Source organism: Orbicella faveolata, unplaced genomic scaffold (assembly GCF_042242905.1).
Source record: "Orbicella faveolata isolate gen_17 unplaced genomic scaffold, um_ofav_v1 contig_36, whole genome shotgun sequence".
NCBI lineage: Eukaryota > Metazoa > Cnidaria > Anthozoa > Scleractinia > Merulinidae > Orbicella > Orbicella faveolata.
Genome location: NW_028301565.1, coordinates 1,946,238 through 2,008,171, shown reverse-complemented (window position 1 = coordinate 2,008,171; position 61,934 = coordinate 1,946,238). Strand labels below are relative to the sequence as shown.

General features: G+C 38.3%; 5 protein-coding genes across 9 annotated transcripts in view; 2 read left to right on the top strand and 3 right to left on the bottom strand.

Annotated features, from left to right (window-relative positions):
• Positions 1–1,370: 1,370 nt before the first annotated feature.
• On the top strand, positions 1,371–7,416 carry LOC110053858 (LIM/homeobox protein Lhx3-like). Its single transcript, XM_089274713.1, has 4 exons — positions 1,371–1,738; positions 3,394–3,596; positions 5,448–5,828; positions 6,912–7,416. The coding sequence occupies exons 1-4, from the start codon at positions 1,527–1,529 to the stop codon at positions 7,403–7,405; spliced, it is 1,290 nt and encodes a 429-aa protein (XP_089130839.1). The 5' UTR covers positions 1,371–1,526; the 3' UTR covers positions 7,406–7,416.
• A 1,153-nt stretch (positions 7,417–8,569) lies between these two features.
• LOC110053843 (uncharacterized) lies at positions 8,570–15,972 on the bottom strand. The gene is made up of 10 exons (XM_089274712.1): positions 15,403–15,972; positions 14,962–15,082; positions 12,957–13,073; positions 12,222–12,319; positions 11,320–11,400; positions 11,018–11,143; positions 10,573–10,665; positions 10,308–10,364; positions 9,692–9,739; positions 8,570–9,167 (listed from the first exon to the last, which is right to left on the bottom strand). Exons 1-10 carry the CDS (start codon positions 15,577–15,579, stop codon positions 9,069–9,071), a joined length of 1,017 nt encoding a protein of 338 aa, XP_089130838.1. The 5' UTR covers positions 15,580–15,972; the 3' UTR covers positions 8,570–9,068.
• A 13-nt stretch (positions 15,973–15,985) lies between these two features.
• Positions 15,986–27,331, top strand: LOC110053841 (uncharacterized). Of its 2 annotated transcripts, XM_020760136.2 has the most exons (11): positions 15,989–17,162; positions 18,586–20,190; positions 20,834–20,907; positions 21,755–21,829; positions 22,229–22,330; positions 22,502–22,600; positions 23,178–23,276; positions 23,899–23,997; positions 24,354–24,434; positions 25,160–25,246; positions 26,149–27,331. In XM_020760136.2, exons 1-11 carry the CDS (start codon positions 16,811–16,813, stop codon positions 26,227–26,229), a joined length of 2,754 nt encoding a protein of 917 aa, XP_020615795.2. In that variant the 5' UTR covers positions 15,989–16,810; the 3' UTR covers positions 26,230–27,331. The 2 variants fall into 2 exon arrangements, with proteins under 2 accessions (XP_089130831.1, XP_020615795.2); XM_089274705.1 differs by lacking the exons at positions 25,160–25,246; positions 26,149–27,331 and having other exon boundaries at positions 15,986–17,162; positions 24,354–25,144.
• Positions 27,332–34,992: 7,661 nt separating this feature from the next.
• On the bottom strand, positions 34,993–54,157 carry LOC110053839 (LIM domain transcription factor LMO4.2-like). 4 transcript variants are annotated; one of them, XM_020760134.2, is made up of 5 exons: positions 54,030–54,157; positions 53,801–53,930; positions 38,686–38,884; positions 37,632–37,860; positions 34,993–35,715 (listed from the first exon to the last, which is right to left on the bottom strand). In XM_020760134.2, the coding sequence occupies exons 2-5, from the start codon at positions 53,817–53,819 to the stop codon at positions 35,707–35,709; spliced, it is 456 nt and encodes a 151-aa protein (XP_020615793.1). In that variant the 5' UTR covers positions 53,820–53,930; positions 54,030–54,157; the 3' UTR covers positions 34,993–35,706. The 4 variants fall into 4 exon arrangements, with proteins under 4 accessions (XP_020615793.1, XP_020615790.1, XP_020615791.1 ...); XM_020760131.2 differs by lacking the exons at positions 53,801–53,930; positions 54,030–54,157 and adding an exon at positions 46,813–47,217; XM_020760132.2 differs by lacking the exons at positions 53,801–53,930; positions 54,030–54,157 and adding an exon at positions 43,164–43,429.
• Positions 54,158–61,664: 7,507 nt separating this feature from the next.
• The window catches only part of LOC110053829 (bone morphogenetic protein 6-like), a 2,518-nt gene continuing 2,248 nt past the window's right edge, over positions 61,665–61,934 (bottom strand). Inside the window, exon 2 of the mRNA XM_020760119.2 lies at positions 61,665–61,934. This exon is cut by the window's right edge and continues 1,633 nt beyond it. The gene's annotated coding sequence lies outside the window, so the exon portion shown is untranslated.

Here is a 61,934-nt window from a genome sequence, read left to right as displayed (position 1 = left end):
TTAAAATTATCGCATTTGCACTAAGGTGCTATAGACGCAAGTTAGGATTAATTACATACGTTCAGGGAACCTTAAAAATATTCAGGGTTCTTTACGACTGTCCGAACATCATCAAAACAAGGACAAGCCGAGAAAAAAAACAAAAAAAAAAAACAAAAAAGGGCATCGCCAATGGAGCTATCGACTTTAATTGCGATAACTGGCAAATTTTCAGAAAGTAACAACACTCAGTGAAAAGTTCTTATAAATTTTTCTTATCTTCACATTTCTTGACTATTTTCGCCATTAGCAAAAACTGGTGGGTCACATGACTTACAGGAGCCCTAATTCCCAATGAGCTAGGATGAAAGGCAGCGAAAATGTTTTGTACGCACATCCGCAAAGCTCTCATTAACCCTAATTACTGACCATGACGTATTATTCATTGTCTCCTGTAAATATTATCTAGTCTCTTGCTTTCGAGTTGGATCCAAAGGATATTTCGAGCGTCTGTGGAAAGAACTGCAAATTCAATCTGGCGATGGCTGAAAACAAAACAAGTATGTAATATGGATTTTTCCCATTCCATGTCGTTTTATAATTTGTGCAGTTCCCACTCAAGTAGAGGCTACTATTCCTGCAACCAATTCTAGTTTGCTCTAGCGATCGAATAGTTTTATTTTGAAACCATATACTCCCATGCAGAGCAAACCTATAAAATATGAAATAATTTTCGATTTGGATAGCATTTGAAAACACTGACAAATATTTTGAATAAAAAAATTCCCGAATAGGCGTCGGCAAGTACTCTGAAAGGCAATTTATACGTCTTTCAACAACATCACCATGCCATGACTGATAACTAAGTTCGACCAAGACGCCGATTCGCAGTCGACTGTAACATGATTTTTTTTTTTTCAGCATGTTACGGGCTAATTTGATTAGACTTTGAACGAAGGCGCGACGAGTAACTGAAATTGTCTCCTCGCATAAGCATGGATACCAGGCTCGTTCGTGATACACATCTTTGATGGCGAAGTTTCCGACAGTTTTTGGTTCGCTACACACGAAAAACAATCTGTTGCTGATTTTTAAACCTTTTGCCTTTAGCAACAGTGGCTGCCCTGGATTAGGACAGGCAAAAGTCTAACGATGTTCTTTATTAGTTCATTTAGTTAGGATAGAATATTAACTAAGCGTTTGGAAAAACTGAAAGCGAACCATCTTTTTTGGTCTGGAATCTATCTTCTCCATGAAGAAACTTTATGTGCCAGTTATTTGCTTTTAAAAAGCTCTGCCGGTTAACTTTGGAATCAAATCGCGCTACCTCATTCAGACACACGATAATTAAGGGGGACAAGAAAGGGATAGGGGGCGGGCAATGGTTTTTTTTTCTTTTTCTTCTTCATTTTGATTTTCTGAATGCTCCTGATGAAAGGGCTTGAGCCCTCGCCATTTTCAGTATTTCAATAGATTGTCCACGCTGTAACGTGCATAATTTGGGTGTATTTGCAAAGGTACCCACCTGCATCAATGATTTGAACTGCATGATCCGTTTTTCTTCCACAGGTACAGATAACTGTTTCTACTCAAAGTGCGGCGGTTGTAATGAAGACATTAGGGACAAGTACCTCCTCCAGGCACTGGACAAACTCTGGCATGTGTATTGCTTGCGTTGCTGCGACTGCAGGGAGACACTCGACGAAGGAAAGTGTTTCTTTCGCGAGGGGAACATACTCTGCAAGATTGATTTTTTCCGGTGAGCAATAATTTACTTCGAATATTAATTATCAAAGGCTCTAGCTTACAGTGCGGCTCTTTGAATTTTGAATTATTCGGAGGGGGAGACTTTGCTATTTTGTAGAACGTTTTATGGCTGGCACCGAGATCATAATTTGGTATTGCGGTCTAGCGTTGTTAATCTAAACGAAGTTATTTAATGGTGCACTTCTTTGAATTTCTGAATGCTCCTGATAAAAGGACTTGAGCTCTCGAGCTCTAAATTCAACAGATTGTCCATTCTATAACACTGTATTTGCAAACGAACTAACCATGACTTTGTATCGCGGTCTAGCGTCGTTTCCCTAAACGAAGGTATTTAATGATACAGTAATTAAATTAGAATTAAATTCAAGGTTTTAAATTTCATTTGATAGAGAAAGTTACCTAATTAAGTTATAATGAAACCCTCGAGACATCTCTTAGATTGCTTATCATAAAATGCATAAAATCGGTTGTATACAGCAATTATTTTCAATGACTTGGCTCTTAAAATTGTAAACTAGCTGCAAGAAAAGTAATGTGCTTATTATTGGGACTAAAAGTCGAGTAATCAAACCTTTCCGTTTTGTTTCCACTTTTATGTGAACTTTTTTTCTTGGGTACAATTTTTTGGACAATACGATGTTGTTTACACTGATTTAGACAACGATATACTGTTTGTATACTGTTTTGAAATGCGCACATGGTAAGTACGAAAATACAAGGAACAAAGACGACAATAAATTGACAACCATAATGAACTGGTTTGTAATGTACTTAAATATTATGTCTAGTTCCAAGGCGTATTTTTTTCGGTCCATTCCACTGGAATATTTATTAGATTCCATGCAAAGCTTTGCTGTTTTCTCGAGACAGTATTTAATGTAATTAACAGATCCATTTTTCGAATGAATGAAGCATATCCTCTGCAGCTCCTTTAATACAGCACGTAATATTGAAATCGTATAGATCTGAAAAAATGTTTTGGCGATAAAACTTGGTTACTATGACACAATCACCTGCCACAGGCAGCTGATTTATCTTGATCTCTTTAGATTCACATTTAATAAGAATATTGTTGCTGCTCTTTCTCTCTAGTTGTTTTATCTTGTTCTCGATGATCAATTTGACGATAAATCAATATACATTTGCAACTGGTTATACGAGATGTTTCAGCCTTGTAGTCAGCTGAGATTATGCGAGACTCCAGATATAGTTACGGTTTTTCTTCTTGTCGGTTCTTTAACTAGACAATTACATTACAGCCATTTGCATCTGCCCCACTTTTCATTTTAAAAATACTTTCGCTGACATTTAGCTCAGTCAAATAATCAAATGAAACTAAGTAAGATCTCCCCGGCCGCAATTTAATAGTCAAGAAATAATCAAAAGAATAATCAAAGAAAGTGGAAAAAAAAATCTTTGGCCTCCAAGCCAGAAACAAGCCCACACAATACTGCTTGTCTGGTACAATTGTCATTAATATTTTTCACTCTCAACCGTGGGGCCGTTCAGAGACACCTGGAGGCCAGGCGAACATAACCGTATAGCACTTTTAATATTGAATTGCAGCAACGTTTTCGCCAATACTGAAGTAGTGATGCATCATTTTCAGCAACTAAAATTACAGCAATTTCTGTCTGTTATTTCCAGGCGGTACGGTAAGAGATGCTCGATTTGCCATGAAGGTGTCTCCCCTCACCAGAGCGTACGCAAAATTGCCGACAAAGTGTACCACATCACCTGCTTTACCTGCGTGACGTGCAAGAGGCAGCTTTCCACTGGTGATCTGTTTTATCTGTTAGAAGACGGAAGAATTATTTGCAAACAGGACCTTGACGAAAGCAAATATTCAGGTAGACTTAGGAGTAAATTGATACAATATTTAATTTTTTTGCATAATAAATCATGTTTATAGCAAACGGTTGCGTGAAAAAGCAGACTTAACTGACGGGCTGAGGAAATATTTATTTCTATATATTTATTTCTTGGCTTTTCTACTTCTTTCAGTAAATGAATTCGTTTAAATGAGTACACTATGTTCTGCGTGTGGCTCTCGTTTCATTATACTGCGTTTAGTTTTGCTCCAAAAAATTCTATGGCGTGAAAGCGAAGCGGCGATGCTTGTAAGAAATTTAGTCCTAACGATCAACCTGCTTCTTTGTTTTAAACTGTCTGTTCGCATTCATAGTTTCTTTTTAGCATTTACCCCGTTAAATACACGTCCAGGAAATTATTTCAAGATCTTGTGTTCCTCTCAAATCAAAACGGAACAGTTTTAAACATCTAGCGTTTTCTTTGTTTTTTTTTTGAGCTTGGGGAAATTAGAGACAGTTGCTAAAATTCAGATCCAAGAAACGACAATGAAAGCTGCAAAGCACGGGTGCAAACACCGCTGAGAAACAAAAGAGATCATTAGTGTTCAGAAATGCTCAACAGAATGAAAGGACAAAGGTGGAAGAAGAGCAATTAGGGAACACCTGAAAAACTACTATGTATCCTGAAATCTGTTAATCGGAAGTCACGTTTCGCCTTTTTCTTTTCTTTCCCCAATTTCAGACAGAAAATTTCGCGACCTCGATTTCCGCTACTTTATCGGTTTCCTAAAGTCCTCCCCGGGAGTGCGAGCCTTTTTTTCCAGAGGCAGAGGCTGGAACCGCAAGCGGTTCGACTGTGCATAAATAAGGTCAATCAGACGGATCAACCGTCCAGACAAAATACCACAATACAGTGAGTAGCTCGTCTTGTCAGACGAATTATACCGAGGATAATTCCTTCGGATGGATGATCCGTATGTTTTCCCGTATTTATATCGTATTTATACCCACAAAAATTATCAGACGACTCACCATCCTTTGCTCAGGTTTGTCTCGGACAGATGCTCCGTCTTTAGCTTACTTACAAGACGAATGATTCGTCATGACGGGTAATCCGTAGACTACGAGTAGTCCCTCTTTCGCTTAGTCCGTCGAGCGTGACGCGAAAGAAAACCGCGAGAAAAAATGGCCGCGCGAAGCGAAAGAGGGACTACTCGTAGTCTAGGTAATCCGTAGTATAAATCGAACCATTATGGAGAGCCTAGAGTCTTGAATATGCGTTATTAGTTGTTTGTCGTTTTTAGTAAATTGACACAATACTTCAAGGTTATATTTATACACCAAATTGATTGAAATGATTACTTTTTTCCCGTGCATCGACGCAATTCATGCAACTGAAAGTTAAGGGGTGGAAAATTAAAGAAACGTAGGCTACAATAGCATCTGTACGATTTTGGTCTGAATGTAGAAGAGTTTGGTTACCACAGAATCCTATTATTCAAATGCAGCCAGTTTGTCTGAATGGGGTTTGGAAAAATATTGAATAAGTGCATTATTGACTCAGAGAATTGACTGAGAAAAGTCCGACGAAATTTGCCGGATCCTTAAGGAGCAAAACTGGTTAAGCCCTAACAACTTGTGCAGTTTTACGTTTGCTTTCATTTTTTTATTTGCGATGGTGTTAGGCTTCAGCGTTTAGTGGTGTAGGTGTGATTCCATCGGGTTATATTTTAAGTAAAACGGAAATTACATTGAACGTACAACTTTCAAACAAGTGTTGTAATTTTCTTGCAATCACTTTCCACCAGAACAACATTACATTTTTCATGCATGCGTTGGTTATGCTGATTTAGGTATTTTCAATCAAACTCTTGAATACAACCATTTCAGGTGACTCCAACCCTTCATCTCCTAATGAATCGACTTCAATCAAAGGCAAGCGAGCGCGCACGTTTATCACAGCTCAACAACTTAAAATACTGAAATCAGTATACCTCACCACCCCTCGACCTGACTTGGCCGAGCGCCTCAAAATCTCCAAAATGACTGGGCTCGATATGCGTGTGGTCCAAGTCTGGTTCCAGAATCGTCGCGCAAAGGAGAGACGCCAGTCTGAGAAGGGTAAGAATCCCTGGACAAACCACTTGAAAAAACTCGCTAAAAGGCGTTGCCTGTCCCTGGATTTGTCCTCCGCAATTGCTGCTACGTCTTCTCCAGGGATTCAAGTTTCCGACAAGATCTGCTCTGAGGATGACGCGTTAAGTTATTCAGGTGAAGGGCGTGTTACTTTTGTAAACTTGCTCACTTTTCATCATTCATACAAGTGAATAAATGAAGTATCATACATTTGAACTGCGCAGAAAGATATGACGACATGACTGATCATCGCAGCTATGCACACAACTCAGGCAGTTGTGAAATTAAAGCGTGAAAAAAAAAAGTCAATTCAGCCAGAATTTTTTTCAGGCTTTAATTTCACAACTGCCTAAGTTGTGTGTGTAATCCTCCGTAGGAAAAAAGATGGCGACTGGTACATTTACCCATAGTTCTTAGCGCACGAAAACCTTAACAACGTTCATAAAAACGTACAGAAGAGTTATAAAATCTTCAAACCAAGCATACAAAATGTCCTTCGTACAGGGACAAATATTGTAAAATATTGGCTTTCTTTGTACCTTGTAGGCTGTGTTAGGTTACCAAGGTATTGTGGTCAAATGTACAGCCGCCATTTTTTTCCTACGGTGGATTGCGATGGTCAATCATGTCTTTTCAATATTAATAAAGTGACACTATCACGGCAGATTTGCCTCATCTTTGGACAAAGCGCAAGCAGTGCCAAGTTATGACTGAGTACCTTTACTTGCACGCCAAACTTTCCTATTAGCACTTCAGGATGAGGATATTAGCGAATTGATGAATTGATTTTTAGCAATTTATTTAAGACGCAGCCACAGAATGCGAAAAAGTCTGCCAGATGTTTTCAATTTGACATCACAACCACTCACCGCTATTTTTATAGCTTCAATACACGCATTAAGTAATTTTTAACAAAACTGGAACATTATATTTTATACAAAGTAAATGTCTTTTGGGTAATGCCTTTTTGAAGTTATGCTATAACCTTTTAAATACCCTTGATCTGCCATTTCTTTGGATGGTATAACATGCTTCTAGTCTCTCGGTCGCGGTAAGGCCCTGCTCCGGCATTTTGGGCCAAGCTGGCTCAAGTTAGTGGATGGTCTGCCTTGGACCTATCCTAAACGTTTGACGTTCCCCCAATCTACTTAACTTATGTTCATTTTTTGGTCGAAATCTTGATCATTAGCTGAAGTTGAAATCTTGATTTCGTTACAGGGCTTCCCACTTTCAGTGCTGCGCAACAAATGGACACCTTCAATCAGTCAGCATCACTCGATCCCAGGTCGTTCCTGGGCATACGTAAGGTGGCTAGTGCGCCTGTCTCGCCTTCTATGCACGACCCCAAGTTCTCTTTTGGTTTCATGCCTCCCACCTTTCCGCCGGTACACGAGCTCCTGGAACTATGCGAGGAGGAGCTGCGCTCCATGATGCACAAGCCTTCAGTCTACAGTCAGCTGAGCCCAACTAACAGCTACTACGCCGACACTGAGAGTGGACTCTCAAACATTAACACTCCTGTTGATGATCGGAATTTTGTCTTCCCAGATACCCCAGGCAGTGGCACTCCCAGCACCCGGTCCCACTCGTCTGCTTCTGTGGCTTTCTCGTTTGATCCCATGGTGATTAAAACCTTGAATACCACCACTCAAGGAGGCAGTTTCTTTCAGGGAAATTTGGCTTACGAGGATGTGAGCAATGATCGATTTTAAGTAACGGTCGAATGAATCAAACCTTTTACTTAATGAGGTTGCTAAGTGATTGCTTCAAGCGAAAGGAGGAGCCGCATATTATTCGTTAGATTGACCTAAAGTACAATACAGAGCACCCAACGAAGGCAATCCGCAAAGTAGGTTTCCCGCAAGAATGTTTGTTGCCTGGGAAAAAGAGGCTGCTTTTAAATTTCCTGGGAGATATGCTTTGTTGGCTTGCAAAACATTTCTTCTGTCAAAGGCTGCTCTACTACAGAAATAATGTTATTGATGCTCTTTTGCACGTGTATTGCACCTTTTCCCCTTCCCTGCTCACTACGGGTGTTCCTACAAGACCCGCCATTTTCTAGGTGTTAGTTAAAATGACCTTCTTCCCGACTCGGAGTGTTTTAAGTCTTTGCCGGGAAGCGGAACCTTATACATGCTTCCGTAAGAGTGCAGACAGATACAGTTCTGCCAGTAATGCCCGAAAGTGTCATTTGTCGTTTTATTTTTTGGGGTACCCTGATCACGTAGTGACATTCAGACAGTGCTAACTTGTCTAGGCTTTCTTAGAAACAGTTTCTTATGACCACTTAATTCCCCTTGCAATGGAGCTAGGATGGATTGTTGAATAACTTGCATAGCTTCTGTTGACTGGAATTTATAGGACGATTTCAAGTCTTTCCTGTTCATACTTTGGGTTTTTCATTACTCGAGGATTTCGAAACGCAGTGTAAATAGAATATTGGCATCAGGGGACACTTGTCTTGACTTTAGAGCGGTTTTTGTTTGAGAGTCGAAAATTAATTGGTTTTCCACTGACTACGCTACGCGATTGGCTTAAAAAACTCGCGCCAATTTTTTATCCAATCAGAAGTTAAATCAAAGCCAATCGTGACTCGTTCGCACACGTTTTCCCACGCTTAGCGTCAGCTACGTGTAATTTCTTCGAGTTTTGATTGGCTCACTGTATTGTCTGTGTCCTTTGTGATTGGCTTGAGCGACTACTTTGGTTTTGGTTTTACGACACTCGGTTGAAAACTGCTCTAAGCCGAGTTGTGAGGAATGAAACACGAGTTATCACGTGACTAGTAAGTGGCCAGGCTTCAGCTCAAGCTCCCAAATATTGAATTCCTCCTCTAGCACTGACTGGAGGAAAGCAATTAGAAGGCTCATTTGCCATTATTGTAAATATTTCCTTAACTTTATTTATTTGTTTATCAATTACGACATTGTAAATGTATCTACAGTAAGAGTGATGTTGTACATAAATTATTTACCAGCAACGTACCTGTGCAGGTTTTAAATAAATCTTTTTGTTGTATTGTACAAAACATTTTGATCTTGCTTGTGCCTACGTTCTTTGTAAATTACATGTCTAAGTTAACCATACAAAACTGGAGCTATTACAGTTATGAAAACGGTTCAGAGAAGGAAAAAATTGCGGATTTAGTTTTGTGCTCGATGTTTGGTTGAATGTAGGATGTGGTATCATTTGTGAGTATAACTTTTTCAAGAAGTGAACTATCCAAAATCAGTCTTAAACAATGATTAACTAATTACTACTTAGTGGCCTTAAACTGCTATCAAAGATACCTCCTCCTGTTCTCTTTAGCTGGCGGTCATTAAGTGTTAAGGTTGGCTTAAACCAGACTTAGATTGTCCAATATCGTCATTATATTTAATAAATACAAATAGTTGTTTCGGCTTCTGCTGGTCCAGACGCGAATACCGAGCCATTGGGAGTGAAACAGCAAGTATGAATTTCATCTGTATCGCACTGAAGAATAACAAAAATACCACCACAATTAAAGTTTATTTTACACTGGTAAAGAGAATAGAGTCTGCGAGCGCTACGATTGGCTAGAAATTCATATTCTGTGTAATATTCCACACACAAGAGACAGTGTTCAAAGACAATTCCAAACAACGATTAGAGAGTTGAAAGTCGAGAGACTTTAATTTGTAGTGTAGATGATGACGAGAACCAAACTTTTTCATAGTCATACTCATTTGACTATTTAAATTTTACTTTCTGACACTGCGAGGGTAAAATAAACAATAGCCAAAGCGAGACTGATGAGTGCTAAGATTTGCTAAAGCCTAGTAGATGTGAACATACATAAGCACTGCAAGTGAATATATGAAAGACCATCTATTTGAACGATGTGGAGATATGATTGATCATCGCAGCTATAGACACAACTTAAGCAGTTGTAAAATTGAAGCCTGAAAAAACAAGTAATCTTATTTTGCATAAGCAATGGTACAAATGTGGAAGGTAGGACATCACTTTCTAGTTACCTCAAGTTCCTTGATGCACTTCGCAGTTTCTGTGTCCCATACACGAACCTGAAATAGAAAAAAAAAAAAAAGAAAAAAAAAAAAAAAACAGAAAGAAATAACAGTTATCTAGACTCCTACTTCAGCCTTTGTAAAATGATGGACATAAGAGGCCATCGCAGTTTTGAAAGCAACTCAAGGAGTTGCAATAAAAAGAGCCTCTGTGATACCGATGCAGTGTTCTACCAACTGAGCTATCAAGCCAACTGGGAGCCGGTCACATTACGAGTTCGCAATATGCTCATACATGTAGATGAGCAAAATATATGTATAGGTCAAGTGAACAAATGAAATATCATGTACAAATCATTGGCCAAGAATTCTAAAGTTCCAAAATACATGTAACTTATAAACTTTGCAAATATTAGCGAATAGTCCCGACTGGGAGAAAACATCGCACTAAATAATCAAACATTATGAAAACCGTTGCTGTCAGAAAAAAAGTTTAGTTATACCTCGAAAAGTACAGTTAATCCAAAACGAAAAGACACCAAGGCGCTCTGACTTTGTATGTAAAAACTACCGAAAAAGCCCAAAAAGAAAACAATCACCAAATGGCTTGCATAAGAACTCATACCGTTTGATCATCAGAGGCGGATGCAAGAAGCTTTCCATCAGCTGAAAATGAACACGCCTGAAACAAAGAAATAATCACACTTTATTGCAATCATTATATGTCCACAGAACCAATGGCTCTTACTGTTCTCTTGGCGAGATGCTGCTTTATTAACCAATGAGAAGCAGGACCAAATTAGTTCTCTGCTGCAACTTGACTTACATGTAGCTCGACCCTTTTCTAATTACCCTGTGTCAATCTAAAAGAGAACTAAAACTAGGTTTACCTGAACCCAGCCAGTGTGTCCCTCTAATACATGCAACAAATTTCCTGACTGGGTGTCCCAAAGTCGGAGGGTACTGTCCCATGATGCTGAGGCCTGGAAGAACAAACAAATGTAACCACAAATGATCAAGAAACAGTGCTAAAGCCAGAGTTGGATTTGAAGAGAACAGAGTTCAAAAAATAACTAAAGAACTAACTGATAGTAACAAAATAAGATAAACATTTTCAGGCTCAAATCATCAAAAAGTTGAGACATTCTTGTATGCGCAAATTATATAACATACAGTATGTACAGTAGAATAGTACTTGTAATATGATATACATGGAGTTTTGATTATTTAGCAAACTTAATATTTGACTTTCTCATTCATAAGTTAATTATGGGTCTATGAATCAACTTTATAATCTCATAATTACTTTTGCACCAGGGGAAAAACTGTACTAACCAGTAATGAATTGGAAGAAAATGCTACTGCATGAATGTTACTTTTGTGTCCTTTCAAACATGTGACATTCATTTTGCCATCTGTTAGAGGCCACAAACGAACTGTACAGTCCCAAGAACCTGTTGCCTATTTAAATACAAGACATAAAAAAAAGACTTTAGAAATTTGCATCATGCATTATAAGGGGTCTGTCAAAGACTAACAGTAAGCGATCATTGCAATCTACATAGATCTCAAAGTGACTACACTGTGAGATAAAATAATGATAATGCATCAGTTTGTTTTGTAGGGCAGTAACTTACCACAGTTGAGCTATCAACAGAGAATGCACAGGCCTGCACAACATTTCGATGGCCATCCAAAACAAATGCAGCAGTGCCAGTCTGGAGGCAAATACAAAAGGGGTTTAAGCAGTTTTATGTAGCACAGCATTCCAAAGCAAGGTCAAGAATTAAGTAAGAACTTTTCGCATCCTTTATTATGCAGAATGATCTTCTTCCAAACAGAATCAGTTTTCAACTGCCCAAGAGAATACTTCTATTACAACGGCCGTTAGATTTAACCTTAATTAACTTCCATGTATGAAACAAACTTGCTACAGTTGTAAGTTCTATTCTCCGATATTCATGTTTCTACTAGGGCTCCCCACCAGTGCAATTTGGGTTCGGGTAGCAGCTATCACAAGGTCTCACATGAATGGCCTGATAACCTTTGAGAGAACAATATAACAAACAACAGATTGAAATAATGCCCGTTGCCCTAGAACAATAATACCTGGTACACTTTCAGTTCCATAGCTAGTGACAAGCAAACTGAGGCACATGCCTGAGTCATTTTTTTTTTCTGTTTTTGTTGCTTTTTTTGAAGGGGGATGTAAACGACTACCACCAAATAAATAAATAAACAAAAAAAATAACATTGCCTCATTTATAACTTTTTTCTGCCTATGGCCTCGGTGTACATTTACGACTATTGCAGACTTCAGACTACATTTAGGCCTAAATAGAACTCCAGTTAGCCTTAACATCACTCAGGTTAGCCTGAATACTGCTTAGGTTAGCTTACAAGTTTATGGTTAGCTATTGGTAATGGAAACGGGAAAATGACATAAGTTAAAAATTCTGCAGTCTGTAGTCTGTGGTCTGTAGTCGGCAAACGTCATACACTACTATGGCCATGACTATTACGACAAACTGATTTACACCTTTAAATTCCAAACAACTGCAGATGTGTCCCAAGATCCTGAACACAAGTATCTTGAGTCAGGAGAAAAACAACATGTCTCAACACTGTGCGTGTGTCCTGAAAAATAACATAATCTTATTGTAAATGATCTTATTTACTGATTGTTGTGTATCTCTCTACAAATGCAGATGGTGGTTTTCAATCATACCAAATTTTGTCAAGCCTTACCAAACTCCAAAAGTGCCCCAAATCCTGGCAAAAGGCAGAACAAATGTTTACAAGTGTCAAAACTGACAGATCTGTCATTTTGGTTAATTTTGAGGAATATATTCATTCATATGTCTTGCGGCAAAGAGATAGTGCTCAATTTTGTAATGATTATGTGATTGACTTTTGGTGGTTAGGAAATACAGGTACACTGTAGTTTGTTGGTTTCTAACTTGTCTGGGAAACAATAACTGCATTAACCTTAGACTTGAAAATGTGGCAAAACAATAAATGCACTGCAGAACATTTTTAAGTAGTTAAGTTACCTCCAAGGCAAAGGGAATATCAATGAAAAGTGATAGTCTAATCCTCTTATGTAAGAGGATTTCATATCGGCTAAGAACTGAAAAAGATAGGGAAGATTGAGCCAGATCATGAACAAGCTTGAAAATTTAGATAATGTTTTCAAAATGTACCATGTACAGTGTATGAGTCATTAAACTGCTGATTATGGTACTGATTCCAACTACAGACAAAATGTTATTACCTTCCAGATTGAAGACTTCTTTTCCAGTGCTGCTGTTTACAACTCTAACAGTATGGTCATAAGAAGCAGAGGCAAACAACTTCCCATCGGATGAAAAACATACACATTTTATTGCACCTAGTAAGTAATATTTTGGGTCAAAAGAATTTTACACCAGTCAATCTTCTTGTAAGTAAATAGATATATAATTGCATGACTATAATCCTGATGCTGATTAAACAATTTTAGTAGTATTAAGTGCCAGTAGTTTACACACTTGTAAAATACACTTTTCCAAAATAAATATAGTTAAATGGAATTTATCATAGTTAACGACTAGGAGCTAGTCTGGTCAGTAGCATTTTTATAGGTGGTTGTTAGTGTCTTGGCTGTCTGTGAGCGTTTGGTTAGCGTTTGGTGCGTTCTGTAGCGTTTGGTATAGTTCAATGAAATTTTACATAGTTTATGGCCAGGAGCTAGTCTGGTCAGTAACGTTTTTTGTAGGCGTTTGATAGTGCCTTGGCCATCTGTTAGCATTTGTTTTAGCATTTGGTGCATTCTGTAGCGTTTGCAGCAGTCATATGGTCCTGAGAGCCCTGGGGCTGACATTGTCCAGCGGTATTTTGGTTAGTACATGTGTTGTCATCCCATGAGCTCGCAGTGTGTTCATCGCTCTGTTAGTGTGGCATTGTGGATTGAATTATAGTTTAGCAGTTCTCGACGTTCCCTCCCTATCCCCCCCCTCTTTTTAGCTTTTTTTTTTTTCCACCAATGCCATCTGGCTTGAGTATGACAGGTGCCTGTAGGGCGCTTGGCGCGGGGGACTCGTGGCTTGGTTGCGGGTTGGGCAGGCCAGTCGGGTGTTCTAGCACCTTGGGGATGTGACTGCAGTTGCAGCCCCCGGGCTTCGTAGGCACCTTCCCTCCACAAGCGACTTGGGCGTTAATAATTTGTTAATGATTAATTGGTTCATTATTAATTCTTATTGATGATTATATCCCTTTATTTATCTTCACTTCAATTAATGCACATTGTGATTCTACAATACCGTAAACTTCCGAAAGTAATGACCCATCTTCCAAAAAATAGCGACACCCCAAAAGTAGCCTCAAAAAATTGCGGTCGCCCTCTGAAAGTAGCAAGTCCACCCCTACCTCCCTCCCTGAAAACAGTGAGACCAAGGTTCAATGGTCAACGGTATCTGACTTGCTTTCCTGTTGACCACTGACAATAATATGGTCTAGACATAAAGAGCCCACCCATGTGGCGGCAACATAGATTTAAACTGGAACAAAGAATTGTATCTCATATTTTATGAGCTGTTTTTACGAATTTCTGTCTTTTATATGGTAAAAAGTCAGCTCAGTTGTATCAATTTTATATAACGCGTTTTGCTCCCATAAAGTAACAACCCCTTGAAAGTAACGACCTTCCAAAAGTAAAGAGCCCCAAAGGCTGCTAATTCCCAAAGTAGCAAGGGTTAATACCTTTGCAAGTTTACGGTAGACTGAATTCAAGGTTTGATGCAAGTTGCTCACATTCCAACCTAAAATAATCAAAATCTGGCCGCGAGCCACCGGGACTGTCCGAGACCAATCAGGCTAGGGTTTGAACCCAGACCTCTTGATCAGGAGGTAAGTGAACTAACCATAAGGCCAATGTGCATCCACAAGAGGTAAATAATTTGTACAAAAATGCCGAAAATAGACCAAAAAAGGGTGAAACATTTACTACATGTACATGTATAAAGAACTGCCCTTCATATCTAAGAAATTTGGTGGCCCATGCAAGAGATTTGGTATGTATCCAGGGGACTCTCCAAGAGAGTTGGCATAGATGAATTTCTCCCAGATAAAATAAAATAAAAAAACATATGCATAACATTTACTGTATTTTCATTTAGTTCCAGCCTATGTAGGCCTAAGGCTGAGTTAGAATGTGAAAAAAAAAACAACAACAACAAGGGTTGGGAAATTGGGCCATGCCAAATATTTGGCTGCAAATAATTAAAAAAAATCTTCCTTACCTTCATGACTGTCTAAAGTAAATAACACTTCACCAGCCTTTGTGTCCCATAACTTGACCAGCATATCATCCCCTCCTGTGACAATTTTTGACCAGTCAGAAGAAAATGCACATGTATTCACCTGTTAAGAAGAGAGTAATTAAAGACCTACATTTTCCAGGTGTAACTTCCATTTTTAACACCCAAGCATTACTTGGACCCTTCCATTTTCTCTAAACGTTTATCAACATACATGTACATGTAACATGCATGCTACATGCATGTTAAGTGGATACATCATGATGTATTACATAATGTACTTTTATTTTAAAGGCTTTAGTGGGTTGCAGTTATCTTATACATAATTACCTAAAAAACAACAACAACAACAACAACAACAACAAAACACTATCCTACGGTAGTAAACTAAACAGTAATGTTGTTATATTTTTAACTTCATACCTCGTCTGTATGACCAATCAGTGATCGGAAATTGATCTTCGTTAGCTCCGTTGGTGAAACAAAACCACTTTCACAATTTTCTCCACCATCTTCCACGTTCTCTAAATCGACGAGGGTCATTGCCTCATTACCATTTCCCTGCTCTGTCTCTACTGATCTTCGAAAATGTGCAGTCATTTTTACACGCGGTTATCAGCAGGAGAACATAATTTGACGTACTAGAACTAATTTGTACAACGTATATAGGATTAAAACCACTTGTTCCTGTACTCAAAGCTTAGCACTAACAGTCAGTGTAACAGTGCAACATGTACAGTAGTGACTTCTCAGTTCGTCTTGAAATCAGCGACATTCCTGAATTCCAGCTAAAGAAATACATCACAGGAAAACTATAAAATCTTCCTTAGAAGATGAAGTTTTAAGGTTACAAGGACAAATATCTGACATTTTACAAAAGCCACCTTGGAGTCAAAACAGTTTGAAGCAGTGGAATCTACCAGGCGCGCAAGTCTGGGACAAGTGCTGAGAACGTAGAGAAGAAGACTAGGTTCTAGCGTTCAGTTTCCTTCGACCTGGAAAAGCTTTCAGCGCGATGTGGCAAATTTCTATCTGACGAGAAAGCAAGACAAGCGTTGTTTATTTTGGTTACTTAGAGTGCAGACGTGATTGAATCACCTCGAGCTAATGACTTTGTGAGTCGTTGCAGGCTGGAAATAAGTTTGTCAACATAGTTCACCTTTCGAGGGATTTAGCTCCTTCCTGTTGGATTGTCGTGTCTTTCAACAGTGTCAAACGGTGTCATCTAAAGAGAAAAACGCGTTCAAACTGTGCCATCAGCTTGGATTCCCACTGGCTTTCGCATCGGTGCATTGTTGTTTTAGTTACTAAACTCCCATGGGTGGTTTCTTTGTGTTTTCACGCATGGAAAATTTATATAACGAGTTTATTTAAAACGATTTCGGTCTGGTAAGCGACGAAGCGCAACGCGACACAAAGGGCAATCGGTATTTTTTGCGGTGTTGCATGACCGCCACATGAAAGGAATACAGCGTTGACATTTATCAAAGGATAGTTCTTAAAAGCCAATCAGACAGGACATTGCCGATAACATCTGGTTTACCTATCGGTGATTGTGACAACGAGAAAGGTTGGCGTAAAATTCCAGCGACAAAGAAAGCAAAGCCGTCTTGTGAATGTCACAAGGAAATTCAACTCCTCCAGAAAGTATTACTTTTGAAGCTTAAGCTTAAAGCTTAAGCCACCGTTTTTTAAAGGCTGATGACAGAGACTGCAATCCGTTAAATTTGCGTCAGCTGTGGCTTTTTAGGGCTTCTAACCACCGAATCCATTCGTTGAAGAGACCATTGCATTGGAATATTTTGGACTTCTTTCACATTTTCAGCGGAAAATGGCTGCGGACGATTTTGAATTCAATATTCAGGGTCTTCGATATGACAGAGAGAGACTTTCAGAGTTGGTTTTTGAGCCTCTACAAGAAATCAAAGATTTTGTGGCTCGTAAACTGAGGTTGGATGAAGTAGATAACATCGTTGGATTTCTCCGGAATGTTATTCGAAGTGACACGTTGAAGACCGTGACAGACGGTGAGGCCTTAATAGCTGTCCTGAATTTATACTACGGGGAAGACAATTTAAGAGTTCTACAGCGACTCTTAAAGAAGATAAATTGTTATGACCTCCTTGAAGTTTTGAATGAATGGGAAGCTAGTAACAATCCTGTGGATCCACGAGTTTTTCAAGGTACGTCATCATAAATTCCGGTTTGTTTACGTTCGAACCGTAGCGTTTTATTTGTCCAGTATTATGCAAATATGTTTCTATAGCTGTGAAGCTACAGGTAAATGTCCTTAAATCACCTGTTCTTACATGTAAATCATGGGGCTCTTTGCAGAATTCCTACCGTTTTGCATGAAAAGGTTGCTATACAGGTACCCCACTGTTTACATTATTTGCATTTTATACGTAGTGACAATCGTTTTGAAGCCCGCACGAGACCTTGTTATTTAAGCTGTCATGAAAACATTTCCTGCCTTGAAGTGGGGGAATTCTGGAGACAAAAAAGGAAATTCCATGAAATTCTCTCACTTGAAACTTGCATGAAATCATGCTTCCGATACCGATCAATATTGTATCAAATCATTTCAATGTAGTTTGATTTATTAAATTTTTTGTTATGTATAACGAGCTAAGTACACTTAAATCACTTAAATATTGGAAGGCAGCATGGTACCTGCACATCTAGGTGATCATGTTTCAATTCTTTTAATCTTGTGAAGAAAAAGATAATAATAATAGGAAAATAATATTTAGAAAGAGCCAACAGTTTTGGGTCAGAATATCCAGATCTATGTGTATGCAAACACTAGGGAAGTTCTTGAATGGTGTATGTTAGTCTCCTTATAGCTTAGTGCTTATAATGCAGAGAAAATCATTTTCCAGCTAATGCCCCCAATAAATTCACCAGGTTGACCACAAAATCCACCTGTCCTGGGCTATCAGACACATTTTTCTTTGGACACTGCTGAGGTTTGCTTAAAACATAAGAACTACATACATGCATGTATATTCTTAAACTCAATCTTGTGGTTGCACCAAGCTGTACATGCACTTACACTTGTTCTGGTACTTAAATATCTTGTCTCCCTTCATCCTTCATTTCCCCCGTACCCCATCCCAGTTCTAACAGTCAGCTGTTTTGCACAGATAAATATGGTGGCTATTATCTTGTTGTATCGGTTTGTGGGTAAAATTTTCCCAAAGTTGGGACATTTTTGGTCAACAAAGTAATGCGATTTTGGCTTTCAAAAGCAGATAAAAAACAAAACAAAAAATTTCATGATTTAACAAAGGTCTTTACAGGGATCTGTTTTAGATTTTAGCTGACATCTTTGCAAGATCCTTGAAGTTCTTTCAAAAGTCTTTGAAAGACCCTTGAAGTTCTTCAAAAGTCCATTGAGGATCCTTGAAAGCCCTTAACTGTTGAAATCCTTTGAAGATGTTCAAAGATCAAATCTGCAAGGTTTTTCTGGGCATGCACTGGGCACACTATACATGTTTGTTATGTACAATGGATCAGGTAGTGAACTCTTCTTTCTTCTTAAAAAACTTAATTTCTTAGGAGAAACATAATTTTATTTTGATTAAATTCTTTTATTGTTTTCAGCTTGTGGATATTTTCCTCTGTGGATTCGGATCAAGAATCATTTTACTTGGTTCACAGAGAACAAGAAGGCAATTTTACAGACTCTAAAAAGACTTTTCCGAGTTCCAGAGATTGTCTCTTGTGATCCTGACTATGAAACAGGTATATTCATGGGAGTTTCATTTGGTAGAACAGATTTACTGGTCTACGTGTTGGTTCCTTTGTGCACACGCAGACACGTCCGCACATCTTTGGGAAGGAATGACGTCTGTCTTGCTCTGGAGCAGTTAAGCATAAGTGGTGTTTACTTTGGTAGGAAATCTGGAAAAAATGGTTATGGCAATGACCTGTCAATCACAAGCTTCTCATCTGTTAATGAGTCTATGCCGGGTGACTTTGTTGAGCAAGCTGAAGATGGGCAAAGTTTGCGTTCTTTCAAAGAGCCCACTGAAGCCAAGAAGCATCCTCATTACAATGATACAGATAAGTTACAAAATCAACAATTTTTATACAACCCAGAATTATATGCAGCACAAAGTGAAAATGGCAAAAGACAAGTGTCTGTTATGGACTTTTCTGTAGAGGACAACAATTACAACAATGACAAAGGATGGCAGTCTCAAAGCTTAATTCAAACATCATCTATTGGAATGGCAGAAGCTGAGGTTGGAGAGGGTAGCTCTTCAACAAAGCAGAATTTAATTCCATTGGAAAGGTCAACTTCTAAACCTGATGGCAAAAAACTGTATACCTCAACTGCCACATTTCAAGTCAACATGGGGAACAAAAGTGCAAACTCCAAGGAGCAACCAGTGAGATTTGTAAATGATGAAATTTATAAACCTGTGGGAATGACATCCTTAAATATGAGCCAGCCAGGTTTTGACACCAAGGAGCGATCAGCAAAGGGAAGCCACTCACCATCTAGGCAAGCAGAGAATGGCTATTCTTCATGGTATGAGGATACTGCTGCAGAAGATTACTACAAAACAATGATTCCTGAACCAGAACCTGGAAACACACAGCAGCTGTATCTACAAGAGGATTTTTATCAACACAGGATGGCACTGGAGGAAGAGACAGCCACTCCAAGACATGACTCTGCTAGGAACATGTATGGTGGTGTTTGCACTCCACTATATACTCCCCCGCTGAGTTTCCGTGACCCAACTCAAACAGGATGCAAGCTAGTCATGGTGAAAACTGGACTTGTTGACACACCCAAACAACAGCCATTCATTGTGTCCACAGACTATCACAGTGTAGCCCAGCATGGCTGGGAAAGTTCAAGTATGGAATCAAACAAATTAAGGCAGTCTCCCAAAACATTGGCCATGCCAAGTGATAGCTTTGAAAATAAATCAGCGGATTATTGTTTCGATGAATACAGCCGACACAACCCAGACAGACCAGATAGATCTCTGAATGGGTACCAACAGCAACACTCGACCTTCACAAAGTCAGAGAGTGAAATTTTATCAGATTATGCAGACAGTGTGTTTACTGATCATGATGACACAGGTAGAAGATTTGCCGAAGTTCCACCACCATACAGAGCACCACCAGACTACAAGAAAACTGGAAGGAGGTCAGAGGGAAAATTCAGTGATGACTCTGTCAGTACAGGTGATTTTAACCGTTCTTCTTTTTGTTTTTTGTTGACTTTGATTTATTTTCACTGTACAACTGAAGGAAAAACCCTGGAAACAGGATTTGACAATTTTAGGGGTTGTGACTACATGTAGTACATTAACTTGTATATGGCCGGTAGTTGCTCTTTTTGACAAAGTGTGGGAATTGTGGTCACTCATAGCAGGGAAATGACCAGAGGATGACATCTTGAAATTACAATACATGGATTAAGTTAAGCCAACATCTTTAAAGCTGATTGACAGTCCGGTTTTTTCTTGACAGTTTTTTATTTAGGAAATAAAAGGTGCTTTTAATTTGCTTTAAATAGTTAATTTTTCTTATGACTTGTCTCACAATTTGTTTTGTAAGACAAATTGCAAGGCAAGTTTCAAGACAAAAAGTTGCCTAGTATAACACATTCTGAAATGGATATGTGTAGCACTGTTTTTGTTGCAGCAAGCATTGCATGAAGAAGAATCAAGTTCTATCAGGACGTTTTGGCCTTTTCCCTTAGCATGCTACATGTACAGTGTCATGTGATAAATTAATTAAATTGTGTTAAGTAACCGTTGCATCTTATAATCTTTGAAAATTGTAATAATACCATTGTTTAAGTCTTAACTGGTTTGTCTTGTAGATACTGGTACTTTTGATCGTTGTTACAAAAGTCATCTCTTGTCGGCTGCAAGCGTAAGCTCAATCTACAAAGAAGTAAGTGCTTCTACATGCATCTATTTTTCAAAGTTACATGTAGCAACTGTTAACTTACCTATGTGTGTAATTTGACCTGCATCTGCATGCATATGTGTATTTGCAGCCAGTATTGCAGAAAATTTCAGATGGCAAAATTAAATTTTCTTTTTGTGCTAAAACTAAGTTTGTTTTGAACAAAAAAACATATTAAATGACCTTAGATTAGCTATATCTGTGTAAATTGTTATGCTCAGTTAAAGTAGACTCTGTTTGCTCTCTTGATGTACATGTACTTTTGCACAGAATTGTGGAAGAAATGTAAGACTGGCCTGTTTCAAACAAAATGAGCATACCTACCCAACAAGAGGGCCTGGCCCAGGTTGGTTGAAATGTGGATAACGTTAGCTACTGAATAAATCACCATCCAATGGATAGCGTGGTTTGTTTTGTTAACACTTTTCCTCTGGATAGCGATTTATCTGGTAGATAGCATTATCCACCTTTTGGAACAACTGGGGCCTGGAGGCTTGAAAAAATAATGTCCTCAGTGTTTTTCCCTAGCATTCCTGGGATGTGCTTTTGCATGCATGTTTGGGTGCTTCTCATGGGGATCTTTGATGTTAGACTCTTTCCACTGTGTATTGAGAATATACATTTATTCATGTACAATTGTACATGTACACATACACCTGTACCTTTAGACATTGTACAATAACAATAGTGGAACTGCGCTTACTAGTTATGTGGATACAAATTGTGTATGGATACCCAAGATACTAAAAAAAGCTGTTCATCGAGTACACTAAATGTAAGAAAATGTACTGCATGTATAACAATCCTGTTTTTCTATATTGTTCAATTGCAGAAAGAGATGTTTCTTAGTCGAGAAGAATTACAAATGAGCATACGTGGAGCTGAGGATAAAGAAATGGAAAAACAGGTTTTTGCATAGAAATTACTTTTTTTATGTTAGCAACAAAACTCCAACCAAATCAGGGAGGTCATGGAAAACATACCCAATTACTGTAAACGAAATGTTTTCTGAATGGGGGTGGGGGGAGATCTTGTAAGGATTAAAGTATCGGTAAAGTAACCAACATTCAATCAAATGTTTGTTCAAATCCCTTGAAGGGGAAATTCACTCTGCCTATTCACCTGGACAAAATTATTTTCATTATATTTGCTTGTAATTGATTAATTACGCTGTTAATTAGCAGATCATTTGATCATGGTGTTAATCATAGCATTTCATGATTGCAAAATATGAAAAGCAGTAAAAATGCCATTATGGTAGTGTCAAGTTTTGTTAAGCTGGAGCTCGTGAACTGCTGCATTTCAGATGGAGCTCTGCAAAGAACTCATGATCGCCGCCAAAGCAGGTGATGAGGAGGACGTCAGGAGACTTATTGAAGAAGGAGTTGACGTGAATCATCAAAATGAGGTACAGTGCAGTACATTTAGAGTCCTTGTTGTCTGAAGGATGTAAAGGAAAAAAAACTTCTAACTTTGCATGCATGAAGTGCTGTATATTGGTGTATCATTCATGATACATTTACATACATGTGTATACTCCCTAAAGGATCCTTTAAGTACACAATTATTTTATTTGCAGTTTGGTCAATCTGCTATGATGGTTGCCAGCTGGGAGGGGCATCTTGGCATTGTTGAAGCTTTAATAAGTGCTGAGGCAGATACTAATCTTCAGGATGGGGTAATTGACATTTTATACAGTTACAATCTTTACTGAAATCCGTGTTACAGTCTTTGATTACAACTATCGCGTTTTATGAGCGAGTCTGTGTGGATTTGAGGCACGAGGGACTGAAACTTCCATCCCATACAAACCAACCACCGTCTAACACTGATCACACAAACCTTGAGTACAGTATTCGCATGAAGCAGTTGCGAACGAGAACCATTTTCAATAAGCAAGTACACGTAAATATAGTCCGATTTAGGAAAAGGTTAGTTTCTAACACATTGTGAGGCTGGGTACAGTGTTGGAATTTTCGGTAGAGAAAAGAACTTTTGATACTTTTGATACGTTTTGGGATCTCGAACACTCCCAGGATCGAAAAGCACAGAGAAGACAATTTGGCAGGTGTAGTTGCATGTACTCGTATTCACCATGCTTATTCAGTTCACAGAAGAGTTGAAAGACTGAATTTCTAATTTTATCCTCATCGGGAATAGTTGCGTACCTGTATATTTGGAAAAGCTGGGCTTAGAAGCTGATTAGATCACAAGGCAATATATGCTGTACTGATTTATCCAATGTAAAATTGTAGTTTGGCAAATCAGCTTTACACGAGGCAGCAGTGAGTGGTCAGCATGCCATTGTCCATCGTCTTATTCCTGGCGGAGCTAACGTCAATTTAGCTGATGAGGTAACTTGGGACTTTGTGTTAATAAATGCACACACAGTCAGCCCTGGGAAGTCAGTTACACCAGAGATCTAGAAGTGACTAGGGTTGAAATCTCCTTGCCTTGCACTTAGCAAAGATACGCTGTGACACTTCAATGGCTTTTGAAGAGATGAAGTTACAACAACAACTGTCATACTGGTTTTGATTCGTTTAAAATGAAGTCATGATACTTGTATGTATACGATAGTTTAATTCGGACTCTGCTGTCAAACCATGCGTTTTGTTGTAACTGGCCAGTTTAAGTTAAATAAGGAACTTTCATGAGCTTGTCACAAGCCAGGGGCATCTGCCCCCCGTCAAAAAAAAAAAAAGCAAAAAAATGTGGAAAACTAGCAATCTATCAAAGACTGTCTTTTTTTCCATTGTCCGAGTTGGTCGGAGTTAAGGAAACATGATTCAGCCGGTGTCTGTAATAACGAGGTGGTCGTGTTCACGAGATGGTGTACGTGGTAAGGCAAATATGTAGTGGTAAAAAAATAACAAAGTCGGTAGCCATCTGAACATTGTGTTAGGCATTTGACTTAACGTCGAGACAGGAAAACCAGCTGCCTGGCGTCTATATAACTTTTCTTATTGCCTGCAGGAGCACCGGACTCCTCTTCATTACGCAGCTATGAGAGGAAAGAGAAGAATAGTAGAGGTGTTGTTGCTGTTTGGTGCGAATGTGTCGCTTCTTACAAAGGTGAGGACGGCGATATATACAATGTAAGCAACACAAAAAAGTACGTGGGTTTCTAGCTCCTAACCGCTGGATAACGCCACTGCCGCGTGCCTGCGTTGAAGAAGAAAGAAATGAAAAATTATTTAGCGGTTGGCGTGTTCCTATCAGTGACTAGCTTTCACTTACTGAATAGGGACATCATAGGCCTGAGGTGCAGTTAAGTTCATTTGTCTTCCTCTGGATGTGCATATGTTGCGTTTATTTCCTTTTCACAATTCTTGCGAGATACAACTGAACAGAATCGTCTCGCTTTCTTAAATGTAGCTTCACAATAGACATGTATTAGTTGTGATCTTCTTTTTCCTGTTGTCTTTCAGAACGGTGAATCTGCAATTGAACTGGCCCACTGGTACCGCTATGACGATATTGTGACTCTATTGATGTCCCATGGTGATAAAGTACGTTTTTATGTTGGATTTCCATGTGCAGCAAGTTGTAGTGTACTACTGTTTGTTTTTGTCGTGGTGTTTGTTTTTGTTGTTGTTTTCGTTTGTTGTTGCTGTTGTTTTGGTCGTCGTCAGAGATTCAGACGTAGGCACCGACTGTTCGGTCTGAGAAAAGCCTTGATATGCGTAGACAGCTCTATTCTCTTCGTGTTTAACGTAAATTTGGTGTGCCTAACGTTGTAGTCATACGAGTGTCAAAAAAGTAAGCAAAGTTGATGTTTCAGGCAATCCAAATCCCTCTATTACTTGTTAACTGAACATGTAATAAAGGGCTTTACTGTTAACTCTAAATACTGATTGACGAAAGTTAGTCAATCTGGTATACATTTAGCCTGCGAACACAGACGTATTTCGGGCTGTCACGTGGTTCCGCCGGAAATACAACTGCGTTCACAGGCTAGTATACATTGTACCTTGTATGCGTGTAAGAATTGCTTGGGCTGTTGATAGATGTACAATGAGAGAAAGACGTTCCTTCAATGACAGATACATATAACACGAGCTCTCGCAGGCCTATTGGATCCAGTGCGATTTCTCGTCAGCACAGCGCCATACTGATACGTGATGTTGCTTGGCAACGCCAGTCGAAAATCGCAGGCTCAATCCCCTTTCGGAGACAAGATTTCGACTACGCGTTGCTCGTTTTACCATAAGTGACTTGTAATCTCGTGTTGCAGAAAACCCGCAAAGAGATGGAGAGTCAAATACGAAAACAGAAGTTACGTCAGATTAGCTCTGCAGCTTCTTTGCCAAACTTGTCTAAAGTGAGTGTGTTTCGTTGTTTTATTTTTCCTGTAAACTTTCCCGAGTGAAGTAACAAGTAGTTCACGCCAACTTTTACAAGTCGTTATGAATTGATAAGTTAATAAAGATGGTGAATTTTAAGCTCGGTAATGAAATGTGAAGGTGAATTAATCAACATGACACGAGCGTGGGACAAAGAAAAATTCTGAGTCCCCGACAGGAATCGAACCCATGACCTCCCGAACACCGGGCGGGCGCTCTATCCCCTGAGCTACGAGAACTCATGGAGAGCAAGGTCATTTAACTGAGTTCATATATGACAAGTGTCCTACATACTGCTAGGATCAACGCTATCGAAGTCATTGTGAGTAGTGATAAGTTAATAAAGATGGTGAATTTTAAGCTCGGTAATGAAATGTGAAGGTGAATTAATCAACATGACACGAGCGTGGGACAAAGAAAAATCCTGAGTCCCCGACAGGATTCCTGTCGGGAACTCAGAATTTTTCTTTGTCCCACGCTCGTGTCATGTTGATTAATTCACCTTCGTTATGAATTGTAATAATAAATAATTCCCTAAGAACAAAGTGGAAAACGCAATTTTACGTAGGCCTTTGGTTAAAGTAAGTTCCAAATTTTGGTTTCATTTACATGTGATGTGGTAACTTGAAGTCAGTCAACCTCATTAAAGAGCAATTATGGACATAACAGTTTTAAACCAAGTTAAGCAATATAAATTTTAAATGTTGCTGAAGACTTAGTGTGAATAACTAAGTTTATAACTATGATAGTCAGTAGAAAAATAAGCAGCTACCAAAAAGCAGGGGGGGGGGGGGGGGGAATTGAAGCTTCAACTTGATTTGAACCTATGACCGATCGATGCTCTATTAACAGAGATTTATGACCAATTTTTGTGTTTTAGGCAACTTCGGTGAAAGAGCTCTCGCGAAGCAGAAGCCGACCAGATTTACGCAAAAAGAAATCTGTTTGTTCCATTCAGTGATCTCATGTGTCAGGTAGACAGTGATAGATAGGTAGAAAAAATGTGTTATTTTTGTTAAGTTTCTGTTTATTGAACTGGTTCTGTTGAGGCAATGTAATGATTACATTGGTGAGTGATTTGCAAAATTAAGGGTTTTCCGTCACATTTGAAAGACTTAATTCATATCAGAAATTCGCATTGCAAAAAAATTGTCTTGGAACGTTGTTAGGTCTAGTTTGGGGTTTACATTCTACTCAGAGACGTATTTCGGTTACACGGGTCAATTTGAACATACTGATAAAGACTAATGCTTTATGCTAGCAGAGATATTTAAAAGTGCAATCTGTAGGAAGTCAGAGCTTCAACACTGTGTTGCAGTGCTTATCTTATCTTAGGGGTTACTTACGCAGTTGATCTGCACTATTTTGAAACCTCTTTTTCATACTCGTTCATATTGATCTGCACCTCAAGTGGTCTTAGGGCTAGAGACATTTTTAGTGTTCTTTAGCTAAATTGTTACCCCGGGATTGTTACTTTTGGCCAATTGTGAAGAACCTTGTTTATGGTGCAAGTCACTCCTGCTTACATGTACGTACTTTCTTTCGTCTACATTGAAATGATCCATACTTTGACCAATCTGTAGATGAACTCAAAAGAAAGACTGGGTAGTTACTGTTATTCTTATTTTCTCTATTGGTCAATGATAATTTATAGAACTCGTGGATTGCTAAAGTTTTATAAGAACAATTCCAATTGATACGATTGTAGTTCATGTGAATGAAAGGCCCATTTTTTATGCTTCGCTGGGGGAGAAAACTTCATTATACACTAGCTTTTTTAGAAGAAAGGATCGAACCTTTGTAAAACGTTAGATTTATATGAGTGCCTTGATATTTTGTAGGCTTTTTATAAATTGAAAGTAGCCTCTCTTAACTAAATAACAGGTGTACCAAAATTAATTATTGTATAGAAATTTAATAGGTTTATAAGTAATGATTTTAATACTCCCTTTTGAGAAACAAGTATGTAATATAAGGTTTGTAATTATTTCTGGCTGGTTCAAATATTTTGTCGTGTTGTAAAACTCTTGAAGGAAATTATATCTGCTTTAGCCGTCGCAAAATGGATCGTTTGTTAGTTGGCTAGTTTGTGTGTCTGAGTGGTTTCTTTTTGCTTTATTTATGGCCTTTTTAGTGGTATCATGTGATCGTCAATCTTCTTCATGTGTTTCCGGGAGTGCACTTCTGAGACCGTACATTTACGAAGTTTCATGTTCATACACCACAGAGCTTTAGCAGGGTTGTCACAAGTCAAGAAGACTGTGTTTTTTTATGTTCGGGCAGGGAAATTATTGAGCCCTTGTCAAATTAAATGAGGTTTGTATTTAAAGGTTTTTGCGGGTTTTTACAGCCAGTGCCCTTTTTCTGGACTATGCAAATTATTTTCTGCAGAAGAAATAAAAGCAAAGTTAGTAACATAATTAAAAGCGTACATTTTTCCTTTATCGAGCGGGAGCCATTTAAAAGGAGCTCGGTCACGTTAGTTTGAATTAGTTTGGCAACGTAAAAATTACGTTTAATTGAAGGAAACCTGAAAATAGTAGTTTGCTAAGATAGAAAAACACCATTAGGATCGTCACGCAACGCTTCTCTGGGGAGAAGCGTTGCGTGACGACCTTAATAACGGCTGCGAAGGAGACTGGGTGGTATGGCGAAGAATGGGGAACTCGTGTTGAGTCAGACAAAATATTTCTAAAATACTATATAATATTATATAAACTTCAGAGAAACAAAGTTTTGTATAAAATTCAGTTACATGATCAGTTTTGGTTTCAAACGCCAGTCACCTTGGTTACTCAGGAGAGATACAGTCGTAGTCGTAGATATGAACTTGGACCGGGTTAAAATTTGTGTGATTTAGTTGCTTTTCCGTCTACTAATTTGATTTGAAATTCAGGCTTTTGACTTGAAGTGCTCGTGACCTATTTACTGATTGATTGATTGACTGATTTGCTTTACTATATTTACGTTTTATGCCATTTTTTTGTACTTTTTCAGTTGAATCTATACTTCGCTCAATAGGCTTCTTCTAAAAGAATTTTATTTGAATAAAACGTGTTTTAAAATATAATTTGTTAGAACTTTCAAATTTTCCCGCATTTTAGTTCCTTATCCACCTTAGTCTTCTCTCAGTTCTCCGTAACAAAGGAACTGTGACGAAGATTAAGATTAACACGTGACTTCAGACTGCAAGTAAACAGGTTGAAATTTCTTGACGTCCAGTAAATCTGGGAAAATGCCAAAAAGATGCGTTGTAGGGGCAAGATACGACACTCACTCTTTCCTTGATTTTGAAAACACAACGCATGGTGAAATGTCAACCCAGATAGGAGCTCGCTGTACTTCTTAATCAGGTCGGCGAGGGTTTACGGCAAAAATAGAGAATTGTAACTTTTCGAAAAATCGCGTTATGTTCGAAAAACATTTTTTTCTGAGAAGTATTTTTGGTGATTCGTACATTTGGGCTAGAAAGTAAAAAAAAGTAAAATTAACGTTATGGACACTTTAAAAGTGACGTGGAAAAGTAGAAACGTTAAACCTGTCAAAATATACACTGTTTGTTTTTCTCGCCAAAAAAGGAAATAAGATACTTTTATCAAGATATTTTAATTCTGATTAAACCGCACTTTCCATCACAAAGGAGGAAACTTTAAAAAGAAACCCTTGTCTGCATCTTTGGATTAAGAGGAATATTAAGTGAATACGTAGACTGAAACAGGTTTCTTTTAAGACATGTTCTCTTGTTTGTTCAGTTTACAGGTCATATTGTTTATAGATTTGTAAAGAACATTGCAAAACAATTTTCTTTTATAATGGAATAGATTGAAATTTCTTGATAAATTCCCCATGCCTAATGTCGGCAATGTTATTTCACTATTCACTATAAAGTGGTATCTTTGTGACTTAGAAGGATACCGACTCCATACCTACGAGCTCACAATGGGCTGTGAGGAACGAGACATTGTCTAAGGAAGTTATTGTAAGAGAGGCTGAGTCAACTTTAGTTCTTGTATAAACTTAAGGAACACTTGAACCAATACAAGCTCGTTTATTTGAGCAAGTCTCAGATGTTCCTTTCTTTCAGAGCAATGGTTTAAACACCGTGCTCTTTGCTGTTCATGTCAATATTTAATTTCGATTATTTTTTCAAAAGATGTCGGGATTTTAAATGTCTTGAGCTTTGTTTTATGCGGCACGTTTACTGAATAACAACGATATTTTATTACCTTAAGGGTAGCCTTAAACAAATAGATTCTGAGTTTTGAGAACAGGGTAACAAGTTGTCGAGATTACGTCCGTCATTGTTACCTAGGGCATTCTTTATAAGTAAGTCCTTATTAGTAAAAGTGAAATTGCCCAACAATGTCTGCTTACAAATACTGTCGGGACTTTTTGATCGGAATGTTAGATTATATTTCCTTACATATAAACTTGCAGAATTTGTTTTGATGTTTGCAGGTTATATTGTCTTCATTGTTTAACAGTTGGCTCTAATTACTTTGAAATTGGAAAACAAAAAGTCCGGGAATTGTTTTTGTTCGAATGATCGCCTTATCATCTGGCTGTTTATTTTCAGGGAGGTGGGAAGGGTATTCGAAAGAATTTGCTTTTCAAAAATTCAGTCGAGATAATATCGTGAAGGTACCTGCGTTTGGATCGAAAGTCTTTTCACACTACATGGCCCCTAACAATGACGTGAAATATGAAACATGCTCTGCAAACGTCAGATGTACATCAAAAGAGTTATCGCATACAGAGCGTAGAAACAAAAAATCGAAAAATGACCTTGTTCTCATGCTAGATTAGTACAAAGGTTCAAGTCTTTTCGTCATTTTGCTAAATACTGTACTCCTTTGTGAGCCGCAAGAGATACACTTTCACATGTAGATTTAACTCATTTTGAGCATATTTACTAAGTGCTGGTACGTTGTCAACACACCTGTTCTGAATGTTTGTCGCAAAGAGAATTGCTGTTTTATGGCCGCCAACGTTTGTCAAAACATGGCGTCTTTGCTAGATCTGGTGTGGCATCTTAACCAACTGTGCTAACAATCGCCACCGTGTGTTTCCGACATGTTATTGTTTGTATCGTGTTTTCGACTAAAGCTTTATGGCCCGTCTTGGTTGACAAAGATATTGGTGTCATAATGATTTGAAAAGTACAAAACATTCATTTCAATCGCAGTTCTTGTCTGACTATTGAGTCTTTCTTTGAAGTGTCCTAATATTTTGTAGCGGGGTTTTCTTTTTCATCGATCAGTAACGCAGATTTAGCCTGTAATATTTGGACTCTTATTTACACACTGAGCCTTCGAAGAATGAGAGTTGTTTAACAAACCTTTCTTGGCAGGTATTGCATATTATTTAGCAACAAGCTGGCGCGAATTTTGAGAGTTCTTAGATTGCTTTTATCATCTAAACGTTTGTAGTTTGCCAAGAAAACAATTGAAGACAGGTTCCGATTAGACTAGTATGAGCGTTTTTATGCACCATTATGTAGGCTGGACGTGCTAAGAAATAAAATATTGTATTGGATAGAATTCAAGCTTTATCTAGTTCCAACATTTTCATGCAAGATTGTTTGATTATCTAGCTAATTTTTGGCTAATCCAATGTGATTTGGGATACCAATAATCTTTGATCGTTTACGAAGGGCGTAAGCGATAAATCCTCAAGTGTATTCCGTCTAAAACCAACAAATTACGATAGATTTTCTTAAATCGTCCAAGGATTATTGTGCAGCAAATTGAAGTATGAACGATAACTGGATGGTGCTGTGTCAGGTTAATGTTTGAAACCCTGCAGGCTCCACCAAAGATGCCACTGGTCCTCTCATTCATTTGATACGTGTCGCGTTCCTCAGTGTTATCCAAGTTTATTTTAGAATCTGTTAACTTTCTTTGACTTCGTTAATGTGTGTACCTGTTGTATCAGTGCGTCGTGAGTTAGTGCATGATCACACAGTTTCGTTTCAGGCATCTTCCTAAGCGATTTTGGTACCTAAATAGATTAAAAGCCCTTAAGTCCATTAACGAAGATTGGTTACATGTGTTTTTGTTTATCATACCGGCAAGAAAGAGAGAGTTCTTGTCAAGATTATCTCTAATTCAACTTATGCCTGTCGCAGGCGGAATTTTTAAGCAAAATTACACCACACAGATTTGTAAGAGAAAATGCTCAGCTATACGTGCCTCGGTTTTGTAGACCCCTATGTGGGTATCTCGGCCTCAAAGTTGTAAGATTTCCGTATAAAAACTTGATTTGGACGCATTCATTACTTCCAGATGAAGTTATTCCACTGTAGATAACTCATTATTTCATATTTTATCACGAAGACTCTTTTCCTGCAGGCCATGTGGGGTCATTAGGTGGCTGTTGTTATGTGCATCTGCATACCATGATAATGATCGAATTGGTGAGACAAGAGGGCAACTGCACGAAGACGGAAATCTGCCTTATGTGGCCGGATTCTGGTGAAAAAACAAATAAAGCAAACTAAAATGCCATGCCACACGAATGTGTCCATTGTTAGATCTCCTGATTAACTGGATCAAACAAGATCGTCGAAGTTATTTATCACGAACCCTCTCCGCATGAAAGGCGAACTAAATGTTGCGATAAATAAGGTTTGGTAGTCAGTTTGCGTGATTATAATCTAGATTTTCACTAATTAATTGTGCTAGATGGGTTTCACCGGAAAACCAAATCACCAATATCCCAAAATGAGTTGTGGAACTGTTATCTCGTTTTGATTAATCACTACATTAATGACTGGGTAAAATTCCGTGAAACGCAAAAGTGATAACTAGCTGGGCACAGTGCAATGTTAAAGTCACGTTTCCTCAGGCTCGCTGTAGAAATAATAAAAGCAAGGGTACGAGTCATTTTCTTCTGGCAGGACAAGAGTTAACACGATGGCTGATTAGAACGTCCATCTTTCATTGTTTGTCAACTGAAACAACAGCAAAGTAAACAATATCTTAAGAATATATCAATCTTAGCTGAAAGTTCATATTGACGACCTTACACGAGTCTGATCGTGCTATTTTGGGCGATTCTATGCGAGTGTCAAATAAACTATAGTTAATGGATTTGGAAAAAACTGAGGAGAAATGTTTCACTTTAAGATTCCAACAACACTCTGAAAGCTAGAACAACCTTGCACAGGATAATCAACAGAAGCACTTGAAAGTACTGCTCAGTAGCTTTACACTGGATGGTCACACGTAATACCAGAAGGGCGCTTAAGAGCCCCTATGTCCAAAATTAGCAGGATTTAAAAAAACTGCGAAAATTGAACCTTCAGGTCAAATTTGTTTTCAAAACCCTCATCGTTATGCAATCATTTTCAATGCACGAAGGATAATTTTGAACCAGAAGCTCATGATAAAGAGCCACACACAGAGGAGGCTGAAATTAGATTATTGTATGATCATGCTCAATTTTCTACGCAAAAAAAATCTCAAATAGGCATTGGGATTGAGATATATTCCTTTAAACTATTTGGAATGAGTGTCTGTGGACAGTTAGCATCTGTAACAGCAATGAGTTGTAGTTTGCCTAAAAGGAGAATTCCTTTTCAGAAGTATGTTGAGTATGCAGAAGCAAAGAGCCAGTATTTTGCACTCATTCCACCGTCCATGACAGGTATTTTCAACACATTTTCACTTATTCATTCTACACATTTTCAGCAAACTGATCTATCCTAAAATTACTAAGTCGAAATTGCCTATGTTTCTTAAAATGCGATTAAGGAAAGGAAAACAGGAAATATTTCAAATTTCTTTGAATGATCCTTCGTTTTGGAAACACTCTTCGACATATTTTGTTCTCTAGGGGCAATTTTGGGGGATTGGTCCATTTTCCTTCTTAACTCGGCATTTATAGATACGTCAATCCCAGAGTTGTTTAAGTTAAATCATCGTGCACTCAGCTAGTGTAACGACTGACCGCAAGGGCACCGAGTTAAGGAATCCGTTTAGATAATATCCGAATAAGGTGGAAATCCAAAACGTTGGGTTGGAGCGATTGAAACACGGTACGGGCAAAATACAGGACAGGAATACTGCTGGGTGGTCTCCCACGAACCCAACAGAAGTAAAGCACGGAACTTCAGCTGTACTGCATTAATGTCAGGGTGTACTGAACTTTTGTGTATCTGATAGCGATTTTGACCACCCGAGATCTGGCTGTGGTGTTTTTGGGTCAATGGTAATTACATTGCACTATTGTTCGCAGTAATAAGCTCTTACATACTAAGCAAATCGCGTAGAGCTGGTTGCTCCTCCTATCAAGAGTGAATTCTTGTATGTGTACATGACGAACATCGAACAACATAACGGCCATATTTTGGGGGCACATGTTGAATTGTGGAAAAATTGGAATGGCGCAGTTGAAGCCCCTGTCAACCAGGGAATCCACTTTAAGTCCATGTGACAACGATACGGGATGCGTTTTCTGCTCCCAAAGTTAAAAATAATATTTTTTTTTCCCTTTGAAACGATATGCTTGCAAGAAATAGATACCTGTCATTTCCGCTGGTAAAAAAATTTGACAAGGAGAATGGTTTAGAAGTTGCACTTTTTTTTCCCTTTTATATCGGTAAAGGAAACTGGACCTTGAAAAATGCGAGTCAATACTTCAGCAGAGCGGTAATGGAAGGCCAAGAGGTTTTCGCTTTGGATGTTACTTAAAAGGGTTAGTTCCCATGGCAAAATGAAGTGGATGAGTGCATTTGCCAGGGTGTGTGTGCTCTCGGTAGATTAGACTTAGAGGCTCGTAACTAGAAAATAGAAAACTGTCGACTCTTTTTGGCATCAAGTGTGAATGGAACCTGTCAGCTTTTCATACTTTGGTTAAGAGTATTTATTGTGCATTCATAGTGTTTCTAATGAACCTATTGTTAGCAGGGTTCAGTCGAAAGGTTTTGAAAGATTAGACCTAAGAAAAGGTTTGCCTGTGTGGGCTCAGCTGCTTGGGAACTTCTTACGATACGTAATATCTTAAGACACTCCATTGTTCTCTTTTGCCGAGTTTATGAAATTTCTCATCCCGCGAAGTCCTGCTGTTACACATGAAAGTTATGTAAAGTATCAAACGGATACATTTTCTGGCATGTTCCAGAATTCGTACAGCAGTCGAATTATTCCAAATCGACTACAAATCATTCCCTGACGTTTTGATACAGCTAGTTTTGTGCCAATGCTCTCTCTCTGTTCCATCTAGAGAACTCTAAAACCACAGATTGTGTGGTGAAATCTAATTACGCTTTGGGGGTGTTGATACGAATATTTATTGACACAACCAGGGAGGGATATTACACATTATTAGGTAGAATGCATGCTGCTTTACATTATGTCAACATGACTACAAAAGTTAATTAGCGCGGCCTTAATGATCACACAAAACATGACCAACAGTCCTTTCTATGTGCCATTTGTCCCTGGGCAAAATTAATTAAACCTTCAAGCGGTTACATCCATCAAAAAGGAATTCTATGTGATGCATTGGGTTGATTTTATTTGTTTTTCAGCATGGGATGTCGACACTTTGTCCACTTTTAATTTGACTTTTCGTCATGGATTAAATCGAGGAAGCATTATTTCACGTTCCATTTGGCAAAACGAAAACGGATTGTTCCTTATAATTAATCCCAGACCTTTATTAATCCCAAAAACATAGGTCCTTTGTCCCATATTACAATAAAAGATAACGAATCTGCGTATAGAATTACACTTTTATTCAAAGAACTTTACATATTTTAACCATTTATCTACATTTGTTTGTAGCCATGCATTTTCCCGATGTTTAATACTTTTTTGTTGAAGTTTTAGTAATACATTCTACGTATAATACTAAAATTGTTTAATTTAGAAATCAGAATATCTGTCAATGATTCTTTGTTTTCTTTTTGAAATATAACTTCTCGAGAAGGATTTTAAATTTGTCATTTCAGTTCTCGTTATTAAGTCCTCTGTCGTGGCTCCTTCTGTCTACAACTGATGCTTTGGTTCGTAATCTACTTTTAGTTTACTCTTGTAAGGCTGATTTCGTGCTAAACTAAACATTTTCAAATGAATTTTCATTCGTCCAAAATTTAATATATGTTAAGTCAGTTTTCAACGTCGACAACATATTGCAAGTCCAGACGGACAGCACACAGTGCACGTTTCGTTTAGCAAAACTGTTGCTCGTCTGATTTTAACATCGAAAGCTACATTCACTATACTAATAGCACATGGTTTGGGAATTGCTTCAATTGGCACATTCAAAAGTTCCACAGTCTGTGCCTTGTATAACTTTCAATTTCAGACTCCAAAGTGTAAACGAACCAGGATTTTCAAACAAGACTTTTCTTTTCCCACATCCGGGGCTAGAGGAGAGCCTTCTAATTTTGTTATTTTTCCAAGTTAATCACTTGCGAATCGCTCGGCATCCATTAACATACCTAAGGGAAAATAAAAATAAAAATACATAATATCAATCAACAGTGGCTTTTAACTCACTGAAAGCAAGTGTTACGATTACAAAGCAAGTCAAAAATAGCCCAAAGAAAAGTCTGGAAGAATTCGGTTTGATCCAAGTTTTATGTTTCAGATTTTGTCAAAGTTAATGAGGTCAGTGATGAAAGAAAACTATATTTCGTGGAAAATAGCGTCGACAACCTGTCAATGTTTTTGGTTCCCTAATCGCGGAATATTATTTTTCGCCTTGTTTCATTATATTTCTCACAGACTAGAAACAATACAAGTTTGTAAAATCGTTGTTCTGTATATATTTTGATACGCTATATTGGGCAGATCGGTAAACGAAAGCTAAAATTTTAATGCCGTCAAACACACTATTTTTGCTGATTACTACGATGTGGAACAGGAACAATAAATAGACTACAGTCCAAAATTTAATTTCATGAAAAATTTCTTGCCAACGTGGAGAACCGCAAAACCAGAATTCGTCTAATTCAACAAATTTTTAAATTAAAACATTTATTACAAAGACGTCCGCGCAATAAACAGGAAATAATTATACTTTGCTCATTTCACAAAGAGAATTTTAATTTAATTTTGTGTTGGAGCCAAAATGTGCGTTATCGTGAAAATACGAGCTTTTTTCATAAATAAAGGAGCTCAATTTGAGCTTTGTGGTTTTCTTCATTTTCTAATAGCAGATAAGCGCCGGGAAAAAGAGGAAACTTCGTGTAGAAAGGCGGCGTCGGGCTTGTGAGGTCGGATAATTTACTTCTTTCGCTTTTTCTTTACTCAATTACACGATAGTGTATTTTAGTTTTCTAATCAGCTTCAACTTATTTTCTGTTTGGTTCCGTTTCGAATCATTAATTTTGCTTTTTGCAATTAGGAAGAAAAACACTTTATTCGCGTACTTTCGACGTCGCTTTTGTCGGCATCTAATCAAGCTAAAGTGAAGCTATATAACCATAATATCATGGATTGCGATTCTTTCTTTTTTTTTCAGTTTAGGCAGGGAAATGTTGTCCTCAGTATTATTTTACCCGTCACACAGCAAGCATAGAACAAAGCTTTTAACATTGAAATGACAAATACTGCTGACAGGCCAGCGAGTTGTGAAAAAGCTCAAAGTGATCAGTTTTCTGAAAATTATTTATGAAGCGATTTGGGGTCCAATTTCGACTAAAAGCAGCGCTAAGGAAAAGATCTTAAAACGTCCATTAATTATTTCCTGTGCATGTAAAGTGCGAGGAAGGTTTTTTGAGTGCTTGGGCATAGAATTACTTAAGCCCATTTAGATTCGAAATAGAATTGATGAAGTTTCTTCTCGCAATTCCGGCCATTGTTCGCGATGTTTTAACAGTTGTATTAATCAACGCTTTTTGTTGAATATTTTGCCATATCTTATCGGCAAGGCAGCAGAACCAATTTAAAGTCTTAATTAATTCGTATTAAAAAGTGTCCCTCTTTGTCTTATCTCTCAGCCTCAGGGCGAAACATAGATTCTAATCTAAGGCACTATTTTCATGGATGCAAATTGCTTGACCGACGTGATGAGTAAATTTTACGAAACAATACCCTTTTCCCAGTCCGAGAATTCAACTTTCAAAAACTCCAAACATAAGTGCGCGCGACGTAATGTTTATATTGCCAGAATATCCGTGTACTTTCACATGATTACCGCGCTAAAAAGCAATACGACAATACAGTGGTAAAATTAAAAACGTGTTTCCTTTTGACGAAAATAGCTAAATGAAATGTCAAAAATTGATGACTTAATATTAGCTTAAGCAAAAAGGTCGCAGATATTAAAACCAAATAAGTATTATTCGTGGAATGAAATTTATTGAAGTCATATTTTGACAGACGGTTGAGCCATCAAAGGGGTTTCTCTCACCGTTTGTTTTGGAGCGTGAAGTTGTTGTTTTAGTAGTCTTGGGTCATCATTCTCACAGAACAGCCTTCCGTTTACAACGTGAAACCGATCACCGGCGACAAGTTGGTTGTGACATGTCGTGCAGTTGAAGCAGTCGAGGTGGTAAACTTTTCCCAAAACTTTCATGACAAACTCTGTGGCGGGAATTAACTTGGCGCAGACCGCGCATGCTCCGCTGGAGCCATACAACCTGAAAAGCAATAAGAGCAAATGCCAAATGAGATCGCAGCGCGGATCTGATAACGCAGGATTTAATATGTTCTAAGTAATTAGAGATAAAAGCGTATAAAGCCAATATTTGGAATAGCGATAAATTGTTCTTCACGGGCCCATTCAATTTGTCGCCTTTAATACAGTAGACATGTTAACTCGCCTTGCATGGCATATTAAAAATCTTGTTTATTAAAATGAAAAATACACGTCAAGTGAAATGGGCTGGCTTTTGTGTGCCAATTTCGGAGGGTCTTCGCTATTTTGCCACAGCACTACGAATTAAGGAACAAATGAAGTAAATCGCCTTTCGTAGGTGAAATATTACCACGTTAATGAGTTTTGAGGTTATTTGGAACTCCTAATACCAGGCATTCTCTGTAACCTTTATAATCTATGTTATTAATTGCACTTTCATAATGGAGGAAATATTACATTGCCTAAAATGTATGCAAAATCCCACTGGTGACACTGAGACAAAATAATGGAGAGAGAAAAAAATATAATAGAAGATAAAGGCCACTTAAGAAGGAATTTCAAAACACGAGGAAACGTGACTGCCGAAAGAAAAGGACGAAACATGGTCAACATTCGATGCGGAAAGCAAAAAATATATATATTGCCTGGCTTGAAACCAGTCAATATACACAAACTTCATCACGACAAATTTAAAGGAACAAAATAGATCATTACATGATGAGCTTGTCACACACAAAATAAAAATAGCCCCAAAACAAACTTAACTTGAAGCAATAACATAACAAATCGAGCAGAGACGAAAATGAATAAAAGAAAGCTCGCTTACTTTACGTAGTCGGTTTTACAGAGGATCATTCCGCCTTTAGAGTAGCACGACGTACCGACTTCCCCCAATCTTACATTACAACAGGAGCATTTTAGGCAATTAACGTGCCAATACTGGTCCAAAGCGAGCAGAAGAAAGCGATCCAAGATTTTTTCGCCGCATCCTCCGCAGCTTCGAATTCCCCCTTGAAGACATCGACCTGAAGCGAAGAATACGAGCACGAAATTAGAACGAGAGAGAAGTGGGAAAAAAACACCGGCGCGGCAGTTTGCGCTCGCTTTATCGTAAACTCAGCGTTCTTTACAACACGAGAAGGAAGCAAAATCGTCCTTTCCGATTTCTAGGTTGCGCGCCGTCGAAGGAACACGTTTCAATTCAACCGAGCACAAAATGCTTGAACTCACCGTTGTTAGTGTTCGCGTTGTCCATTTTATTTTGCGGCGGAAATTTCAGCAGGCTTTCCTTTACTCGTGCGGTCGCGCTGTTAGCCTTTGTGACACTGAGTCCGAATTAGGCAGGGGTCGTTGTTTGTTAAAACAACTCGGGTAACAGTGTACGTTATTCAAAACATTCATCATATGACAGGGAATTAAGCCTAATCAATTCCACATCAAATCAGCTTCAAACCCTAAATGACCAGGACACAATTAGTTGTCATCAACTAAGAGATGTTGCCATTACGCGCACGATGAAACCGCCCCTGATTGGCTGCTTCTTTTAATAAGACAGCAGTTAAGTCATCTCTACACCCCGTGTATCGCTTGCAGTAATTACTAAGCCGATACGCTTTAGCCTTCGAAGTTTAATTAAGTCACGTGAGCCCTAGCAATTATAGCTCTTGTGGCTTTTTTGTGGGGAAGCACTTGTTAGTGGGAACGTGGCGAGAAAGTAATGAAATTTTTCCTTGTTTATGGCGCTCCCTGCTGACAATTCCGTTGAAAATAAGATCTAGATATATCAGACAAGAAATTCGCGAAAACGACGCAGCCCAGATCAGATGTCGCAAAAGGAATACCCAAATAGATCTTTCCATTCTTCTCCAGGCAGGCAATTTATTTAAGTCCCGAATCACTTGAAAGGGTCATTTGTTACGAATACAATTGCAAGTAAACGGAATGCAATTAACAAACTGACAACGAATAACCCACCGAACATCTGTCTAAAGGTAAATTAAACAACGTCGGCTCGACCAATCACAGGTTAATACGCAGCACTCCAGCGAATTGCGGAGACGTGAACCAATATAGCCCGAAGGAATCATGGTGCTATTCATTACCACTAATATGATGCGTTGCCTAATTATAAAAGCAATTGAAATGTTTGCTCGCTCTGAAGAACCCATTATTGCGTTTTAGCTGAGTTAAATAGCCGATTCGTACGCATGCGCGTAAACAGAACCACATTAATTTTCAAGCTTGTCGTGCGAAAACTTCTCCTGCTTTGCTCTCGAAATTACGGTATTTGAAGACGCAAGATCGGATTTTACACGACTCGGAACGACACCAGGTAGTTGCCACATGTTCTTGTGGCAGATAAGATAAATAGCAAATTGGCTTGTCATGGTTATAGCAATAAATTGCTAGCGGCGGGACAGAGACTAGAGACGTATCTTTCACAAAAAGCCGAACGCATCAGGGTTCCTTGGTCCGAGTTATTAAATTTTTGGACCGCGTTGGTAGACACAGCTAGACGTGTTAGCCTTTTTATTGTCATCATTTCATTCAAATTGATGGCTTGGCCAAATGTGTTTTGTGTTCCGTTTTACATTTGGCCGTACTTCATTTGGCAGTCAATTTTCGCGACTTCCATGTCAAGCTAGACTACTTATCATTGCAGTTCCTGATCAGTTATCGTCCTTATTCCTTCCTTCCTTCTTTCATGTTGCCACAGTTGACTGTGGCAGTTTCCCACGGGTTCATTTGTGTAATTTATCGGACAACCCGAAGTTTACATAAGGCGGGACAATGCTTGTCTTGTCGTATTCTCTCTATACTTGTCACCAAGTGACGGTCTTTACCCTCACTCCTTGTGTGTGTGTTTTATATCGCGGTCTATAGATGACTGTTCCTCAGCCAGCCCGCTTATTTAAGCTCTAGGATCATCCGGACTAGTGCTTTATAAATTAAAAACTTGAGTTTAGGCGAACGCCTCGGCAATTAGGACGTACACAAGTGCTTTTCAGACAACTGTGAAAACAAAAGCATTGTAAATTAACTTAGCTTAAGTCAGCCGTTCCTGCGATTTGTACTTTAATTCCGTAATCTTCGAATTCCTTTGAGCTAAAACTTTAATACCTCACTACATCCATGAGTGGAATTGTTCACTTCCCGAATTATAGATTCAAAACTGTCTATAGCTTTCAGTTTAAACAGGAAAAAACACTGGCGCCGATGGCCAGTCATAACGCTTTTAATCTTGTCCCGTTATTAAACGTTTTTAAGGTATTTTTTCCATTTTCATTCCGGAGATTGAAAGAGTGATTTTAAGTCCTTGCTACCTTTAACAAGAGGCTAGATGGCCTCTAAGAGGAGTAAAAATCGATAGATTTTTCGCTTTGTAAATAACTCTACGGGTGTCGTGAACTTCCAACTGCGTCGAAATTTTAATTGAATTCTTGTATAAACAATGAAATCCACGGCACGTGCCTATAACATCATCAGCAATGCTAATCCAGGACCTCTCTGTGAACATGAAGGCACGGAAGACATTAACATGGCCTCCAGCGTGGGTTTAATATTCACTCAATTTTTGCCTAGATACAGCTTAGCTCGGCAAAGCTCTCTGGCGACTCTTGGCTCGTTTGCGCCAAGCAAGTAGTATTTACATAAATAATTAAGTCTTTAGAAAGTGTAAATACCATCTTTATTGCCAGAGCAAATAGGGAAAACTAATTGTCCGTTGAAGGCGTGTGATTGGTCAAAATCTGAAGTTTCTGTAATTATTGGCTAATAGATGTTCTGACTTTGGTGAGTGCGGTATGGCTAAGTATAATGGCTCTCATTGTTTCGTTTTCCATTAGAGAAATTTAATCGCATGCTGACATCCTAGGGATTTTTTGCCTTCAAATAGCCGAAAGGTATAATGAAAAGTCAATTAGAGTGCACGTGAAAAATTACCTCGACGTAAAACGCGCTAAGAAAAGCTTTTAGTGTATCTGCAAGTTAATGGAGGGCACCCTTACTTTTCTTTCCAACTGAGGGAAAAACATCGGTCCAGAAATAGTTTTTCTGGTATTACGAGATCAAAGCGCTCTGTTAAAATAAAAAGTGCCTGTTTCACCGTCTTTTGACACTTAAACAGTTCCACCTACATTTTGAGTTTCCAGTCTTCACTGAAATCTGCTAAACATGATTTCAAGATATTTCTTGTTGAATTGAAAAGGGCCGAGGGTCGCTAAAGCGAAAACTAAATTTTCCTGATAAAATATATACAACACTCTGCCGCGATATCCGTCGCTTAACTAGCAGTAACACATTAATGATAGTTGTTTTGTTAACGTTCTTTGTTCGCGGGTATTAGCCAATGAGAAAACGTGGCGACAAGATACACTACATTGTGGACGTCAAAACTGATGCCAAGGGCCCTTGAGGATCTTGCGAGCAATTTTCTCTGAAGTGTATACTTTCTGGTGTTAAAAGCCCCATTATGGCGGCTACGTACGTCAAAGAAAATAAATGTGGTGCCCTTAAGGCTGATGCTTGTCCAATTAACTTGAAATTTTGCCGCCCTAATGGATCTTGAGTTAATGGCTTGGCTAACTGACAAGGTGATATAGCACTCCGGTTTGGGCTTGACGAAAAAACTGATATGCCTTTCCAGTACAACCGCTGCCGCAAAAACTTATATCAAAAGTGCTGCTAATTCTGGGTAAAACCCGCGCTATAGCTTCATCGGCCCAGAAAATCAAGCAGGTTGCCATTAACAACGGGTGATCGAGAGTCTTGATCTTGTTGATTGGTTTTTGAGTGCGGTCTTTCTCGTGCCGTATTTAGAGGACGATAAGGCGTATTGCGTTATTTTTTAATGCGTAAAATTCCGAAGACTGGAGTATTTTTCAGTCACTATGACAGCTCAACCAAAACCTCTTTAGGAACTTGATGCACCTAAACCGTTCGCGAAAATTGCCGCGGTTTCTAGCCTGACTTGTGTTCAAAGTGGCCTCTTTCGATTCAGTCGCTGACACTAATAAGCCTTTAATGTTGTGTCGGTTGTGAAAAGTTATGATTCGAAACTTAATAGGATCTTTATAGCATCTGTAAAGGAAGCCGCATTTAGCGTTTTGTTTCTTTTTCAATTTTATAAACGAGCGATTGATACAAATAAAAGAAAGAAGAAGTATAGATGGCGCTTTACGATTGTGTTGATATTAAGTCATGGCTTGCCACATAATAGCAGCTCTAAGCTTATCTAATTCGGCCGTAGTGATTCGTTCTAATATCTCGCTTTTCTAGCCAAGTTAATGTAATTTCAAAGTTTACCTTCTGCGAAGTCATGTAGATCGTCCATGTCGCTGAGAGTCGACTTTCGTTACTTTGTGAAACTTGTGTCAACGACGAAAGGAAACTCTCTCCAATTCAGTGGAGCGCACGTTGGGACACAAAGCGCACACGAGATCGGCGATATCAAAATGGCGCCAACGACACAAGCTGGCTTATTCTTATTCATTGGCCATTAAAAGGCGTTTTGAGACACTTCAATTGCAAACTGGTTTGATGACATGTCGACTGCCTGCCCTACACATGGCACTTAAAACCTCTATTAATTAACAACTCGCCCGTGATATTCGTTCTCAAGGCATTATTTGCATGCAAATTAGCCAAAAGGACAACACAGCTGTAAATAGCGTATATGTTGACGGCCTAGGCCAAGACTAAGGTGCTAGTTTGTGTTGTGTCAAATAAATTTTCACGGCAATCGTAAGCTGAAGGTAACATATACGGGACTGACGAGACATATTGAACGCGGCGACAAAAGTAAAGTACCTCACATGCAAGGACAGTCAATGAAGTTTTGAACAAAAAATATATTCCCCAGTTTTAATTAAGTATCCATTAGGAAAAGTTCCGCATTGCCCTTAGTAATTTAAACTAGTATATTCTGCAAGCACTAATTAACAAAACTCCGTTATTTATAACAAGAGACCTTGGGTAAAAAAAAGGACACATTGTTTTTTGTGTCCTATTTTTGGACGCTCGAATAGCTTTTACAAAACTGACATGGAAGAAAAACAATAAAGATAATAGCTTTTACCTAACAAAATGATTACGAGCTATTTCTTGTTGAAAGTAAAAAAAATATATTGCATATATTTCTTAACCTGCTCGTCTTATATATTTTTTTTGTTGTTGGCGAAAGTAAGTAAGTTGAATGGAGGAAGGTTCCATTAAGGAAATGTCGTGTATCTAAAGAACGTTTAAAAAGTTACCAGGTAAAAACCCTGTAAGTAAACGTCAAGTCGCCAAAAAAAGACCATTATTTGGTTTTTGACACTGACTGTACAACTTTTACAATGTTGAACAAACTCTCTCTTTTATTTATTTCAGTTCAAACAAGGCGAACAATCGAAATGGGTTGATAGAGTCGAAACCCTCGGTGAAAAAATAAACGATGAGGATTAAACCAACAATAAACACACGTGAATCGAACTGAATACCTCACTTGTGTCTTTTTTAATCAGGCTACCAGACAAAGAAATGTGTTTAAAATTGAATTTTAACATCACGGCTGCTGGCGATCCAGACCTCACTGTTCAAAAGTTATTTACATTATTTTACTTTATAATTTATTTTTTTCCCTCAAAACGTCAACATACAGCACCAGTCATCCGGGTAATTCAAATTAAAGACATGATGCAACGATACATTGCTAAATTCTCTCAACTCGTGCTGTTAAGAGGTGTGAAAACACCAAAGGAGAATTTCTATCTCGGCATCAAGGCTTGAAGGGCTTGGAACTTTAATGCTATCGTTACTTGGACGGTTTTGGAGTATACCCGACGTGAACTTCAACCTTAACGTATCGTTTCTCTTGACACCCCACCCCCTGTTTCTTCCCCAGACGGCCAACCCAACCTCTGTTTTGTTGTTATAGATATCCATAAGTCTATCAATTATTTGGAATAGGCGTCGCCCCCTTTCAACCCCTACCCCCTCCCGCCGCTTCCCTGTACTCGAAAACAAATAAACCTCCGGTGGCTTTATAGAGAGGAGATTTGTCGTCTCGTGCTTGGTGTAAATTATTATTGCATTTTTCTGGCGGTACATTCACATAGTTAAAAATATTTGAATATATAGATATATCTTTTAATCTGGCGTTTTAAAGTAGGTCATTTTGGTACCGGAAATGCGTTAAATTTTTTCCTGGCTAGTGAATATAAGGAATCAAGAATACAATCTGTGATGTAGACGAAAATGACCTTTAAGGGCTCGTAAAAATATTGATCCGCAATAAAAACATTTTTAGCGAAAACAAATGTGGCTATCACTTGAGTTGAGTTCCGTCAATTAGTTTCCTGCTAATGAAGTATGAATTTAATTTACGACTGACAGAGATGAGGGATTTTTTTTCGACTTTTTCCTTATACTAGTAATTTGAAGAAAGAATAAACTAACCACCAGTAACATTTGTCATTTCACATGTGCTCTTAAAAAAGCCACTTGAATGAAAGAGCTAAAAGACTACACGAAAATAAAGAAAGACAGACAGGATTGTTGGAGAGACACCGCCTTTCAGATGAGTTCCGTATCTCTGCAGTTTTGCTTTTTTTATTGTTATCTTTTTGCTGTGTTTTTTGGTTTTCATTTTCAGGAATCGTCAGATACTCATCATTTTGTCTCGAAATTGCCTTACTAGTATATTTATTTTTATCGCAACGTTGTGAATTTAATGGCACATCAAGACAATGTCTCGTAGTTAATGGTTTTCCTCCATCTGGTCACCAGTTAACTTGACAATAAGGCGAACGGAGTCGATATTGAACACTCATCACATGGAAGACTCAGTTGCTTAATGGTTTTGCAGGTTTCACGTTGGACTAAAGATCTTAGGCCTTTGGGGCAAGACTTCTTTTCTCCCTTTCACCATGCAAGACGTTGACTACTGACAAAATTTTACGGCGCTACCTGCGATCCCATCCCAGATGTCGAGTAGAACCTCGACATAAACCGGAGTTTCACACAAACCGACGAGGAACAGACTTAATTTTGTCAGTTTGAATGTTAAATTATTTACCTATCTCTAAACTGCCTCGTGAATAGCGGTTGCTTAGAGACTTCCCACTCAAATATTTACTCTCAACGCGCCAAAAACATCTACTAGCATGCAATGGGGCATGCGCAATTCCAAAACACTTTCCACTGATTCTCCCTAATTCAGCTTTGATCGAACTGTTGCAAATGAAATTCATTTTTTTGTAATCTTATTCATTTCTGTATAGAAGTGAGAAGAATTTATTTGTTGTCATTGACACAAAATATCGTACCAGACCTCACATGTTTATTGTATTACCGCCTTGGGAGTTAATTAATTTCTGCTCCGCGAGGCCAAGGGCACAAAAAACGGAATTATACAGTGCCACAAAACATAAATTTCGCTGTTAAAACGCTTTTAGATTTTTCTTCGCTATCTCATGACTTACTTGTGGCTGACTGTTCTTCCGAGATAACTGGATTTCTCATTATCTTATCTTAGTCAGGTATTCCTGATCTTATTTACAAAAGCTATGTGAAAAGACAGGTTTGTCGTGTGCAGGGTAATTTTCAAGCTGTGTCAATTCTTCGAGAATTAAACCCTCATACTAACAAAAAAAAAATTTACAGAAAGCTGTTGTATAATATAGAGCGCGTGCTTATGAAGGTATGCAGTGCATTCTTGATACTGTTTCAATTCAGTAGCTGACGACTTATTTAGTGAAGCAGGAGTTATTTGTAAATTTTTCAATAAACACAGTGACTGGTTTGTGGTCGATGTTAGTAATCTCGAGTAAAGCTGATTTGCCTTTTTATTGCAATTATTTCTAAAAGTTTTTAAGGCTCGCTGATCTTGAGCTCAAACCACCCACGTTAGATATTTAGACATTTTGCTTCGCATGTACAACACATGGTTTGGCTTGCCAGTGGCTATACTCACCTTGTTTGGCATTTTGACATAGCACGTCTTTGTTATTCGTTACCTCTTGCACTGAATCTTCACAAGACCTTCCGTTGTCTTCTTTCTTGTCCATCATCTCCATATTGTATTAGACCGTTTAGAATCGTTGAACGAACTAGTCAGCACTCTTAAAGTGTAGTGCTATATATACTGAGACTATTACCGGAGCCAACAGTCTATAATTAACAACCTGTAGATATATATATGTGTGTATCACAAGATCGCAAGTGTTATTAACCGGCAAACAATGCCCACAGGCAGTGGATACCAAAATGTCTGTGTCTGGAGACGTGCTGCTTCTTTTCAGCTGTTTTCATCTGCTTTTAACACATGTTTGTGTGTTTTCAGCATTGCTTCAGGCGCCAAGCGTATGATATATCGGATCATTTCGCGAACAAGGTTGGCGCACTTTAGTCGGATAGGCCGCCGACCGCATCGATTTCCCGCCAGAACATATGGCACTGCCAGCAGATATCACTAGTCATGGCTTTTTTAACCAATGGCTTTTCTTTTGTTATAGAATTCCTATAATCTACACTCGTCAGGAGCGAAAGAGGGCTCTTAGATCATTTTGTTAAGGGCGCTCTTGGGTTGAATTACGCAGAATATTCGTCTCTTGGCTCGTCTAGCGGTTACCAACCCTGAGGTGGTTAAGTTCTCCTTAGTTTAGAAAGCAGGTTATAGCTTTTATATTTTTGACTGACATTCGCTGAACACCTGGTCAGGCTGATCTCTTTGAAACCATGTTTAGATATTTTAGCAAGCCGGCTCATCAGCCAGAAAGCAGCTGTTTCTTAAAAGCACGAAAAATATTTCACTGTAGGCGAGTCTAGAAATAAAACGATCTTGACTATTTGAGGCATATTCAATTAACATATTTTCGTCGTTAAAAAAAAAGAAACGTGTTTCGCCAGTTAAGCTGTGAGTTTTTACGTGCAAAGTTGTAACAAAAAAGAAGAATCGAAATTTGAATCACGTTATAGAAAACCAATTCAGTGGTTTTTAATTGATAGCTTCCTTGGGAATATCTTTTTACAACATCACGCAAATCCACAAGTTTTATTTAGAAAAATCACATGATAAATGCATTAGCTCATGAAGAAAACACTGACGAGTACATTTCATGCCCGCTTTTTTCACACCAAGATCGTTTCACAGGCTTAACTATCCTCAGCCAAGAGTTTAGCGGGAAACCTCTCGCAAATTCTCAGTTTTATTACAGTTCCACTGTAACGAAAGTCTATTTTGTTATCGTGAGATCGTTCAGCTGAGTGGAATCTTAAGACAACTTGCCGGCAAAGGATTCAGACAAAATGTCCGCCACTGAGTAAATTCCATCTTAACAAACTGACCCTGAATGGGTTTCAAACGCACTCAACGCATGTCCTCTTTGACAGCTAACTTGTAACACTGTTCTCTACTTGGGAATGTTAGCTCAACTGCACTTTTGTTTTCACATATATAATCTGCGTTTTACTGGCATTTTACATTGTTAGCTGTCTAGAATATATAGCTGTTAAGGCTGTCCAGCTAAGCGCGCAAACATATGCCACAGTACAGATGGCCATATGCAGAGTAGTACCAGTTTTCGGTAGTTTGATCTGCAAATATATTTCTCAGTTTTTTGATGAAATTTATGGGTTATAACAGAAATGATATCTACAAGTTGAAGACACAGTCATTAAAGCTTATCCACGTTTCAAAGGCCTCCTGGAAACCCCGAGACTTGAGTATACCCAAAATGTTCTACCGATAAAAGAGTCCAATGATTAAAGAACATTTTATGTTTCTTTAAACAAGCAGACTTTTTTGTCTGATTTAATCACGTACAGGCGCGATTCCACTTTCATGCTGACATTTTTTTTCGACTTCATGCGAGTTTGCGGTTTCGGCTTTTCATATGCAAAGTTCGATGAAATGCTCAAATAATTGACAGCCTCTGAAGAAATTAGGGATAAAAATAGACCTCGCTACATTTATAAATAAGACAAAACGGATTAGAAGAAACCTTATTGAAATTACTAGTTTCAAAAGCGACTCTTCTACAGCTTATCGAACTCAGCTCTGTCCAAAACTAGCTTGCTATCAAAGAGGTTACCGTTTTGTTCAACACCTAAAAACATGCATAGTCTCTACAACATAATGCGAACAAAAGTCAGGAACGCCTATGAATAAATTCCAGAGAGCCAGAAGGGAAAACAACTCGATCACTCGCCAGACAACAAAGCAACGCTGGGAAACTTTGTTTAACCACTGGGACCTTCTTAAAAATATACTGAAGCTGTAACTTAACAATTTCCTCATATCATCAAATACCAAAGAATACGCCGTAAGCCGTAGGTGTGAAAATCAAAGGAATTGCCAAATATGCACTCTTTACTTCATGTACGCTGATCACAGGATGTAGACGTCACTGTTGCTAAGTCGTTAGATCTGTACTTTTGTACATGAAAGAAACGTTTCGCGCACGCTATTGTCAATGTGTGTTTACTGCTGCTTTACAATAGCTTTACGATACAAGCCAAGCTTTTAAGGCAAGCCTTGCCATTTAGCTATTTTATGCCCCAATTTTCCACATATATCAGGCAAACAAACTGCCAAAGCGCCCTTTCTCTTTCTATGTCTTAGGTCTTAGGAGGAGAAGGTCACGTGATTAATGTAAAAAGCTTGGCGAAGTATAAGAATAACGTCACGAACTTGATTGATTTCCTCGTCAAAACTGTCAAACCGACGCATTATCAGTTCTTACAGTCGTAAAGCTTTCTAGATAACAGAAGAACACAGCTTAAGGACGCCAAATCGCGCGTGGGTCGTTAGCTCTGGAACAACCATTAGTCAGACAGACTTGGCATTATAACGCGTCGTTTTAGATGTCTTGAGCAAGAAGGATGCAAAAGTGATGAGTTTCATCGAAAAAGGCTAATCGGTTTTCTTCACAAGTTTCTTACACATTTTGATCAATTAAAACGAAGAGAAAAACACTCGTTAATGCTGCGACGAATTGAAAGTGCGCACCGCACACCAGCCAACAATAGCGCATGATTTCACGGTTAAATTACTCAGCTCTTTTGATGAAACACAGAATAGCGTTGGATTACTTATGCATAGACAAAATAATTTAATGTTTTTAACACGACAGCACTCTGCGGACAAAAGCTATACAACGTGCGCGACAGGTGCTAACGTGCCGTGGAGAGGCTAAGTGAAAATATCAAAATTCAAATTGTGTTCTTGTTTCGCAGATTGTTCCGCTTATTGTTGAGAAAATTTAAGCAACTATTCGACCAGTGCGCTCGTTGGGGACTCCATGCGACTTTTCGCTAAAAGTATACAACTGAACAATACAGTTTTATTTGTCTGAAATTAGAATGATAAATAGTTGCCTTTGTTTTACAGATACTGTCGTTCAAAAGAGCTGATCTATCAAACTACTCTCCCAGTTTAGTCGAGTATAAATTAAATCAATATCTTTCTCCTCGGAAACGATGAATTTTCTGCTTCAAATTTAATACAAGCGACTGAAAGAATTCATGTTTAATTTAGTCTCACTGGTGTAACGTAGACGGTGGATTCTCCACGCCGTGACACGAAGCCAGAAATGCTTGGTCACTTCTCATGAACACAAAAGCACATAAACATCGCAAGTGAAAGAACAGAAATTAGTATTCTTGTAGCAATTACAAGTTGAGACATTTTTGAAGCTCTGTTTATAACTAAGCATTAATATTAGGGAACCTGTTTATTTTCATCACAGATGGTTGTTTGCATCTATTTACACCGAACATAACTCACTTATAAGGCTTATCATTGAATCCAGCATTTTAATTTTTTTTTTTTTTTTATCGCGAACTCTAACTGAAGTGTACAGTCAGAGCCAGTTCTGCCATAGATAAGAGTTTGTTCCTCGATCGTGCGATAACTAACATGTTCTACCTGTGTAATATTAACGTCAGACAAGTTAAGTCGTTCCCGTATCGTGGTGAATTAAGAGATACGACAAGTATCACACGGAACGTTCTAGATAGCATTTTCCAATTAATTTGCCGACAAGTTGTTGTAGATTCGCAGTTGAGCCCTTACAAAACTAAGAAATGTAACACTATGAAGTTTGTCTGTGTTGTTAACATTGTACCATGGCAAAATTGTAGTTGACGGTTTAATGGAATGAACTTTTATCTCTGAGGAACAGGAAAACCACGTCTAAAATAACCCTGACTATCTTATCTGGGATAAAAACAATTTTGCTGAACTTGCCTGGGCAAAACCTCACGTACGCAGTTATACCCTTAAATTTAGCCCTAAAAGTTCAATCAGAAATTTGACCCAACTGATAGAGGGATACCTCCTGTGCTGACATTTCGTGTTCTGATGGCAGCAAAGTCCTGCTTAAAGTTTTTTCTGTTCTGTGCAGGTAAAACCTGTTAAACTTGCTAGTTTAGAGGAAAAATATTCACTGACATCCGCACGAGCGACCACAGTCAAAAGGCGTGTATTTTTTCAATTTCGATATTAAACATAGCATATTTATTGACCCAATATTTACGTAACCATTTCGTGCATGAGTGTCTCAGCACATCCTATGCGTGGGTCATGCTTTCTGTTTAACTAGTAGATATTAATTAAACCGCTGAAACTTCTTATGGCTTTTAGTATCACCCGTCAAAGCCCCTTGCAGTAAGCCCTTTATCGTAAACTGAGGTGTCTTAACCAAGAGAAACTGAAAGTTCCATTCCAGTACTTCGCCATCACTGTACTTTCCTTTCAATCACAATATTTTATCACTAGATAAGAGGTGTTTGTTTTCTCCACGGAGATTCCGTGAAAGCAAAACGAAACTCGCTTGCTAGCGTGTTTGTACACCTACGCTGTGTTGTAATTCATCGTTGCCTTGACATCGGTGGATTCGTACAAGCATGTTCAACGCTTGGCCGCTCCACCGTTAACTTGTAAATCAGTGGTAATAAATAATTTCGTACACCTTGTTGGCGACCTTAAAGGCCGGTAGCTTTCACGGGACCTAACTCGAGGAAACCCAAAGTGGGCGTATAAAACAGATATCGAAAACTAATCAAATAACTTTGTTTTTTCACTGGATGGAATATTGTCTTAATACCCTTTTAGCACAGCGTGTTGCCAACCCTCTCACTTACTATTAGTTAACGGCGTTTGGCCGTCACAGTCTTTTAATAAAAAGCTTCCTGCGATAAAGAAAATATAGCCGGGCTTTTGACAGTCACCAACGAATTGGGATTAATCAGCACTTTTTGCAACTAAACACTTCTCTCGAAACAGGATACGATAAAAGGGGCGGATTTCTTTTAATATTTCCTTGGCGAGGTTCGCGACTTAAACCTGACTAAAAATACGGAAGCTTTTTCTCTTTTGCATTAAAGTTTCTTATCGCGTAAAAAAGGCGCGCTTATCCCATAGCACAAGCTACCTTCGTGGTGACTATCTTAATTTTTTTTTTTACTAGTAGTTCCCTGAGTGACGAGATCAACGCAACATATCTTAGTTGATTATTGGTTTTATTCTCAGCACCTACCTGACAGGAAATGTATCGAATATAGTTGGGAGAAAATCGGAACAGATCTAGTACACGGAAGGCCCGGAAATAAAGCTGAATTGCAGGTTTGAAAGCACATTTGAAAAAGAACCATTTCGAGATAAAGATCGCTGTAGATTTGCTTTTAGGCTAAGTGCACATTAACGCAAACTATACCAGCTCTGAAAACAACGTGTTTTAATCTGAAATACAGCACTTAACTTTCGACAACTGTGAAAACAAATATAAGTCCCTTTTAAGCCGTAAAAGCATTGCTTTTAAAACCTTAGCCGAAAGTTTAATTAATGATCGCCAGCTTCTCAACAGTGTGCAAAGGCAGAGTTTATATCGCTCGTAGAGCCCCGACCAAAAGTCGATACGGGATTTATTGCATGGTTGTTTTATCTTGCTATTTTCCTTGTTTTGTTTGAGTTCTGGATGTTTCCTTTGTAGTCGATATACAAGTAATTCACCATACTGAAAACTTGGCAAATATTTTTCTTAGTCCCTCCATTAGCAATGAATATAATATTACCTTCTCTTTTACGCAGCGACACATTTTTAATCAACGTAACATTGTTATTTAAGTACACAATTGCTTGGAGCGCCCCGCCGCCATAATCTAACATTTTTAATATCTGCTGGTTGATAATTTCAATTTCGTGCTGTTAAAAGCGGTGTTATTAATCACACAAGTTTGATAGGAGAAAAAAAGAATTAAAATGCGTCTTGCTGATACACTAGAATAGCTCAAATGATTGCAAACGTCTTCTCGCAGCGTTTTTTAATAAATTCCCGTCCATTCAGACTGCGAAGTGTCAGAGAAATAGATTACTTGAAAAGCAAACACATAAGATTGAAAGCCACGCAAAAACGTGCACTTTTACGCCCATAAATGGCTTTTCTTTGCAAGAGAAAGCGTTCTAAATGCAATTATTTGACTGAAAGTTCCACACAGGAGCAACCCTCAAGCCAATCGCAGGAGTTAGTTGTTATTGAAAATGTATACAATATTAAACTTCCATGCATGTTTAATTAATCCTCAGTCACAGCTTAATCAAAAAGGCCGTGTGTCGCCATCTTGTTACTTATTATGATGTGGTTTTAGGACTGGGAGCAGAAAAACTCGTGAAAATATCCATAAAGTTCTGGTGCCTCAAACGTGTCCTTTCAAAGAGATTATTGCGCGTTCCGAGATCAAATCAGAAAGCTTTCAAAGCTATCGGCGAACTTTCAAATGACAAGTCTTACATTGGTAGGTCAACCGGGAATGAAAAATTGGTTTCACTTCGACGCTTAGTTTGCGACAAGCAGCATATTAACAAGCGAGATGCTGTCATCGAAAATATCAGCTTCTGGGAAGATAGCATTACTGCTAAATTACAATTCACCGTCTGTTATCGCTGAGCTATCACTTCTTACCGTTTATTTCAGCAGACATTGCTCGGAGCTTGAATTTTCTCGGTCGATGTTTGCCGTCAGAACTGACTGATCCTGTGTGTATCCGTCCGTTTCAACACTACGGAAGCAATAAATGAATGCGATTTGAAGCCTGCAAAAAGAAAGCAAGAGAGATTCATTAGTGTAGAAAGGCTTAGTAATATTACAATAAACTTTGTGAATCTGTGATCGGTCAGCATTCTGTGCTCACCCTCACAGTCTCTCCTGCTTCGAGATTTGGCGCGAGCACTCCGCGCGAGGACCTTGAGAAAAGTGGGTTCAATTTTAAATTTGAGCCCTCTTGCAAAACAATCGTGCGGAGAAGTTGAGAAATTTGATAAAAGTAAAAGCTACTCTTACGTTATCAAAGATGCCCCCACAAGGAGATTAGCATAACACTAATGAAATTTTATTAAATTGAATGCAGTGTATACTATTGATTAGGCCATGTTCCCTACTTTTCAAATAGCCTTTTAATTATTTAACCGGATCTGACCACAAACCCATGTAAATTGAAAACTGCCTCGGGAGCTGTCGCTAATTACGAATACCAAAAACAATTGTTTTTCGTTTCTTTTCGAACGAAATTAAACGGAGTTTCGCGCTAACGAACAATGATCACAATGCAGTCGATTAATTCCTCTTTGAGGTGTAGAGTGTAGATGGCAAGTTAGTTAAGGAATTATTCACAACTCTGGACAGACCCCGCGACTGGGCATACGCGATAAAGCAAACAGAGTTCGCTCGCTTGCGTTCAATTACACCCCATTCTTTAATTGAAATGTATAAATAACACTTAAATCTCCTAAGAAGCAAAGGTAAATATCGTATTTCTTTACACGTTCCTTCATTAACACAGAAGCATTAAAGTTCTTTCTGACAAGAGTGATAAAAGTTGCCCAGACATTTGAGACCTTTCTAGTGATAAGAGTTACCAGAAAGAAATTATCGAACATAACTGATAACCGCGTTGCTTTGGGCTGGTTCCATTTTGCGTTGTTTAATTAATCCCGACAAAAATAAGCCATTTACTATTTTTCTGTTCCCACTTGTTAATTACCTGATGGCTGGCCATCCTTTCGCGAGTACAGTAGAAAGGGAAATTAAAATTTCTGCTGGCTTGCTGTGGCACGTTCATCAATCGACGCTTTTCAATTACAAACCGCGAAATGAAGATCTTGTTTGTTTTGTTTTCCGTTCGCTACAGCTCAATTTGCTTTATCGTTCGCCAGCCCAAGACCTGGCAATTTTGGTCCTAATTGAAAAATAAAAGCGAAAAGAAGTCTGACGTTCGTCAAAATTTATCGCGAGCTCTTGTTTACTTTTCCAGCTCTAGTAAAATGCGTTTCGCTGTCCAAAGTTACGACCTTTGTGAACGTACAGCCTTACAATCCGTTTCGGGGTTAAACCACACTCCCGCGAAAATATTTTTCGCTTTATTCTGTCAGGCATTATTAATTTGGTCTGAGGACAGGGAGAATGAACTTTTTAATAATGAGGAAAAACTTTCGCAGTGTACTAATATCTGGAAAGCTTTCATGCCATTAACAGAATAACGCTTTTATTTCGTTCCCTCTGCCGGGTCAACGTTTATGAAGCCCTCATTAACAATTAACATGTTTCGCGGGTAAATTGCAATCAGACAAAGCTAAAATACGCGCTCTAGGTACAATTGAATAATAAAAGCAGTTGAAGCCAACCTGTGTTAAGGGTGGTTTTCCCTTTTCTTTGACAGTGACTGGAAGATTCACTTATAGTGAACAAGCCTTATTTTTGTCATTGTTAGATGGCTAAAAGCCTTATTGGTTTAAAATATTTCACTGATCTGTGTCACATTTACGATAGTTAATCCAGAAAGAAAAAGACAGTGAAGAGAAAAAGACTCCCTTGTTTGCCGTCAAACAGACTTATTTATTTGAGCCTTAAGCTGGATGTTGTATTAATTTTCACTTTCGATGGCAAGATAACATCAGATGGGTAAATGTAATTTAATTCTGACATTTCTCAATTGGCTCGACAATTAATGGGTTTCCTGGTGACACAGTACGGCTCAAACTTGTTAATTCCTGTGAGTACGTCGTCAGAAATTCATTTTTCCGAAATGAGAAAAAAATATATGTGGCAGGGGGTAAAATGAAATTATATTTGCTAAGAGCATACGGAGTTCTGTCAAGGATTTTTTGTCATTAATAACCTTTAACTGATGAAATTAATAAATGGAATTTATGTTATCGCTATTTTGGTGAGAAAGTAAAACAATTATTCTACATTAACATGCTTTTATGGAAATAACGTTCCATTATTATAACATGACAAAAGGGAACATGCTACATTTGAAATATTTTCTTCTGCTAAAACACACTTTAACTCTCGGACCGGATCTCGTTTAGAAAGAGGCTACCGTCGCCATTGGAAAGAAACAATGGACGTGAAAATAATCTTTCACTTTGTAATGTCAAGAGCGCGGCAGAAATTTTAATTTTGGTGATTATGGGCCAACATTTTCTATGATTGCATTTTGCTTAAGGAAAAAAAAAACCTTAATAGTAGAATCTGGCTAAGATTCAAAAAGCTTCTGCACATATATGACATATTCAGAATATACATATCAGTAGAATTAACGGCACGAAAAATTTTCTGCTGGCAGAAATGTTTTAAATTGAAGGGGTGGCAGACTGTCAAAAATTTCATTTCAGTAATGGCTTCTGGTCTTCAGGATTAATTAGTTAAATGTGGATTTCTTTTCGAGCCAGAACACGAAAAATAAGGTGTAAAAAAAATTGAAGGTGAAGACCAGCTCTCTTTCTTCTTCGTCTGCTACTGGTTTTATAGTGAAATCAGATCGTCATGTCTGAAATTAAAAGGCTTGCCCTCAAAACCGAGCGCTCGATCGATCGTAGTGAGTAAACAAGCTCATAATTCCTAACGCCAGAAGGACACCTTTTTCCTCAGTTTTGAACATGTTTTTGAGGCCGGATCGCATAAAATGTTTCTCAAAGACAGGATCACTTTAAATCCTAAAAAGAATACGATTAAAGAATTGCACAATTAAGCTATTTGCCTGAAATCTAATTGTGGGCCACTTACCTGAAGTCTAACGGGAGTGAAAATGTTAACGACAAATTTACAATTTCGCTCTAATCAAATGCGAGTGTTAATTTCTTTAAAACAATTAAAGTACCACTAAGAGGATGGTTTGGTCGTCGCTAAACTTGATTAATGACAAGACAACGTCATCGTTAAACTGCCCGGAAAGACAATCAAAGATTCACTAAAATGTCTCCTTTTGTGATTGTCGAAGTTCCTTCGGCAACTTTTAATCGTATATCAGTCATCTGTTTTCCTTGTGTCTTAAAAATTATCCGTTCTATTGCAGTTCGATTGATCAAGTTTCTGATAAAGCAAAGCACTTTGCGTTTGCCAAGCTGATGTCAACCTGATGACTCATCAAAGAACACAAGAGGTAAAATTTGTACCAATCCAAATGAGACAAAGGGGCATGGGACCTAATTGTTCATGGGCGCCAGCGGCCATCCTCTTAGACGTGTAGTGAATTTTTCTCCGAATAAAGTGACTTGAAGTGAATCTAACCGAGTTCAAATCAGAATTCCAGCTCGAGTTCAATCCATGAACGCAACGAGAACGTACACACAAAGGTAAGCTCCGATGAGAGATATTACACCATGTGGTGATCACGTGCCAACAATCAACAACTTAATATGAACTAAGGGAGATCCCTCTGAATTTCGCACAAGATGGGATGATAGTGGGCCCCCAAGTCAATAGTAAAATAGTCGCTTAGGAACAACAAACACTTGGTCATGGTTGAAAAGTCGCCTTATTTTAGCTTTTGATATCTGGACTGATCCCGATGTTTACAAGCTAGTCATTAAGCCAAGAGCAATGTACAGAATGTCATTACGCCGTTCGAAATCTGCATTGCGAAATAGCCCATGGGGCAGCTACTGACTATCACAAAAACAAGCAGGCTTTCTACATATTAGCAGAAACGCTGCTTTCTTGAAGCATTAATCATATGCATTTCTTTTTTTATGTCTTTGAATGTTTTGTTTGAGGGTTGGAGACCACAACTTTCGGGGCTCATCCATTGTTCCGTGGCATGAAGCCGGATCGCGTGTATTGCGCTACACCCCCACCCCCACCCCCTTCCCCTCCTCCTACCTGTTGGGGTTGCTAGTCCCATCGCAGGTTACCCAATAGAAGTTCTAGGTAGCAAATTTCTTGTGGGAAAGAAGCAACTGTAGTTCAACGCCCTAACCGATCAACTCCTTCACTTCCGATTCATGCAGTGTTCCCAAGACAATATCGTTAAATGCTGAGTGATGAGGTCTCGATTCTTTTCTGCTAGATAAACTAATTTCCATTGCACTGAAATAGAGAAAAAATGTTGCTTGAGAGAATCTTATGCTTTGCCAGGAAAGGTTCAATTGGAAGACTAAACTTTCTCCAAAAATTCTAATCAATGGTGCTTTTTTAATGCCTTTCTTAGACTCCAAGGATAAAAATAATAACTTTCTTTTCCCTTTATTAATGTTGCTTGTCCAAATGTAGGGGTAATTGGAAAAAGGCAATTTCAGTGAGGTAGAAACTAATTGGAAGATTGAGTATTTTGTGGTATCGTGGAACAAAACAAATTAGAAACAAGACATTACGATAATGAGCATTATCACAACAGATGGCTTTTCACGAAGAATATTTGTACTATTAAACTTACTGATGCATCGTACAAAAAGAAAAAGAAAAAGAAAAGAAAATTCTTGCTGCGTTCAAAGACTGAGACTACATATTTAAAAGAATTAGATGCATGTGCTGAGTATATTGAACCAAAGGCAGCAATTATCAATATTGTTTTCGCCAGCTGCCTCTAATTAAATAAACTCATTTTCGTAGCAAAGTATTTAAAAATTGATTCCTATTCTACAGGAAAAATAATCGATGAAAAAGGACTGAACGTCAAATAGTTTTTGTTATTTCTCTTCTTGCGCCTTATTAAAGCGAATCGCTTTTGCTATCTTAGTCCAATTATAATTTTTGTTTTGTAAATTTCACTGAATCCCTACAGACTCAATCTTAGTAGAGGCAAAGGTCTCCCTTATTAAAATCATACAAACTTTATATTACTTCATAGAAAAGTGTGAAATAGTAATTTGCCAAGCCATTCACAGCAATGATAGTTTGAGTGATACCAAACAGTTCTAGGTCAAATATGTATTCCTAATCATCTTCCTAATTTGGATTTACAAGGCTTTGGAGTAAAATTAGTTGAATGCCCAGTTCCTTTTATGAGGCAAGCCTGCAAGGAATCATGGTCTTACACGCCTGCGGAGAATCATGGCAAGTGTTGAGCTGCTGCATGGTTTTCTTCAACACGTCTTCAATGATTCCGTAAGCAAGGGTGTTGTCAAGAAACCTTGGCACTGGTAAATGGAACTATGGGTTGCCATCCCATCATTCCACACAACTAATTCGGAAGAATAGCTCTGCACTTGCACTAACGTCACAATATCCAAACAACCGCCATCTTGGATCCTGGCCATGTTCACGATTTTCTTGATTTTCTAAACAGGTGACTCACAACAAATCGAATCAATCATATAATGCCAGAAGGTCTTAAACATATCAGTAGAAATTTTGGTAATTCGAGCCAGAAATTCCACGTTTCAAAAAACAAACCTGTGCCATGGAAGCAAGTTCAGGGTAAAATAACATGTCGTACCGAATAGGGCACGTTCGATATATCAACATTCTAACATGGCTTCGAGGCTTTCGGGACAAGCTTCTATATTTGGTGTTGTTTTCTTTGTATCCAGGTATCTTTTGGGAATTGAAAGACAAAAGAAAGTTTAAAAATTTATAATTTTGACCCGAAAGCCTCGAAGCCATTTTAGAATATTGATATATCGAACGTGGCCTATTGTATGCAGATAGATTTCTGCGACAGTCGCAAAGTTTGGCAACGTTTACTTAAATGTAATATTTTTTATATTGACGACTTAACTTAGCACAGGCACCTTCCGCCCAGTCTCAATAGGTTTAACCAACTCAGACTTCATGAACATAAGTTGATTAGAAGATAAGTAGCAGGTCTAAGTATTGAGTAGAACTTAACACCGTCCTCTGATTGGCTACACTACTCACTATCTATTCTGCTGTAGATAGTGAGTAGCCTAGCAGGGTGTGGTTGTTGACAAAATGACGGTAGCTTCTCTACCTTTTCGAAGTGTCTGCGAAGTGGATTTAGATAAAGTTTCGAACGATTAGTAGATTTATATGCGTGATAATTGACTCGGGCTGTACTCTCGTCAGGACCCGTCAGCTATCACGCGATAGACGTCTCGAGCTCATAATCTAATTGTTAACCTTTAGGATATTTTCTCTCATATCATATTTTTAGTCGTAGCCGAGAATGGAAATTTGGTGGTATTCTTTTCAGTCCGTCTGTAATGACTGAATCATATCCAACGTTGTCCTTGTTGGGCGAAAGACATCACGTGTCTAGGAGATGCGAAAACAGAAGATATCAAAAAGCCTGTGAATGAATTATTTTATTCTCGAAAATGACCAGATAATAAATCAAACTGGTAAGGCTGATCAACCAAAAAACACCTAAAATGGCATTTTGTTTAATTTCATCTCGAAAAAATGTATTTTCGATGTTTGCTTGCTTTCAGACCCCTGTTCAATACAATAAAGTTACCATGGTTTACATTTTTGAGATGTTTTCTCAAGTGAAAGATAGCCTGCTTGCTCGCTAGCTAGGTGATAAGCATTTTTTTACATATCCGTTATACTTGTGCAAAAGGGCTAATCTCGTGATGTTTGATGTGAAAGGAACTAGAAACAAAGATATGGTGGACCTTGATAGTATGACTTGCAAGGCAATACACAGAAGGTTCAAAGAATAAAAGAACAGGTAGTCATCAGGGTGGAGCACTTGCCGGGTTTGGAAAACTGAAAAATGACTACAAGAAAAAGGAAAGACTTGTGTCAAAGGTAGGGGGAAACAGCGAAACAGGAGTAGTTTGCGTCTACCAAAGAATTTGAAACACGAAAGATAGTATCGCTGGCAAATCGTTTTATGGCAACTTCGTTTTGGAAAAGCCTCGATCAGTATAGGCCATATAAGGTTCGTCAGTTAATTATTTCGTTCGCTCATTTCTATCCATCTTCTTGTGGTGGCTGGAGTTCTATTTCTTTCTTCCAGCCACTGCAGCCACACTAAGACGAAAGCAATAACCACAATAACAAGGAATGGTCATTCAATCGAGAGTGGCTGGGGGCGCGCGTGTGAACTTCCCATGTTTTGCTCGTGAGGTCGAATGTTCTCCATTTATTAAAAACCGTTAAGCGGGGCGTCAAGTTCTACAACTGTTAAAAAATTACTCCAATTTATTGATTTAACGATAAACATAACTTTGCCAACAAAATAGACTCAGTAATGGATCAATAAACCCTCCTTCTATTTCATAAGAAAAACCCGAAATTACCATATACTGTATGTACCCGCTATGCTCATCTGTTCCGGGCTTGTCGCTTCCATATTAGCCTTTGTTCTCTTCTCCCACCAGATTCAATATCTCCTTGTCTGTCGGTTTGTAACAACAATGTTTAATTTGTTACAAACCTACAGACAACGTGATATTGACTTTCGCGGGATCAATCTATTAATAGTTAAGTTATTTTGAATATAACTTAACTATTAATAGATTGAAAATAATTATCACATTGGCGCGAGTAGAGCACATCACGACGGCGAGATTGACTCTGAAGTTACATGTAATGAGTCTCTTTGGGGTTTTAATGCATGCTATTTAAGAACGCGTAGTCTCTTTCTAAAATCCTTTTTAATTTCTGTTGTAAAAATTAAATTAAATAACTTTTTCTATCAATACCGTTGTAATCACTTGATTACCACGGACATCAAAATGTCTACTACAGCAATAAGACTGATGGCGCTCAGGGTTTTTTATGAACGATATCGTATTCTTATTGCATGTAATTAATACCTATTAATAGCTGTTTATCATAAACTTGATGCGTTTTCTCTTAACAAAAGGGATGAGTTTTTTTTTCAAGTTTTCAAGTTACTCGAGAA

Excerpts from the sequence above, each read along its gene's own strand:
- LOC110053843 (XM_089274712.1), bottom strand. The coding sequence starts at position 15,579 with ATGACTGCACATTTTCGAAGATCAGTAGAGACAGAGCAGGGAAATGGT. Across the intron at positions 15,083-15,402 it reads TGATTGGTCATACAGACGAG|GTGAATACATGTGCATTTTC; the intron begins GTATGAAGTTAA and ends TCTTCTTAACAG. Across the intron at positions 9,740-10,307 it reads CCGCCTCTGATGATCAAACG|GTTCGTGTATGGGACACAGA; the intron begins GTATGAGTTCTT and ends TTTCTATTTCAG.
- LOC110053839 (XM_020760131.2), bottom strand. The coding sequence starts at position 46,915 with ATGGAGATGATGGACAAGAAAGAAGACAACGGAAGGTCTTGTGAAGAT. Across the intron at positions 38,885-46,812 it reads ATGTCAAAATGCCAAACAAG|GTCGATGTCTTCAAGGGGGA; the intron begins GTGAGTATAGCC and ends TCTTCGCTTCAG. Across the intron at positions 37,861-38,685 it reads TGTAAAACCGACTACGTAAA|GTTGTATGGCTCCAGCGGAG; the intron begins GTAAGCGAGCTT and ends ATTGCTTTTCAG.
- LOC110053858 (XM_089274713.1), top strand. The coding sequence starts at position 1,527 with ATGATCCGTTTTTCTTCCACAGGTACAGATAACTGTTTCTACTCAAAG. Across the intron at positions 3,597-5,447 it reads TGACGAAAGCAAATATTCAG|GTGACTCCAACCCTTCATCT; the intron begins GTAGACTTAGGA and ends CAACCATTTCAG. Across the intron at positions 5,829-6,911 it reads TGACGCGTTAAGTTATTCAG|GGCTTCCCACTTTCAGTGCT; the intron begins GTGAAGGGCGTG and ends ATTTCGTTACAG.
- LOC110053841 (XM_089274705.1), top strand. The coding sequence starts at position 16,811 with ATGGCTGCGGACGATTTTGAATTCAATATTCAGGGTCTTCGATATGAC. Across the intron at positions 17,163-18,585 it reads GGATCCACGAGTTTTTCAAG|CTTGTGGATATTTTCCTCTG; the intron begins GTACGTCATCAT and ends TATTGTTTTCAG. Across the intron at positions 21,830-22,228 it reads ATAAAGAAATGGAAAAACAG|ATGGAGCTCTGCAAAGAACT; the intron begins GTTTTTGCATAG and ends GCTGCATTTCAG.